At 42.8% G+C, this 72,089-nt stretch overlaps 3 protein-coding genes across 3 annotated transcripts; all 3 read right to left on the bottom strand.

The window, feature by feature from the left end:
* Positions 1 to 21,564: 21,564 nt before the first annotated feature.
* Positions 21,565 to 22,631, bottom strand: LOC142377012 (odorant receptor 131-2-like). Its single transcript, XM_075460724.1, has 2 exons — positions 22,476 to 22,631; positions 21,565 to 22,347 (listed from the first exon to the last, which is right to left on the bottom strand). The coding sequence occupies exons 1-2, from the start codon at positions 22,629 to 22,631 to the stop codon at positions 21,565 to 21,567; spliced, it is 939 nt and encodes a 312-aa protein (XP_075316839.1).
* A 12,411-nt stretch (positions 22,632 to 35,042) lies between these two features.
* On the bottom strand, positions 35,043 to 37,416 carry LOC142377011 (odorant receptor 131-2-like). The gene is made up of 3 exons (XM_075460723.1): positions 37,261 to 37,416; positions 36,352 to 37,123; positions 35,043 to 35,089 (listed from the first exon to the last, which is right to left on the bottom strand). Exons 1-3 carry the CDS (start codon positions 37,414 to 37,416, stop codon positions 35,043 to 35,045), a joined length of 975 nt encoding a protein of 324 aa, XP_075316838.1.
* Positions 37,417 to 68,207: 30,791 nt separating this feature from the next.
* Positions 68,208 to 69,287, bottom strand: LOC142377010 (odorant receptor 131-2-like). The gene is made up of 2 exons (XM_075460722.1): positions 69,132 to 69,287; positions 68,208 to 68,990 (listed from the first exon to the last, which is right to left on the bottom strand). Exons 1-2 carry the CDS (start codon positions 69,285 to 69,287, stop codon positions 68,208 to 68,210), a joined length of 939 nt encoding a protein of 312 aa, XP_075316837.1.
* Between the last annotated feature and the right edge of the window lie 2,802 nt (positions 69,288 to 72,089).

Below are 72,089 nucleotides of genomic sequence, written 5' to 3'. Positions count from 1 at the left end.
ATTAAACGATATTGAATTCAACAACACTACAAGTTTTACATTGCCATCACACTTGTCCACTGTTCGCAGTGCATAGGTGTGAAAAACCCACCGGCTGCTACTTTCGTAACTCATGTTCTTATCTTGGGAAAATTCACCTACGGCCCCCCCCACTGGCGACCGACCACTTTACCAAGGTCGCACTCCGAACAGTTGACCGACACAATTGGCAATGGACATATCAGTGATCAGTTTTGATTGATAATACACATAGACTGAATACACCACCTTCAAATCAGTTAATCACCGTTTTGTATCGAGTACAATACATAAAATTATGGATTATCACACAACAATGGTAATAAAATGCAATGTAATGCAGCTCCTCCAGTCCCGTCCCATCTCCTGTACTCTGGTGTCGTCTGCTTCTGGCCGAACATCCGTCCGGCTGGGTCTGGAGCTGCTAAGCTAACTCTGGGAGGAGAGGTCGCCAGTACGTCACTCCCAATCAAAGAGATCTTCAGCATCTCTTCTCCCTGTCAGACTATACTTGGTTCCACCCTCGAGGAAAGAAACTTGTGAACCGTCCGTTGATAACCTTCATTCGTTGACCCGCTCTCCCATGCGTTGGTCCTCAGACCCGGTCTCGCATGGTCATCTGCCTCCAGATTCCTTCCCCTGTTTGTTTGAACATCACTTGCAGCAAACACCTTCTCAGAATGGGTATAATGCAACACCCCAATAGGGAAACCATCCTCACTATCAACAATATTGCTATTCCCGCCTTAACTGTCATCGCTCCCCCTTCTCCCAAAATCCCAAACAGACCAGTCCACCACCGTTCACCTCCACCAGCATCACACGTCAGCTCCTCTCTCCGTTCTCTGAACTCCTTCATGGCCGTTGTAAACGTCCCATCAGCTGCAGTGTTCCCGGGTATAAATGTACAACATTTTCCCCAACCATCTGGCAAACACCAATTTCCCTTCTAATATCCATTCTAAAACTTGTCTGTTCTACCAAGCCATCATACTCGTCTCATGTAGTTGTTCTCCAAAGCCTGCAAACCCTTCACTCGTGTAGCTAAGAATTCCCTGTTGGTTGTATTATATGTAATTAGTCCATTCCCCATTTTGTTAAATATGATCCACGGCAAAATAGACTCAAATCCAGCTGCAATCTCCCTGCGTGCTTTGAGCTCAAAAGGAATACCTCTCGGCTGCCATATTGCATCCAAGTACTTATCCATGATGTAGTTACCAATATATGTTTTAACTCTCCCTTTTTCCACATCCAAACCTCGCATCTCGTTTACCTTGTCATACACTACCACAACTGATGTGTTCCTCCTCACCAGTGCCCAAAGACCTATCTCCCTGTTGGGTAGCACATTTAACAAAACATCATCTCCAAACATCCAGTAACTCTCAGCTACCGGGTGTGTCTGATCCCCAAAAAGATATAGAGTTAAAATGATCATTTCTATATTTTCACATTTTGATCCAAATAAATAAATCCTAATAAATATTGGTTCCATTTAACAGTAGTACTACTTACGTGACTTCCAAAAGCATTCAAACTCACCATCGTAATCTACTCTATAATCAGTGGGAGGCCCATCCTGTGATGTACTCAGATTAAATTCAGCACAAGAAGACTCCATTTTGTGGCCCTCCCTTATTTTGAAAATAACTATGTACTTTTGATTTGGCCCAAACATCAATCCGCACTTAATACCACACATAGGAAACAATAACCATTTATCCTCTTCCGATGTGAACCTACCTTCTCTGCATTCCTGTTGCTGGACCACTGCACAGTCTCTGAAGGTGTGTGGCTCTGGAACAACAACAGGCAATGCTCCTGGAGCGTCTGCTCATATGAGACACTCCGTCGCTGTCAGTCCTCTCGTAGTGTACCATGCCCAACTATACCACATATCCTGTGCTGCCTTAACCCATTTTCCACAGTTACACTGTTTTCCCGACTCCACCTGTGCATGTACACTCCGTCTGTTCTTGGGTTAACATGATTATTTTATCCTATAGTGCTAATGGTATCAAATCCCCCTAGTCTTCCCCAAAAAATCTTTCTATTCTTACAACCATTGTGAACAACTACTTCTGACCCGATCTGACATGATCTTACCAGATTGCCCCTTTGTTGTGGCGTCCAGAGGCGGTGATTTGGTCGTCTCCTCCTCCGGACCCATGATCCACACTTCCTCAAATCGTTTATTCCATGAACTTAAATTCAAGCTTAGCAGATACCTCTTCACGACTAGCTCTAGTGTGTACTGCTGGCAAAGTTTGTGGCGTGCCATGGTCTGAGTGGGTGTGTATTGTTGCATCATACTCATCTGACCCAGGCTGGCTACTTCCCTGCGGGGTGGCTTCATCACGGGACCCTTCCAGCCTCTCCTGTTTGCGGGATCCCGTCCAACATCTCCAGGCCTCGTTCTCCTGAGCCCATGCTGTCGGCCAACACCCACACCTGGATGCTCACAGTGTCAGAAATCTTAACCTCTTCCTTTTGTTAATCCTTTCCCTCGGACTTAACTCCGTCTGTGTCTTTAGTCCGAACCTTAGTGCAGTGATTCAAATGGTACCATGTGTTGCTACCTTCCACTTGAACTGCCATCGGCGTTGCTCGCACCACTGTGTACGGTCCTTTCCGTCTTGGCTCAAGCCACTTCCTCCGGAACACTTTGATGTGCACCTGGTCGCCTGGCACCACTGGTCTCTCAACCAGCTGTTCGAAACTCAAGTCTCTGGACTCCTCCTGTAGATAGATTGTTCTGTGGATTGCAGTTAGTTGCTTCATGTAAGCTGTCCACTCTGTTTGCACCTGCTCAAGTGGGAACTGAGGTGCCGGCCTGGGTCGACCCGTTAGAATTTTATGCGGTGTTAGTGCGTGACTCTATGAGTTTGCATAGGACATCTCATTAGTGCAAGCGGCAAAGCATCTAGTTAGTTTAGTTGAAGCACAGATTCAATTCAATTTCACTTTCCAGGTTCCTTTGATCCTCTCAACCATCCCTTGACTCTGTGGATGATAAACGGCCCCACAGCGCTGCTTGATTCGCAGCTGCTGCAGAATGCCTCTTGCACTTTTATAAACAAACACTTAACCATTATTTGAGCTAATCTCTGATGGAATGACAAACAGATGAATCAATTCTCTTACCAAAAAAATTTACGACTATTTATCCAATATGTATGACCAATATCCTTGTGATGGCGCGACCTCTGGCTCCAGTAACACCATTGGTGCCAAAACAGCAAGCTGGCACTTTGATGCTACTTTCGCTGCTTCATCAGCCGCGATATTACCTTTACCAACCATTTTGTTACCTCTACGATTATTTGACACTGTATCACTGCCAATTTTCAATTTTCATGACTGCAATCTGCTCGTTCATTTGGACCTCCTGTCGCACTGGACTTCCGTCTGACCTCCTGAACCCTCTCTGCTTCCAAACTGCTTCACACAAATAGCAAATATCATGAGTCTATGCAGAATCTGTGTATACATTCGTAACCTTACCTTTCACCAGTAGACATGCTTCCGTTAATGCCTTCAGTTCAGCCAACTGTGCCGAACATGTCCGTTCACACTTCTCAGCTTTCACCGTCACAAAGTTCTCCACCATCCTGTTTCACAACTGCAAAACCTCATGATCACCCAAATGATCTCACAACATGAACAACATAAGTGACATCAGCCTGAACAAGTGGAGTTGCTCCTAAGTCAGGTCTCAGTTTAATGTATCTCACAGCTTCTGACACACGCTCATGTGGTTCTCCTTCAAACTCACGTGGAATGACATCTGCAGGATCCGATGTAGTACACTTCTGTATTCTCACATCTGGACGTGTCAAAAGATGCACAACCTGCAAACATCCTGTCCGAGTCACAACATACCTACTCTGATTTATTAGTTCTGAAATCTTATGGTTTTTATTGGAGACATAAGAAAAATGGCTTCTCATAGACTAGTGTTGGCCGTTTTGGATGACTTTTGCTAATTTCGTTTCAAATTTTCAAAGGCTAACTTAGCCTCGGTTGTCCTCTCCAGTTGTGCTTTCAACCTTTGATCTTTGGACCTTTCATGATTCCTTCCAGAGGAAGCGCATTTTATTGCATAATCCTCCCAAAAGAAGATCATACTTGTTGTATTTTAATTTTATTTATTTATTCATTAGTTATTTATTCATTTATTTTGGACATGGCGCTTTTCTTACTCCCTCCAAGTGGGATGGAGAGATATCAGTAATTCCCTATGGGCTAAATAGATACTCTAATTCAGGCTATCAATGCTAAAATTTAAATTAGAAACTTTGTTCCGTTCAAATTTTAGAACTTCGTAATAGTGGCACATTTAAATTTTAAATTCAGAAACTTTGTTTTGTTGTGTCCTAGTAACAGTGACCTATTTAAATTCAAGTTTTAGAAACTTAGTAGTCGTGACACATTTAACTTAAAAACTTTGTTTTGTTTTGTAATAATGACACACCTGAGGGCAGTTTTTAAACCCTTTTGAGTACATCTGGTGTAAGTGTACTTCTTACCTCTATATGTCAACGTAAACCAATACTGTGATTCCTCTGCCAGAGGAACGCCTTGGACCTGCCAGGTCACTTGCTCCGCCCCGCAGGGACTGGCCACGGTCCTGCCGAACACTCGGGTTTCTCGGTGCTCTCGGACAGCTGTAAGCAAAGTGTCCCCTCTCGCCACAGGCCCAACATGCCCCCGAGGACCTTCGTCCTCCAGGTGCACCTCTTCTTGACCTTTGACAGGGTCGACGATGGACTTGCCCCTGTGATGGCTGTTCAGCGGCCCCCGCTGTTATGGCCTCATTTTGTACTTCTTGCTTCGCTTGCAGTTCTTCTAACTGCAACCGTGCAAGTTCCCTTTGCATGTCCTTCTCCTGCTCATTCCGTTTCAGTTCTTTTCTGTATTTGTTTACTGCATGCACCACGTGGTCTCGGAATTGTCCATGTGACATTGAATTCAACCCCACCACATCCTCCAGCCTCCCCTGAACTGGGGCAGGCAGAGCCTCTTTGATTGAAACTCTGAACAATGTCACCCAAGCTGGGCTCTTCTCGATTTCTCCCTCAGACTCTTGTCTCCATTTCTTCAATTGTTGTGCAATGTACACAGCTGGACTCTCTGTTCCTGACAGTGGCTCCCCTTTTAATGCTTCGAGGTCCACTCCCACAGGAAACTCAGCTCGTAACGCTCTCCAGAGTGCAGCTCGATATGCATTAAAGTCAGTTCCATCAGCTCGGTGGCTCAACATCCAGTCATTCTCACTGTGTCTCAAAATGCCCTCCATGGTAGAAGTTCCAAAACACAGTGCCCACACTGCCTTAATGTGTCCCACAGTCAACAGTTTATGCACAGTCTCTTGTTCAAACGCTCTTATCCATCTACTTGCACCTGTGTGAATGTCCGGCAATCGAGCAACCAGACCCCCTAGGTCGAGCATCTGCCACGGCACATACTGTCTCTGCGTCATTTCCATCAAACTCGGTGCTGACGCTGTTGGACTCTTATGTTCTTCAGAAGGTGCCTTTTGAACTGGAGATGCCAGTTCGGGTGATTTTTGGTATTGTGGTAGCTGTCCCCTTGCCTGATCTGAATTACAGACGGCGTCTGGCTCAGGAGCTCCATGACTGCTTGATGTAGCTATTTGTGGTTCTGGACGTTCATGAGATATTTTATGATCTTTTATTTCAGACTCTCCTTGTATGTTTACTGCTCCTGGCAGTGTTGGATATAGCTCTGCATTTTCAAAGAAATTTAAAACTTTTAATTCAAGCTCTCTCTTTTCCTGTCTCTTTTTGCTTTTGTCCTTTGGTTTGTAAGCTTTAATCTTTTGTTCCATAATCTTACAGGTAGTTACATTGAAAGTGCCCCCTTTTGGCCAGGGTGAGACGTTATTTTTTGTTCGTTTTTCCCATTTTAGAGATATCTTTTTAATATCTTTGGAATGTTCAGGATGTTTGGCGCTAATGGTTATTGTTAGTGTTACATCCATTGTTTCACCTAGTTAGTTCCCTTCTATTGACTTTTGACTTTTACTTTTTATTTACTTATCTATTTTCTAAATTTTCCTTATTTATTATTCGTATTCCCCCTTTTTTTTTTTTTTTTGAAAGTCAATTTAAATTAACTAATTATTTAACTTTAATCCATGCTAATTTAATGCTCGGCTAAATTTAGCTTAGATGCAGCTAATTATTGGATTGGATATTGTCAATGCTAATGTTAAGGTTAGCCTATGTTAGCTTTGAAAGCTTATGCTCTGGGTTGTTTTTTTTTTTTTAAATTGAACCAATGTTAATTCAATGTTAGGCTAATTTAGCTTTTTGACTTCTAACCAATGCCAATTGCTGTTAGCTTCCTAGCTGTTGCTAATAAATGCTAACCTATTGCTAATTAAGATTTAAACCAATATTTGCCTTATTGCTCTTGCTAATCAATGCTAATTGTCTTTCTGATCAATGCTAATTATGGCTAACGAAATGCTAACAAATGCTACTAATGCTAACCAATGCTAACTATTGCTAATCAATGCTAATTGTATTTCTGATCAATGCTAATTATGGCTAACGAAATGCTAACAAATGCTACTAATGCTAACCAATGCTAACTATTGCTAATCAATGCTAATGGTATTACTAATGCTACCCAATGTTAATTTATTGCTAATCGAAAGCTCAGTTAATGCTTACTCTGTTTGAAGTGACTCAGGCTAAAGGCGTTGCCCCAACCTTTGCTCACATCCGGATCCTTCCGATCCAATCCACACACAATGTCCTCCACCAATCCAGATGATCAAATGTACGTCACAGCTATGTCAATTCTGACCAATGAAATAAAAATATATTTTTTTTGACCAATGAAATCTAAACACACCTCTAAATCTATCTCCAATGAAACACGTCTGAGACACGTAACTTCTAACCAATAAAATATGAACACACCTCTAAGCCCGCCTCCAATGAACCACGTGAATTTCTAACCAACCAAATATGAACACACCATTACATCTACTTCCTAGACTGTTCCAAACTCCTCCCAAACATAACAATTGAACCACACCCCAACTCAAAATGGCATTTGTCACACTTTTTGTGACAAGTTAAGAAAGAGGAGGAAATACAAACTTTCCAGCTGGACAGAGAAAAAATAGAAACCAAACAACACAGAAATAACAGTTGCACTATTCTTCACCTCAAAATGGCGTTTGTTAAGAAAGAGAAAGAAATACAATTTAACACGCTGTGGACAGGGAAACTACAAATCAAAAGATACAGAAACAATGCATAAGCGAAAAACTTTCTTTATCAGGAATGTCACATTCACGTCGAACGACGTGATGAATCAATGGCCTAAGGACAGAAACTCTCCCTTAGGAATTGCGAAACCAACATTTACTCGACTGATAACAACTCTGCAATTAGCACATTACCTAAAGAAAACTAATAATTATTACAGTTCAACCATAAAGTGCCCCTGGAAGACACAAGGAAAGAAAGTGTGATCACACACGAACATTTGCAGCAGCAGAAAACTGTCAAGGACAAACCACGTGCCTTCACACCAGCCGTGTGAACGCGCAGCACCCTCTGTCCCCCTGAAAGCCAAAACACCTTCACTCGCCTGTTGAGAATAGAACTTTAGAAACTTAACACCAATCACAGCAGTATTCAATAATTCAATAATAACAAGATGCACTCAACGAAAATACAGACTCTTAAAGAAATAAACACACAGCGTTTAAAAATCCCAGCACATTACTGCAACAACACCTTATCTCCCCAAGTTATTAATGTGGCAACTATAACAATGAAGCAAATTATAACAATGAAGCAAATCTGAGTTTAACTTAAAATACTACGAATACTCAAAAGTCAAGGGATGAGATGAGTTAGAACTTTTTCCTTTTCTTCTGTTTTTTTAGATTCACATAAAACATCAGATTTCACACACATTGACAGACAACAGAGACCGGTCCCACATACTCACACCAAGTCAGTCGATCAAAGTTTTGTCAGTCACCGTTCAAATCTTCACATTTTTAAATTATCAATTTCTTTCATTTAGACTTTTAATTTATCAGGAGATGTTGGTGTCGGCAATATATGGAATACAAAATGTGTTTTCCCTACAAGCCTTGTGATATGGTCTCTGACCAAAGCAACAGATGCTGACGTGTATTTATCAGCTTCGCTGTGACCTCTTAATAAAAATCTCCTGTGGTCAATACATAACCGAATTTGAATTTTCTTCTCAAAATGTCTTTATACTGAGGTCTCGGATAACTCCAAAGAGTTCTAAGCAGATATATAAAATGATATAAACATATATACTTAAAATGTGCCCGTATAGAACTGGAATTGACTTTTTCGGAGTTTTCTTGAACTGCTCTTTTGATTCCACCTTCAAACTTTTATGTTCGCAAGTCAATCAATTGCCAGCATTCGTCTACTCCTTGACTAGTGAAAATAATTTTCACATATATGAATGACTAATGCGAACCATAGTCCCACGGTAGCCCGAACCCCCATGCATAAAAGGTCGGCCGTTGGCTCTATGACATCACTATGAACGAGTGATTTCCACTCTGCTCGCTCTAAAAGCGTATCCACTATTCCAGTTTAAACTCATCGATTTATTTCCTGCCCGAGCATGAGCGACTAGTCTTCCTTAATTACCACAAAAAAAAATACAACAACACAATAGCCCGACCAACTGCTCACAGCTGTCTGCTTTACAACTCTCACAAGCTGCTGTTTAACCAATTTTTATCCCAATTCACACATATGGCTCCTCTTGGCCCACAATTTCCCAAACAATTTCAGCAGCCCCCCTGCGCAGAGGAAAGCAATGGAAGAGCTTACCGAATGCAGGATCCGTCTCTCTCCTGTGTTCTTTTAAATTTGGGGAAGCCGGAAGAAACCTGTGATCTGTGCTCCACTAACAGACGCCAGTCGTAATGGTGGGAAATCCAACCAGCCGGCTCTCACAGCTGATGTCGGTTGTCGGGGCACAGAGGACACGCTCCGCCGGGATCCAGATGCAAAATCTCACGAATTCGGGGTCACCATTATGTTGTGGAGAAATTAGAGTCGAATCCCGCGTTGGTCAGCCGTCCATTGGGGAGTTTATTGAACAAACCGTCACAGCAAATGTGCATACAGAATGTACAAAATGTCCGACGAGCTCATTTTGTGACACCCTTTTATACCGTTTTATCATAACAAGTGTACGTGGCCCTCTCTGGAGGCGCCTAGCTTTCGCAGTTTATCATAAACACGCTCATTCTAACTATCAACAATATTCATATGAACCAGTCAACAAGGCCCAGGATGTAACTAGGCCAGAAGTCATGAGCATGTCATGACATCCTTCTCCCACAATGTCAAAGCAGAAAAAAGTGAATTCCATGTTAACACCACTTCCTACCTAGGTTTTATTATAGCTCCCGGCAAAGTCCAGATGGACCCATCTGAAGGCTGATTTATGCTTCAGATGCAAAGCCTCTGACGCTCGGACGCAGAGCCTCTGCGAGCGTCAAAATCTTGACCACTCCCCCACGCAGAGGCTCTGCGCGCGTTGTCATGCACCTCAGAAAAATCCTGACTACACGTCGGACGCACGCAGACAACCAGGGGGAAACTGTTGTGCGTCCCGAGAAATTCCAGACCGAGGTTGCAGAACCATAACATGAAAAGTGGTTCGCGACCAGAGCAAAGCAACACGTCAAGATGATAGACGCAGAACTATAATCCGCCCTTCAGACCAGCGCTGTGGCCGAGTGGCCAACACCAGACAGCCGTAAGAGGGTCCAACAATTCCTGGGCTTTGCGAACTTTTATAGGCGCTTCATCAGAGGTTTCAGCACCATCGCTGCTCCTCTTCACGCCCTCACCTCACCACAGGTTCGGTTTCACTGGGGGCCGAAGGAAGAAGAGGCGTTCCAGCGACTCAAACGCCTTTTTACCTCCTCACCCATTCTCTCCTTGCCGGACCCCCAGCGCCAGTTCGTCGTAGAAGTTGACGCATCCAGTGAAGGCATCGGGGGTGTTCTCTCCCAGCGGTCCGAGACAGACGGCAAAATGCACCCGTGCGCCTTTCTTTCACGACGGCTGAGTCCAGCGGAGAGGAATTATGACGTTAGGTAACCGGGAGCTGCTGGCGGTCAAGGTCGCCTTGGATGAGTGGAGACACTGGCTGGAGGGGGCACTTCACCCGTTTATTGTCTGGACCGACCACAAAAACTTAGAATGCATAAGAAATTCACGCCAGGCCAGGTGGACTTTATTCTTTAATTGTTTCTGCTTCACGTTGTCTTAGAGGCTAGGGTCCCGGAATGTCAAGCCTGACGCCCTGTCCCGCATCTACGACCCTGCGCCTGCTACCAAGGAACCTGAACCCATCCTCCCACTGAACTGTGTGGTTGGAGCGGTTACCTGGCAAATAGAAAAGGAGGTGAAGCAAGCAAATGGTGAGACTCCTCCACCTAGTGGTTGCCCAGATAATTGTCTTTTTGTCCCGGTTAATCTGCGCCCACAGGTGATCCATTGGGTCCACACCTTGCTGCTCACCTGCCATCCGGGAGTATGGAGAACCATGTTCACCATCTCCCAGCGGTTCTGGTGGCCATCCATGGAGCCGGAGGTTCGGGAGTACATTGAGGCTTGCTCGGTCTGCGCCCGTAACAAAACATCCTCCGGGTCACGCAGGGGGCTGCTGCACCCGCTGCCGATTCCCTCCAGACCGTGGTCTAATATCTCGATGGACTTTGTCACGGGGCTCCCGGTCTCAGCAGGTAACACCACGGTTCTGACTGTGGTGGATCGGTTTTCGAAAATGACTCACTTCATTGCTCTGCCTAAATTACCCTCTGCCAAAGAAACGGCTAGCATTATGATGCAACATGTTTTTAGAATCCATGGTTTCCCCAAAGATATCGTTTCTTACCGGGGGCCCCAGTTCATCTCCCGGTTCTGGAGGGAGTTCTGCCGGCTCATTGGTGCTTCTGTCAGACTGACCTCAGGGTACCACCCGGAGGCCAACGGCCAGACTGAGCGCCTGAACCAGCAGCTGGAAACCGGCCTCCGCTGCTTGGTGTCACAGAATCCGACAACGTGGAGCAGCCACCTGGTCTGGGTGGAATTTGCACATAATTCTCTGCCCACCTCCGCCACAGGTTTCTCCCCCTTCAAGTGCGTGTATGGCTACCAGCCTCCCGTGTTTCCAGATGCGGAACGTGAGGTCACGGTTCCCTCCGCCCACGCCCTGGTTCACCGTTGTCGGCGCATCTGGACTGCTGCACACCAAGTTCTCATCCGCCAGGGGGACCGGGTCAAAAGGGCCGCCGACCGCAAACGCCAACCTGCACCACCATACCAACCCGGACAGAAGGTTTGGCTCTCGGCCCTTGACCTACACCTCAAAGTCCCCAGCAAAAACCTGCACCGCGGTTCGCGGGACCCTTCTCAATTTCAAAGGTCATCAACCCAGCCGCCATCCGTCTACGCCCCTCAGAGTTCATCCCACGTTCCATGTGAGTATAGTTAAACCTGCCAAGGAAAGTCCCATGGTCCCAACCACCAAGCCCCCGCCGCCGCTGGAGTCGGCCGACGGGGGAGTTTTTTATAAAGTTGAGAAATTACTAGCTGTGCGCAACAGAGGGAGGGGCAAGCAATTTTTAGTGGACTGGGAGGGTTACGGCCCAGAAGAAAGACAGTGGGTTCCAAGGAGCTACATAGCCAACCCCTCCCTCATCACGGACTTCTGCAAAGATCACCCTGAATTACCTGGACCGTCAGGAGTCGGTCCTAGAAGGGGGGGCTCTGTCACACCGCGGTGAGGTCAAGTGGGGCTTTTTTTGTCATGTCTCGTCATTTCCTGTTTTATTTTGAAAGATTAACTTCCCTCTCGTTTCAGGTCACTTGCCCTTCCTCTTGTGTTCCCGTCTGATTGTCGCATGAGTGATTCCACCTGTTCCCCCTTAACCCTGTGTGTATAAGAGTTGATGTCTCCCTTTGTCTTGTGCCAGTGTGTCGTTATCGTTGTTGTCAACATACCTCACTCTTGCTTTCAAAACCAAGTTCATGTCCTATGCCACGTTTCGAATCTCGCTAAGAGAGGTTTGTTTTGGATAACTTTTGTATTTATAGCCTTGTTAAAAAATAGTTTAAGTTTAATAGCATTTTTGCGTTTTCCTCCAAGTGGAGTGATTTTTCGTTTCCTAGTAAATTTTTATATCTGAGTGCCTCCTATTTTTACAGGAGAGGGTTTTTTGTTTTCCTCCGTAGTTGGAGTGATTATCCGTTTAAAATATAGTTTCGAAGCCTTTGTTTTTCCTCATCAGTGGAGTGATTATTATTTCTATAACGTTTCATAGATATACTTCTCTCATTTTGGGAGAAATATATGATATTATCGATAACTTATATATATAGTCCTTTTTGTTCTCTCTTGGAGAGTTTTGGACAACCTTGTTCCTCCTAAAATAAAAACCTTGGATTTACAACACCTGCTCCTGTGTCCTGCAAATTCTCTGGGTGTGACACTTAGAACAACACACAAATGCCCTCTGACAATGCTGTGGGACTTACAAGACAAAATGGGACCCCTTCCATCAAACTAATTTGACAGGTGACTTTGACCTTTCTACGATCATATTACTTTTGACAGGTGACCTTTGAACTCCTTCCGATCTAAGTAACTGGACCTTTGACATCTAAGAGGCCGTTATAAGGGGTGAGAGGGGAGGGGGTTTGCAGCTAAGGTCAGCAGGTTGTGAGAAATATATTTGTTGAATGTATAAATGAAAGAATGGTTAATAGGAAAGTTTTAGGAACGAAGCTGACAACATTTTAAGTCTTGTATGAGTTGGACTAGGGGTGCTGGAAAAATCCTTGTTTGGCCGCTTCGCACATCCTCTCCCTGTAGGGCAAATATAATAAAATAATTAGGTGTGGGGAGATGTTTCATTTGACCTGTGACTTTGAGAACCAATGAGATGAAGAAGGGTGGGGTTTTGGTAATGGATAAAACCCTGAAGGAGTCCGTATGTAGATAGCATATTCACAAGGACAAGAAGCAGAGTGAGAGAAGAAGAAGAGAAATCTTTGCAGACGGCGTAGAGGGTATTTACTCGGCGCTCTCTCATTTGTGACACTCCGGTAATGATATATCAAGATCGTCTACTGATACCAAATGCTCCCAAGAGGAGTATGATGTTTCTGTGCAGAACACAGCAGCCCCTGTTGTGGAGAAATGTACATTTCAGAATGCTCGGAAATTCCCTTTGACCTCAGTTTGTGACAATCCTTTATACACTCCTGTATCATTTAATGTGTGCGTGGCCCAAACCCAATCTCTCTTCCGCACCTGCTGTCCCGAGGCCGGCGCCTCATTTTCGCCATTATCTAGACAGAGCTCATCCTAACCTCAAACAATCCAGATAGCAGTGGACTCCGGGGCGGATCCGCCCTCAAGCAGGTCCACCGTCCTGATCAACCGCTGGCCCCGCCTCCCCACAGTGTTATAGGACCCTTTGCTGACTCTAGGCGGATCCGCACATTGTACGCTCTTTTCAAACCTCGGCTTCAGCTGCATTTGGAGTTGGGCAGCGACACGCCCCGCCCCCAAACAATGTACTGTGAAACAGCGGAAGCGCTGCACATTCTAGGCGGATCCGGATCGTTCTTTGTTACGGTGCGTTCACACATTCGCACCGCGTTACTCGCGCGAGTCTTGCCGCGGGTGAATTCACTCGCCTCATTCGGCGCTTTTGCGCGAGTAAAAAAAGCGGGCTATTTGGCTGATATATGTACTATCGTGAACTTGTACCTGCGGTGGAAGTCCGAGAAATGCACACGCCGTCGTGTCTGGGTCAGTGACATTATTCGGATGGCGCACTCAGCTCGGATAATTTCACCGCCTTCTCCAGGAGTTGCGTCTGGATGACGGCTGCTTCCAGTGGTATTTCAGGCTCACCAGGCCCCTGTTTGATGACCTGCTCGGGAGGATCGGTGCCGTGATCTCTCGGCAGGACACCAACTACAGGCGCTCCATTTCAGCTGCGGAGCGCCTGTCCATCTGTCTCCGGTGAGTGGCAGATAAATAAATCAATTAAAAAGGCAGTCATGTCAATGAAACCACTGCCATAGTTTTTAACAACTCAGCTTAATTAATTATTTTCTGTGCTGCAGATATCTAGCTACTGGGGACTCCTTCCGGACCATCACCAACAGCTTCAGGGTCGGGGTCTCCACCGTCTCCTCTATTGTCAGCGATGTGGTCAGTGCCATTTGGGACTGCCTTATGGAGGAGTTCATGGCTGTGCCCACCACGGAGGAGTGGAGGTCCATCGCAGGGAGTTTTGAGGAGCGGTGGAATTTTCCTCTCTGCTGTGGAGCGCTGGATGGGAAGCACGTTGTGCTGAAAGCCCCTGCAAACAGCGGATCCCAGTTCTATAATTACAAGGGAACATTCTCTCTGGTTCTCTTGGCAGATGTAGATCAGAAGAGCTGGAGGAAGCGGCCGGGGACAGGGGCGTCTGGGTTTCTCTGCTCAAGCTGCTGCCCCCGTGACCCGATCCCCGGACAAGCTGTAGATGGTGGATGGATGGATGGATGGATGGATGGATGGATGGATGGATGGATGGATGGATGGATGGATGGATGGATGGATGGTTGACATTGCTAAGAGTATTCACAATCACAGGCCATTGTTTAAAATAGTATTCAGAAACTAGGCTTGTGATATCAAAATATCAGTTTGTAGGGGAAATGAGACATGCACTGTGATCTGTGAAGGTAAACTGTGTTCCTGCACAGTGGTTTACAGAAACTCAGGATACACTCTTTGTCATTTTTTTAAAGAATAAAATTAACGTTGTTTGGGTTTAACAACAAGAAATCAGAGATAAATGCATACAATCTGACCTCTTATTCTTCTTTGTTATCACTTTCAATTATAGGCAACAGGAGTAAAACACAAATCAAGTTGGACCTTTTACCACATTGATATTTAGATACTTAGTTGTATGCTGCTCAGAACTGGGTTTTTTTGTTTTGTTTTTTTCTGTCAAAACGTGTTGACGGTGACAATTTGAAGGCAGCAATATATTAGTTAGTTGCTGCGTAAGTTTATTGTCAGAGTTTATAGTTGCATTAATACAGACCATTTTTACCTACACATAGACAAGATACATATAGAGAATAGGTCCCCCCTCAGTATTCAAAACCACAACTAATCAAAACAGCATGCAAGAAAAGAATGCTTGTTGGGTTACGCTGTTGGCAGATTAGCATGTAGGCTGCTAGTTTTATCAACCTTTCAGAACCTTTGGACAACTTTTTTTCTTTCAAAGAGAGCATAGCAGTTGTCACAGACATGAACTTTAGTGAGGGAGGAAAAGTGGTGCTTTTAATGTAATCTGACTGCCTCAAGTATGATGTGATTCTCTCGGAAATGCAGCAGCAAGAAAAACAGCCAGTGTGCCACCTGTGTTAGGGATAATGTGTTAGAAAGCAACATGCTAAAGAAGTCACGTTACCTTTATTCTTATAACTATTCAATTCAATTCGTTTTTATTTATATAGTGCCAAATACAACAAATGTCATCTCAAGGCACTTAGATAGTAAGTCCAATTCAAGCCAATTGGAATTCAATTAATTAATAATAATCATAATTCATAAAATAATCCAATTCGTTCATATCGAGCCAATTTCAAAAACAGTTTCCTAGCTAAGAAAACCAACAGATTGCACTGAAAACTTTTTGTTTTTCGGTCCAATCTCCCAGCCTGAGCGTGCCTGAGGCGACATTGGAGAGAAACGACTCCCTTTTAACAGGAAGAAACCTCTGGCAGAACCAGACTCAGGAAGGGTGGCCATCCGCCTCGACCAGCTGGGGTACGAGAAGACAGACAGGGGGGGAGGGGGGAAAGGGGCCGCCGCCGCCACGGCACTGTAACACCATTCAAAGGATATCTGTTGGAACAGGGAAACACGAGTTAATGACCACAATAATATCACATATACATAAAGAGAGTAAAGTGAGGAAAGGTGTGACAGATGAGGCCCCCCCGCAGTCTAGGCCTATAGCAGCTTAACTATGGGATGTTTCAGGATCACCTGAGCCATCCCTAACTATAAGCTTTATCAAAAAGGAAAGTTCTAAGCCTGGTCTTAAAAGTGGAAAGGGTGTCTGCTTCCCGGACATTTACTGGCAGCTTATTCCACAATAGAGGGGCCTGATAACTGAAGGCTCTGCCTCCCATTCTACTTTTAGAAACTCTGGGAACCTCAAGTAAACCTGCAGTTTGGGAACGAAGTGCTCTGTTAGGAAAATATCTTATAATGAGATCTTTAAGATATGATGGAGCTCGGTCATTAAGAGCTTTATATGTAAGGAGAAGAATCTTAAATTCTGTTCTGAATTTAACAGGGAGCCAATGAAGAGAAGCTAAAACTGGAGAAATATGATCTCTCCTGTTAGTTAGTTATCGTCAAAACTCTGGCTGCAGCATTTTGGATCAACTGAAGGCTTTTCAGAGAATATGTGAGACAGCCCAATAATAAAGAATTACAGTAGTCCAATCTTGAAGTAACAAATGCATGAATTAGTTTTTCTGCATCACTCTGAGACAAGATGTTCCTGATTTTAACAATATTACGAAGGTGAAAGAAGGCAGTCCTAGAAACCTGTTTTATCTGCGAGTCAAATGGTAAGTTCTGGTCAAAAATAACTCCAAGGTTCCTCACTGTAGAACGAGAAGCCAAGGAAATACCATCTAGAGTAACTATATAGCTAGACAATTTCTCCCTGAAACGCTCAGGTCCAAAGATAACGACTTCAGTTTTGTCTGAATTTAGAAGCAGACAGTTCTGAGTCATCCAGGTCTTTATGTCTTTAAGACATGCTTGTAGTCTGACCAACCTATTGGGTTCATCTGGTTTTATAGATAAGTACAGCTGAGTATCATCAGCATAGCAATGGAAATATATGCCATGCTGTCTAATAATGTTCCCTAATGGAAGCATGTATAACGTAAAAAGAATCGGTCCAAGCACAGAACCCTGGGGAACTCCATGACTTACTCTGGTGTGTGAGGAAGATTCTTCATTTACAAGAACAAACTGAAATCTATCAGATAAATATGACTTAAACCAGCCTAATGCAGTTCCTTTAATCCCAATAACATGTTCAAGTCTGTGTAATAAGATACTGTGATCGACCGTATCCAATGCAGCACTGAGATCCAACAGGACAAGCACAGACACAAGTCCGCTATCAGAGGCTAAGAGGAGATCATTGGTAACTTTCAGCAGTGCAGTTTCTGTGCTATGATGCACTCTGAATCCTGACTGAAACTCTTCAAACAGATTATTTCTGTGTAAGTGATCACAAAGCTGAGCTGCAACTATTTTTTCAAGAACTTTAGACATAAAAGGGAGATTGGATATAGGTCTATAATGAGCCAACACTTCTGAATCAAGAGTAGGTTTTTTAAGTTAAGGTTTAATTACAGCAACCTTAAAAGTCTGAGGTACATATCCTGTCAACAAAGACAGATTGATCAAATCCAATATGGAAGTGTCAATTAATGGGAAAACCTCCTTGAACAGTCTGGTTGGGATTGGGTCTAAAACACAAGTTGATGGTTTAGAAGAGACTATTGCTGTTGTTAGTTCAGAGAGATCAACTGGGCAGAAGCCGTCTAAATACAAATCAGGTTCTAAAGATACTTCTAAAGCTGCTGTACTTGATGATACATCACTGATAATAGTGGGAAGGACTCCATCAATCTTCTCTCTGATAGAAACAATTTTATTGATAAAGAAGCTCATGAAATCATCACTGCTGAGAGTTAAAGGAATAACTGGCTCAGCAGAGCTCGGACTCTTAGTCAGACTGGCTACAGTGCTGAAAAGAAACCTGGGATTATTCTTATTCTCTTCTATCAATGATGAATAATAAGCAGTTCTAGCTTTACGAAGGGCTTTCTTATACGTTATTAAACTATCTTTCCAGACTAATTGAGACTCTTCTAAATTAGAGGAACACCACTGTCTCTCCAGCTTTCTTGCAGTCTGCTTTAAAGCACGCAGCTGTGAATTATACCAAGGAGCCAACTTCTTCTGACTGATTACCTTCCTTTTCAGAGGGGCAACATTGTCCATTGCTGTACGCATTGAAACTATAGTGCTGTCAACAAGAGAGTCAAGTGCTGCTGGAGTAAAGTTTAGGTAGTCGTCCTCTGTCATATCTGCACATGGCAGTGAAGAAAAGGATGATGGAATTAATTATTTAAATTGGTTACAGCATCCTCTGATAGACACCTTCTATACGTAAATTTCTTCTCAGAAACTGTATAGTCAAGTAATGTAAACTCAAAGGTTATCAGAAAATGGTCATATAAGACAGGGTTATGAGGGAACACTGTTAACTGTTCACTCTCAATGCCATAAGTCAGCACAAGATCAAGGGCGTGATTAAGGCAGTGAGTCGGTCTGTGTACACTCTGAGAAAATCCAATAGAGTCCAATATAGAATTAAAGTTCATATTCAGGCTGTCATTTTCAACATCTACATGAATATTAAAGTCACCCACTACAATGACTTTATCTGTACTCAGCACTAACTGGGATAAAAACTCTGAGAATTCAGACAGAAACTCAGAATAAGGGCCAGGTGGACGATACACAACAACAAACACAAGAGGTTTCTGGGATTTCCACTTTGCGTGGGAAAAACTGAGAATCAGAGATTCAAAAGAGCTCAAACTAATGTTGGGTCTGGGACTGATGAGTAACCCTGATCTGAAGATAGCTGCCACTCCTCCTCCTCTGCCTGTGGTTCGAGGAACGTGAACATTTAAACAGTCAGAGGGAGTTGCTTCATTAATGCTAACATGATCCTCCTGTTGCAGCCAGGTTTCTGTAAGACAAAATATATCAATATGATGATCACAAATCAACTCATTCACTAACAGAGACTTCGAAAGGAGAGATCTGATATTCAGCAAACCACATTTAATAGTTTGATGTTTTTGTTCAGTTAAAGTTTTTGTTTTAATAATTTCTTTTTGCACAAGAGGATTTGCTCCTTTTGTGTTAATTGATTGGGTGGGTAGCAGCAGGTGGGACGCTGCAGAGAAGTGTGTAAGACTACAACTCTGCATCCTGGTCTGAACCCTGGGTTGTCATGTTTTAGGGTGACAAATAAATTCATCCATATTTCTAGAAATGAGAGCTGCTCCTTCCAAAGTGGGATGGATTCCGTCTCTCCTCATCAGACCAGGTTTTCTCCAGAAAGATTGCCAATTATCTATGTAGCCCACGTTGTTTGCTGGACACCATCTAGACAACCAGCGATTGTAGGACGACATGCGGCTAAACATGTCATCGTTGGTCAGATTTGGCAGGGGTCCAGAGAAAACTACGGAGTCCGACATTGTTTTGGCAAAATTACACACCGATGCAACATTAATTTTAGTGACCTCCGATTGGCGTAACCGGGTGCCATTAACGCCGACGTGAATAACTATTTTACCATATTTACGTTTATCCTTAGCCAGCAGTTTTAAATAGGATTCTATGTCGCCCGCTCTGGCCCCTGGAATGCATTTGACTATGGCCGCTGGTGTCTCTAATGCCACGTTTCTGACTATGGAGCTGCCAATTACCAGGGTTTTTTCCTCAACAGTGCAGAGCCGAGCTTCCAATTCAGATAACCTCGCCTCCAAAACTACAAAAAGACTACATTTGTTGCATGTACCATAATCGCTAAAGGAGGCAGAGGAGTAACTAAACATCTGACACACGGAGCAGGTGAAAGCAGGAGAAGGAGGAAGAGAACCGGTAGCCATGCTACGCTAGAGAACCAGACACACCGTTAAAAAGTGAGAATAAAGATCTGTAGGAGTGTGTTAGAACAGAACGGTAAGCTATAGAGTTTAACTATGCAAAATTGTGCAAGTTATAGATCGAAATAAAGTGATTAACAGTACTCCAAGCGGAGCAAGAAATTCCACAGTGCACAAGCAAGGTAACAGGAAGTGATGCAACACGTCTTACCGCAAAGCGTCACAGCGTCCTAACTAGTAATGTAATGTTTAAGTTTTGGGATTCAATTTTGTCAAATAAGGGATTCTTTATTGTTGGCATTTATTGTACATTTCAAGAAGGACATTGTTGGGATCCTTTAAAAGTGGAGTCCTAACCCAGCCTGGCCAAAAAAATCTTTGGATTTTCATCCAACAATTGAATCATTTTCTTTTCTTTTAAAGAATAAAATGAATGTTGGTTAGCTTTAACGACATGAAATCAGATCGAAATGCGTACAATCTGATCTGTCATCTGATCTGATCTGATATGTCAACATTTTTCATGTTGTCCCATCTGTTGGTGGCACTCTTCATCTCCTTTATTTATTTTTTTGCTTCAATACTTATATGTTAATGTATTCCCTCATTTCTTATTTTCCTGAAATATGACTTTCCACAGTCTAATAAGTGGAGGGTAGAAATAAAATATGAACATTATTTCTAAGCATGAAGAGTACAAAAGCAATGATTTTGGGATTAAAAAGTAGTCTACATCAAAAGCCTGCAGTCTGTGGTAAAATAGCAAAATGTTGGTCACGAATGAGAAATTTTCAGTTGCGAATGCAGAGCACGTACAAACTGCTCGCCTGTGTTGGTTAAGAAGAGAGAATTATCTAAATTTTTTTAGAGTTCCATTATTTTGTGCCCACTGCACCAGCACAATTAAAACTAGCAATATCTATTTGCTCTTTACTCTTGTCTGTCAACAACACTCAATCAGAAAAAGATTGGAAAATGTATAGAAAACGAAGACGGGCAAAAAAAGTGCACCAAGTCTTACACTTTTATCATATACAGTAAAAACCCAAGATATATCATGTTTATATAAAGTATATTTAAAAAAAAGTTGTGGCAGTAAAGCTTTTACCAGGTTGTAATGTTTCCATTCCTTCTGACTAAACGTAAAACATGTTCTTATTCTTATTTGTTTGTTTAAAAATTCTTCGCACATCCTATTTTGGGGACAGGTCAGGACTGCAGGTGGGCCAGTCCTGTACCCACACCCTCTTCTTCCTCAGCCATGTCTTTGTAATAAGTGCAGAGTGTGGTATTGCATTGCCTAGTTGAAAAATGCCTGAAAAGTCGTCTAGAAGAGATCAAATATTGCTATAAAATCTCATTGTTCCTCTCTGTAAAGAGGCTGCCATCGCAGAAATGCAAATGAGCTTTGTCAAGGGCACAGATACAAGTCCATAGTCCAGGTCCAGAGCCTGGTTTTAGACTTGTGAGTTTAGTCTGGATGGTCCTTTTTGTCTGTGATCTTGTTAAAAAGATGTTAAAAACTGATTAATCAGACTACAAAACACAAATACTGCAATAAAATGAAAACAAACAAAGGAATCACTGTTTCTTTTTTCTCTTTACACACTCTCCAGATGTCTTCTTATATGATGCTGAAGTTTGATATCTTATACAGCAGTTAACATTTCTCTGAAAGCTATGGTATTCCTTTTTTCTTTGTACACAGCAGATACTTTCTCATGTACTGTTTAAATGTCTTGTCTCGTAGCCCATACACAATTGGACTGATAAACCTGGGGAAAATCTGAATGATGATGTAGCAAACAAAGAGTGCTTGTATGTAATATTTAGGGAACCAGTTCATGAAAGCTTTATTTAAAAGAGGGGTTAAAAAAGTTAACATACTCAACATTAGCTGGAAACCATGGAGCAGGATTGTGTTCCTGGCTTTCTTTATATTTCCATCTACTGAATTAGCAGCTTTGGCAGCAAAGAAGATCCTGAAGTAGGTGTAGAGGAGGGTGAGCCAAACGCCACTTAGATAAATTAGGTAAGAAACATCTCTCTTTTCTAAACTTATTGGTTGTCTGAACATATTATCCATATCACAATATATTGTGGAGTAAAATAAGCGTGTAGGCTCTGTTGCTAGAACAAGGAAGATGTCTGGTAGAACTGACAGTGCGCTCAAAGCCCAAATACAGCCGATCAAAATATATGTTCTCTTAATGGTACAGAGCTGAGGGTGTCGCAGAGGTAAACAAACAGCTATGTAACACTCTACTGCCATCACAGCTAAATTTAAGGGAGTGTTAAGGGTGGTGAAAGCAGCAAAAGTAATAATGAAGCAGCAGAGGGAAGCGTGGATCTTATAAAAAACATAACTTAAGACAAAAAGGCTGATAGTTGCAGTGAGCTGGATCATATCGTTCAACACCAGATGGATGAACAGGATGTAACGAGGATTCACGTAAAATATCTGAAAGAGAGAAAAGAAACATCTCTTTTTGAGTATGTTAATTCATCTGGTGTCTTCCACAGACTACACATGATGATAACTACAATGACGACTTTATAAAGACATGAAGAATTACAATAAATTCTTACCTGGTGTTTTCTGAAAGTGTGAATCAGTGTGCCATTGATGTAGTTAATAGTGAGACCAAGAGCCAGGACCATCACATTTTTGGCCACAGCTGTGCTCGCAGAGTCTCGATAGCCCACACTGCTCGACACGTTGTAGTCATAAGATGAGGAATTCATGGAGCAAATCTTTGAAGAGAAAACATTTCTATTCCAACAGTTGCAGAAAACCTGTTTTTAAATATTAGATTCACATAAAAACATAAAACAAGCACTAACACAGGCTCATAGCTGCAATGTGAATGATGGAGGAGAAAGAAAAATGTTTTCCCACCTCAGCAAGGTCCCTTCAGACTCCACTTTAACCAGTCAGGAAACGAGTGAAGTATGGCTGATGTCTTTATATAGACCATCTAGATGTGTAAGCCCTGCTGAATGTGATGTCACTGAGTTATCCTGTCTATTTATTATTTAATTTCTGTAGGTAATTGGAAGATGGTTTGGTGACAGAGTTTTTTTTAAATTTTTTATGTTCGGTTGATAGGGGATTCTTATTTGATCCTTAAGCCCTATTCAGACGGGACTAGTTCAATGGGGGGACGTATGGTAATGTTGGTTAACCAGACGACGCCAGGGAGAAGAAATGACCAATTCGGATGGGACAAGAAATACCTGTAATATTCATCTAACATGGGAGGAGTTGTTGGTTACGCACAACCGTCACATCCTGGATGCTATGCACGTCTTCATTTCACTTCCGTAAACCCCATCTGTAAACAGACATGGCGCCGACCATGCGTGCTTGCAAGCAGCGCTTTCATCCAGAACCTCCATGTTTGCAAACAGACACACCTAATTGTTTCTCTCTTTAAAAGGATGTGACGACATATTCCGTACTTATTACCGAAGGTCGCATTCGCACGGGCTTAGTATTACCTATGGTAGATACTCCGGACCGTTTCACAGGAGGTAGAATTCTCGGCAAAGTTTACCGACATACTCCGCTATCTTTACTGACATGGCGCGTTCAGACGGGACTAGATTTCCCGGTTATTATTACTTTACCCCAGGTCCCCCCATTAAACTAGTCCCGTCCGAATAGGGCTTTAGAGTGAGTGTGAGTATGTATGGTAGTTTTTCTTGTCTGTTTCCGTGTTGGCCCGGTGATAGACTGGTGACCCATTCAGGGTGTTCCCTGCCTTTCACCCTTTAGTAACTGGGATAGGCTCCAGCCACTCTGCGACTCTTAATTGCATTAAGCAGGTATAGAAAATGTATGCATAAATGTTATGCAAAGATGATGAGCAACATGTCTCTAAAGCTCATATTTCATCGGGTTATTTTTTTTTCCAACAAAAGAGTTTAGGCACTGAATTGTAGGCTAGTGCCTGATTTAGAATTGTTTCTTTCTGTTTTGACCAACAAAGCACTGGCTTTGACACAGAAAAGCTGGTGCTACTGTGAGTGTCAGTTTCGATTCAGTTCAAACTTCAAAGGGTAGGTGTTGTATAGTTGTTGTCACGCGCTTATCTTAAAACACTGTGTACAGCTGTTTTTCATACCTTGGTCAAGATGGATGAAGATGTTCAAGATGGAGGCAAGCAGGTAAGTAGCAGGCAGGAGAAGGGAGCAATGGCAGGCAGACAAGCAGGTGGCACACAGTGAAGCAATCCAAATTGTTTGTTATCCAAAGTAAAGCTAAATAATCCAAGTATAAAGGCTCAACATAAAGGATTCCAATAAGTAAACTAAAGTAATTGTTTTCCAAGTTCAAATGTTCAAGCTTAAAGTGGTTAAAGCGGTTAGAGCGGTAAAAAACTATATCACTACAACTTTCCTTCGTCTTTTAGGCCGTGAGCCAAGAGCCCAAAAGGGGGTTGTCGGGCCCACTTGGGGGGGCAAATTCTCACTATATTTTTCTGAAACCTATGTATCTCTAGAGTATATTTCTATATGATAGCAAGTTGGATCTCATAGCTTTTTGATTTTACAGCCCTTCAAAGATTACCTGTCCCAGAGAAAAAAAAACGATTTTCTTAAAAGTGACTTTCTTAGATTAACCACTAGTAAGAGGCTATAGAAGGTCCCAAACAGAATAATTATCAATTCAAATGTTGTCACTGATGTTGGCAGACACATATTTATTCATTATATGAAGATTGTATCAACAATAGTGGAGAAATATGAAGATTTTCTAGTAATTTTCAGCTAATTTTCTAATAATTTTAGATTTTAGAGCCATATACTGCATATACGGCCAGTGATTTGGGTTCTCCATGTTCTTGATTGACATCTTTATGATTGATGCGGCTTTGTCGATGGTATTTGTGTCACCCACTGATTTCTTCTTCCATATTTCCAATTCAGTTTTTGTAGTTTTGTACATTTTAGCAAGTTCAAAGATGCTCAGGCTATCAGGGAGAACCAGTAGCTTTCCATTTTCATCTGGAAAGACATGAAGGCTGTTACCAAATTCCTTCTCTAGCTTTCTTTTGAGATGTTTTTTTGTGGATTTCTTCACATGGTCTACACTCTTGGAAATCATCAGCTGAGTGAGTTTATTAGTCAGGCTGTTCAGAGTAACAACTTTTGGTGACTCTATCACTTCTGCACGAATGAACTCAGACAATTCTGTGTATGACTTGTGCTCTAAGTTTAAGTACTGGATTTCTCCCTTCTTTGTTTGCTTATGCTCAACATGATGAGGACGTGTTGGCTTTCTTGTATATTCTCGGTAGCATGTCCTGTGGTAATGTGCTTCTGCAGCAACAAGCTCACGACTAGTGACTGCCAGCATATGTAAGTCTTGTCTTCGAGTGGCAATGTCTCGAAGCGTCCTGTCAGATCTGATGTCTACTGCTTGAATCAAAGGTTCTTTGGCGTCTGATCGTTTGGTATACCGAGTCCTTTTGCAGAATATGCAGACTTTTTCATAGACCCTAGAATGTTGTGATGTTCTCTGGCGTTTAACTTGCTGCCCACCCATATTGTAGTTAGAACAGCCTGGTTCGCTAGCCGTTTCATCATGTTGTAAAGTGTCAAGTTCCCTCTTCATAGTGAACAAGCTCCGGCATTGTCGATGGTATGCTACATCAGGCATAGCACCATCCCCAAGATTTTCAGCAAGATGAAGAATGGGTTCGTGATTTCTTATGTTTGCAGCCGCCAATAGAGTTTGCCAGGAGTTGTAATTGACAGGCCGAATGAGCTGATCAGACAGATGAATCTTTGTGGACTCATAATGAATAATGCATTTGGCGTTTTGTTGGAGATCATTTCCTTCCATGTTATGCCACAGCAATAATGCAGTTATGCAATCACACAACACACAACAGGGAGACTAAATCAGTGTGAGATCCATCATACATAAAATCAGGCAGAGAGAAATGTTTGATGGAAGTGTGGGATGTTCTTTTTCTACACTGGGGGATATACCGTTATTTTGATTGCAGGATACTAAGTGAACGGGCAATGAATTACAGCTGCTGGCAATCATTTCGAATTTTAATGGGATGTAAGAAAATACAAGAGATATAATGCTAGAAAAGTCATGTGTATGTTCAATCTATGTTTGCCATTATCATTTCATTACAACATTTCTGTTGAAAAAATATGACAACCAAAACGGCAATGTTCAAAAAGCCATCAATATTAACTGCAATGGTTCAATTATGTACGTTTTGGGATTTAAATTGCAATATTTGATTATTTTAATTTAAACTATTGATGAAATGGACCATTTCTATGGTAGAATTATGAAATAAAACATGCTGATCTCTAATCCACTCAAACGAGCTGGTGTAACAGTCAGTAAATGATTTAAGTGAAATTGTATTTTTGGCGACTTTTATTAAGTGCACTTACTAAAGAGGCTGTAAAACCACAGAGCTATGACATCCAACTTGCTATCATATAGAAATATACTCCAGAGATACATAGCTTTCAGACAAATATATCAGAAATTTGTCCCTCCAACTGTACAAAAAGCTATTAATGTTAAGTTTATCAGCAGTGATGCAGTTATGTATAGTCCGGTAGTATACATTTCATTACTAAATTATTTTATTTTAGGAAGTTAATCAAAAATGACCATTTTGATTTTGGAACTATGAAATATAATATTTAACTTAATTAATGATGATATTTAAACCACTCCAGCAAGCTGGTGTAACAGCCAGAAGTGATTTAAGTGAAATTGTACTTTTGGCGACTTTTTGGCAACTTTTATTAAGTGCTCTTACTAAAGAGGCTGTAAAATCAAAAGGCTATGAGATCCAACTTACTATGATACAGAAATATACTCCAGAGATACATAGCTTTCAGAAAAATATAGTGAGAATTTGCCCCCTCAACTGTACAACAAGCTATTCATATTAGGTTTATCATTAGTGATGCAATTATGTACACTTCGGGAGTATAAATTGAATTATTTCATTATTTTATTATAGAAAATTGATAAAAAATGACCATTTTGATTTTGGAACTATGAAATATAATATTTAACTTAATTAATGATGTTATCTAAACCACTCCAGCAAGCTGGTGTAACAGCCAGAAGTGGTTTAAGTGAAATTTTAACTTAGGCGATTTTTGGTTATTTTTTACACATGGTGCATTTACTAAAGAGGCTGTAAAATCAAAAAGCTATAAGATCCAACTTGCTATCATACAGAAATATACTCTAGAGATACATAGCTTTCAGAAAAATACAGTGAGAATTTGCCCCCCCAAGTGGGCCCGACAACCTTCCTGGCTCACGGCCTTTTTGTCTAACTGAGACTGACTACCAAGTGAGAGGCAGCCATCTTTACCTGGTCAGGTGACCAAAGGCTGTGTCAAAATAAAAGTCAATGGCCCAAGGCCAGCAAATCTAAACCAAACTAAGAATATTAACTAAGGAGACCAAATTGGCTCCAACAGTTACAGTTGCACCAACTCTTTGCTGGAACTCAGAGCATAGCATGGCTTATGTTAGGGGTTTCTAACATAGATATAGACACAAACTAAGCTGGGCTCAAACATGTATGTGAAGTTGGAGAACAGAAAAAGGACATGAGCTCAGTGTTCCTCATTTTCTTGCAGTCCAGTGTTTTAATGACGTCAATCACATTTGTGAACAATGCAACTGCGGCATATAGATAAGTATTCACTGTTGTAGTTTTCAGCTGAATTCATTAACAGCGTCTTCAACTTTGTCTATAAACATTGTCGTGTGTTTCAATATCATAAGCTTTTTAGATCCTGCTTGAATCCATCCATCCATCCATCCATCCATCCATCCATCCATCATCTTCCGCTTGTCCGGGGATCGGGTCGCGGCGGCAGCAGCTTGAGCAGAGAAACCCAGACGTCCCTGTCCCCGGCCACTTCCTCCAGCTCTTCTGGGGGGACCCCGAGGCGTTCCCAGGCCAGCCGGGAAACATAGTCTCTCCAACGTGTCCTGGGTCTTCCTGGGGGCCTCCTCCCAGTGGGACGGGCCTGGAACACCTCACCGGGGAGGCGTCCAGGAGGAATCCTAAACAGATGCCCGAGCCAACTCATCTGACTCCTCTGGATGCGGAGGAGCAGCGGTTCTACTCTGAGCCCCTCCCGGATGACCGAGCTTCTCCCCCTATCTCTAAGGGAGAGCCCAAACACCCTGCGGAGGAAACTCATTTCGGCCGCTTGTATTCGCGATCTCGTTCTTTCGGTCACTACCCACAGCTCGTGACCATAGGTGAGGGTAGGAACGTAGATTGACCGGTAAATCGAGAGCTTCGCCTTCTGGCTCAGCTCTTTCTTCACCATGATGGGCCGGTGCAGAGCCTGCATCACTGCAGACGCTGCACCGATCCGTCTGTCAATCTCCTGCTCCATTCGTCCCCCACACGTGAACAAGACCCGAGATACTTGAACTCCTCCACGTGGAGAAGGATCTCATTCCCGACCCGGAGAGGGCATTCCTCCCCTTTTCTGGCCGAAGACCATGGTGTCAGATTTGGAGGTGCTGATTCTCATCCCAGCCGCTTCACACTCGGCCGACTTATTGCCGGCAATGCGGACCAAACTCTGACACCGGTCATACAGAGGTGGAACAGCCCATATCAAGGAGTCCGGCACTCCATACTCCCGAAGCACCCCCCACAAGAGTCCCCGAGGGACACTGTCGAATGCCTTCTACAAGTCCACAAAACACATGTAGACCGGTTGGGGGAACTCCCATGCACCCTCCAGGCTATAGAATTGGTCCACTGTTCCACGGCCAGGACGAAAACCACATTGCAACTCCTGAATCCGAGATTCGACTATCCGGCGGATCCTCCTCTCCAGTACCCCCAAATAGACCTTACCAGGGAGGCTGAGGAGTGTGATCCCCTATAGTTGGAACACACCCTCTTTAAAAAGGGTGGTATTTTTAAAGAGGGGGACCACCACCCCAATCTGTCAGTCCAGAGGCACTGCCCCCGATGTCCACGCGATGCTACAGAGGCGTGTCAACCAAGACAGCCCTACAACATCCAGAGCCTTGAGGAACTCAGGATGGACCTCATCCACCCCCGGGGCCTTGCCACCAAGGAGTTTTTTGACCACCTCGGCAACCTCGACCCAGAAATGGGAGGCCCCACGTCCGAGCTCCCCAACTCTGCTTCCTCATCGGAAGGCGTGTCGGTAGGATTGAGGAGGCCCTCGAAGTATTCCCTCCACCGACTCACGACGTCCCTAGTTGAGGTCAGCAGAGCCCCGCTCTCACCATACACGGTGTTGACGGTTGAGTTCACTTAAAAGAGCTGGCAAAAACACCAGATTGACCAACACATCACTACAAGTGGTTAATAAAGATAATGGACACAAAAAAACATGAAACAAATGTGATGGAAATTCTTAAATGTATTTATTAATAATCACACACTCATTTAAATGAACAATAAAAAAAAATAAACAAGAACTGGCATAACACGTGATGTGCTGTGCTTAGACATGGTCAGCAGGGTTGAACCTTGCATGTACTGCGTCTCCTTGAGGTTCCCCTATCTGCTGCCAAGTTGAACCACCGGATGGCATGCTTGCAGACATCATGTTCAGTGGAAGCACAAGTGACAGGATTTTTTCTGACAGAATCTGTAATCACAAAAGGAAATTTTCAATTAAGTTATCATCATCCACCATCATAATCACAATTTGTAATGTGACAGGATACACATGGTGATGCACTCCAAAATAGACAATCTGTCACATACTTACACATACAAGAAGGGTCAGAGCCGACTCTACTTCCTGAGGAGACTGAGGTCCTTCAATGTCTGCAACAAACTGCTGTGCATGTTTTACCAGTCTGTTGTTGCCAGTGTCCTCTTTTACGCTGTGGTGTGCTGGGGAGGCAGCATAAAGAAGAGGGACGGGCGGCGACTGGACAGGCTGGTGAGAAAGGCAGGAGCTGTCAAGGGCACTGAGCTGGACAGACTCAGTACAGTGGTGGAGAGAAGGACACTGAGCAGGCTGCTGACCATCCTGGACAATGTTTACCACCCACTGCACAGAACTTTGGACAGTCAGAGGAGTATTTTCAGTGACAGACTCCAGTCACTGGCATGCTCATCGGACAGGCTGAGGAAGTCCTTTGTCCCAGGGCCATTCAGCTGTTCAACGCCACACACAAGGAGAGGAGAAGCGAGATGGACTTCACTGTGTGAATCATCCAACACACCCTAATCTACTTGCTATATTAGCCATTTGCACAGACTATCATAATGCACTCTCCCATTTGCACTCCTCACACTTTATCATGGACACACTTTGTTTTTGCACTATCCGCACATTCAACACAAGCATCCCACTCCTCTTCTGGTACATTTTTTGTTCATTCCTTGTTTTGTGTATGTGAACTGTGATCTGTGATGTTGTGTTGTCTGTGGTTGTGTGTTGTGTTGCACTTGTGTTGTCTGTGTTGTTATCTACTTCAGACATAGAATTTCTAAATATAGGAATGCAGTTCAAGACTAACAAAAATAACCTGTGTATAGTCAACTTAGATGAATGAGTGATGAGTGAATGATGTAGTGACCAAAACTACCAGGGTTAACTCAAATCTACATTACCTACCAGCAATATGCTATGTGAGCAAGCTGACCACACTCGCTATGCTATATGCTATATATGCTATATCGCTATGCTAGGCGGGGTGAGCGGTTGATAAGGACAGCGGACCTGCCCGGTTTGAGGGCGGATCCGTCCCGGAGTCCACTGCTATCTGGGATGCTGCTCAGAACAGTTTTTTTTTTTTTTTTTTTTTGTCAAAACATGTTGACGGTGACATTAGCCGCTAAGAATGCTGTTACAAGAACGGTCCTCCTCGAATTCCGTTCTGATAACTGTCCTTCCCCAGCGGGTTTCAGTCTGCATTCACACATGAGTCGGGACCAGGTCGGGACTGATGCAGCGCAGCCGTCTGCGACAGCGACGTGTTAAGGCTCTAGCATGGTTGCCGCTTCTGCTAGCGCGAGCAGGTGATGACGTCACGATTTCGTGCCCGCAATATATAGTGGCGCAAATCAATGCGCCAGTCGTTGCAATTTTCTCCGTCACAGAGGTGGCGCTGCTACGTGAAGGTTACCGCTAACTACTCTACAACGATAGAGGAGGAACAATGAAGAGCAGGAACACTGTCATTAATTATGCTGCTGCAGTATTCGAATAATTAAATTTTTTTAATTCAGTTAAAGGAGGTGAAGGTCTGAAGCCCCCGGCATCAACACTTCGAGCCTCCGCCCTCTTCTTTGCCTTCACGTATCGTTCCCGTAGCTTCTTCCACACATTCTTTCAGAACTCTCCCTCTTTCCCCAAAGTTCTGCCAATCTCTGTCCATGAGTTTTTGGAGTTTACGTGGTCCCTGTGCTGTTTCACTGCAGTTTCGTACAGGTGCTGTGCAAACATACCTCCTGACTTAGCCTGGTCTCAAATTGGTCCATCCGGTTCGTTGTTCTCGGCGCAGCCAAGTTACAAAAATCGACTGGTGCACGACAACGCGCTGCGCCGTCTTTTCAAGGCAAGCGCCATGCCTGAAACGTCATTTTGACGTCATGGTCCGCCACCGCCATGACAGACGCGTCAACTGTAACTCCAGCTTTACTTTAGCCTTACAACAACAAAACAAAACAAAACAAAACAAAACGTAAGGAGAGAAGAAAAAAACACCACCAAGAAGCTAACATGGAGAGCGGGGAGGCCACCGTGTTCATGGTCTGCATGACGTTGATATTAATCATGGACGATCACATCGGGCGTCTAACTGACATCAAGGCTGGAAGAGCACACAGAGAGAGTCAGGAGACGAAGGATTGAGCGCAGGCCATACTTCTTTGTTTCATGAAGGAAGAAAGGAGAGCAGAGCGCCGCAGACAAAGGAGACAACATGTAAGTTTAACTTATTAAACACGCGCAGGTTGTGTCTGTGTCATATGAGTAAACATTTCAGCCGTGACAGCATGACAAGGGGCGTAGCTACCGACCACCAAACACCTCCATCAGATCTGTTCCTATAGAACCCTGAAAAGACCCAGCCTCGGAGAAGGAGCTAAAATGGTTATAGGAACTGAGGGCTGTGGTCCCGAGTTTCTGTATGTCCGAATGAGGGACAAAATGGCCCCGTGGATTAAAAAGAACTGCCAAAGGTTCCTACAGTCCGAATGCGGCTAATGTCAAGACAGCAGCATATGAATTAGTTGCTACGTAAGTTTGTTCTCAGAGTTCATAGTTGCATTAATACAGACCATTTTTACCTACACACAGACAATATAGATATACAGAATAGGTCCCCCCTCAGTATTCAAAAACACAACTAATCAAAACAGCATGCAAGAAAAGAATGCTTGTTGGGTTACGCTGTTGGCAGATTAGCATGTATGCTGCTAGTTTTATCAACCTTTCAGAACATTTGGACAACTTTTTTTCTTTCAAAGAGTGCATAGCAGTTGTCACAGACATGAACTTTAGTGAGGGAGGAAAAGTGGTGCTTTTAATGTAATCTGACTGCCTCAAGTATGATCTGTTTCTCTGGGAAATGCCAGTGTGCCACCTGTGTTAGGGATAATGTGTTAGAAAGCAACATACTAAAGAACTCACATTACCTCTATTTTTATAACTAGTAAATTAATGTTTTGCGATTCAAGTAAATAGATACTTCTAATTTTGTCAAATAAGGGACTCTTTACTGTTAGCATTTATTGTACATTTCAAGAAGGACATTGTTAGGATCCTTTAAGAGTGGTCCTAACCCAGCCTGGCCAAGAAAATCTTTGGATTTTCATCCAACAGTTGAATCATTTTAATTTATTTTAAGAATAAAATGTATGTTGGTTAGCTTTAACAACATGAAATCAGATCAAAATGCGTACAATTATATCTGTCATTAATCTTTGTTATCACTTTTAATTATAGGCAGCAGGAGTAAAAAACAAATCAAGTTGGAGCTTTTACGAACCATGATATTTAAATGCTTAATTGTATGCTCCTTCTATTGTGTGACGAGATATGTTTTTGAACTGTGACAAACTGATACTTGTACCATCTTTCAGATATCCTCATCTTCTTCATCTATATATTTTTCATGGTGTCCCATCGTGGCACTCTTCATCTCCTTTATTTCTTTTTTTTTGCCTATATACTTACACGTTAAAGGGATACTTTGCCTCTCTTGACATGAAGCTGTATGACATCCTATATTAGCAATATCATTTATGAACATTTTCTTACCCCCTGCTGTGTCCTGTGAGCCGAGTTCCAGCCTCGTTTTGGCGTTGACGAAGGTAGTCCGGCTAGTTTGCTAGGGTCCCGAAAATAAAGCGTCTTGCTTCTCAAAACAATATGTGTTCAAAAGAGTAATACATTTGCATCACAAAATCGTTATCTAGAAAAAGTCAGACCTCACAATCGCTTGGCGCTATTTTTGCCTCCCTTCATATCAATGCGTACAGCCACCTGCCGATAGCCGCACCTGTTACGGTGTTTACTGCTCGGAAGCAGGGGACTGCTCAGTCTGCAATTCGGTCGGCACGGTTTACATAGCCGTAGTGATACAAAGGTAGATAGAAAATAGCGCCAAGCAATTGTGAGGTCTGACTTTTTCTAGAAAATGATTTTGTGATGAAAATGTATTATTCTTTTGAACGCATATTGTTTTGAGAAGCAAGACGCTTTATTTTTGCAACCCCAGCCAACTAGCCGGACTACCTTCGTCAATGCCAAAACGAGGCTGGAACTCTGCTCACAGGACGCAGCAGGGGGTAAGTCAATGTTCATAAATGATATTGCTAATATGGGATGTCATACAGCTTCATGTCAAAAGAGGCAAACTATCCCTTTAATGTATTCCTTCATTTCTTATCTTCCTCAAATATGACTTTCCACAGTCTAATAAGTAGAGGGTAGAAATATAATATAATAAACATTATTCCTAAGCATGAAGAGTACAGAAGCAAAACGTAGTCTACATCAAAAGCCTGCAGTCTGTGGTAAAATAGCAAAATGTTGGTCACGAATAAGAAATTTTCAGTTGCTAATGCAGACCACTTATAAACTGCTCGCCTGTGTTGGTGAAGAAGAAAGAATAGTCTAAATTTGTTCAAATTCCATTATTTTGTGCTTACTGCACCAGCACAATTAAAACTAGCAATATCTATTTGCTCTGTACTCTTGTCTGTCAACAACACTCAATCAGAAAAGGTTTGGAAAATGTATAGAAAACGAAGACGGGCAAAAAAAGTGCACCAAGTCTTACACTTTTATCACACACAGTAAAAACCCAAGATATATCATGTTTATATAATGTATATTCCAAAAAAGTTGTGGCAGTAAAGCTTTTACCAGTTTTTAATGTTTCCATTCCCTCTCACTAAACGTAAAACATGTTCTTATTCTTATTTGTTTGTTTCAAAATTCTTCGCACATCCTATTTTGGGATGTCAAATCAAATCAAATCAAATTTATTTGTATAGCACATTTCATGTACAAACAATTCAAAGTACTTCACATAATATAAAAGCATTGCAGCAGGGAGTGGAAGAAGCATTAAAAATACATAAAAGAATATAAAGAGAAACAAATAAAATCATTTAAATGATTTTAAAAACAAGCAACAGTCAAGATAAATTAAAAAATACCGTTCAGATTTCTTGCACAGACACATGAGAAAAAAAAGTTTTTAACCTGGATTTAAAAAAGTCTACATTTGGTGAAAGTTTAATCTCCTCTGGCAGTTTGTTCCACTTGTTTGCAGCATAACAGCTAAATGCTGCTTCTCCATGTTTAGTCTGGACTCTGGACTGGACCAGCTGACCTGAGTCCTTGGATCTAAGAGCTCTGCTGGGTTTATATTCTCTGAACCTATCACAGATGTATTTTGGGCCTAAACCGTTCTGGGATTTGTAAACCATCAGCGGCCTTTTAAAATCTATTCTGTGACTGACTGGAAGCCAGAGTAAAGATTTTAAAACTGGTGTGATGTGTTCAAATCTCTTAGTCCGGGTTAAAACTCTAGCAGCAGTGTTCTGGATGAGCTGCAGATGTTTAATGCTCTTTTTGGGAAGTCCAGTTAAAAGAGCGTTACAGTAATCGAGTCTACTGGAGAAGAATGCATGGATGAGTTTCTCCTGGTCTTTTGGGAGAGGAAACCTTTAATTCTGTTGATGTTTCTGAGGTGGTAAAAAGCTGCCTTGGTGACAGCTTTGATGTGGCTGCTGAAAGTCAGATCTGAGTCTATCAACACTCTGAGGTTACGAACTTGGTCAGTGATCGTAAGGGCCCGAGTCTCAAGATATTTACCAACGCTGACCCTCTTCTCTTTGTTACCAAACAGAATGATCTCAGTTTTGTCTTCATTTAATTGTAGAAAATTCTCTCTCATCCAGGTGTTTACTTCCTCCAGACACTGACACAGTACGTCTGCTGGGCTGCAGTCGTCCAGTGACAGAGACACATAAACTTTGACCAGAGCTGTTTCAGTGCTGTGATGACGTCTGAAGCCTGATTGAAAGTTATCAAAACTTCCACTTTCATTCAGAAAGTCGTTGAGCTGGTTAAATACAACTTTCTCAATAATCTTAGATATAAAAGACAGATTAGAGACAGGTCTGTAGTTGTTCATCATAGAGGCGTCTAGAGTTCTCTTCTTTAGGAGTGGCTTAATGGCAGCGGTCTTTAGTGACTTGGGAAAAATGCCTGATGCCAGTGAGCTGTTAACTATTCGTAGGAGATCACTTTCTACTGAGGTAAAAACAGTTTTTAAAAAGTCGGATAGTATTATGTCCAGAGTGCAAGTGGTTGATTTCAGATGCCAAACTGTTTCCTCTAGGATGTTTAAACCAACAATATTAAATTGTGACATAACGTCAGAGTTATTTCTAGGTTTTAGACACAGATTAGTTTAGTCAGTTTAGTCATTAGTGCAGTCAGGACTGCAGGTGGGCCAGTCCTGTACCCACACCCTCTTCTTCCTCAGCCATGTCTTTGTAATAAGTGCAGAGTGTGGTATTGCATTACCTTGTTGAAAATTGTATTGACATCGCCTGAAAAGACGTCTAGAAGAGATCAAATATTGCTTTAAAATCTCATTGTTCCTTTCTGTAAAGAGGCTGCCATCACAGAAATGCAAATGAGCTTTGTCAAGGCACAGATACAAGTCCATACCTTTGCAGAGCCTGGTTTTAGTCTTGTGGGTTTAGTCTGGATGGTCCTTTTTGTCTTTGATCTTGTTAAAAATATGTTAAAAACTGATTAATCAGACCACAAAACACAAATACTGCAATAAAATGAAAACAAACAAAGGAATCACTGTTTCTTTTACACACTCTCCAGATGTCTTCTTATATGATGTTGAAGTTTGATATCTTATACAGCAGTTAACATTTCTCTGAAAGCTATGGTATTCCTTTTTTCTTTGTACACAGCAGATACTTTCTCAAGTACTGTTTAAATGTCTTGTCTCGTAGCCCATACACAATTGGACTGATAAACCTGGGGAAAATCTGAATGAGGATGTACCAAACAAAGAGTGCTTGTATGTAATATTTAGGGAACCAGTTCACCAAAGCTGTTTTCAAAAGAGGGGCTAAAAAAGTTAACATACTCAACATTAGTTGGAAACCATGGAGCAGGATTGTGTTCCTGGCTTTCTTTATATTTCCATCTACTGAATTAGCAGCTTTGGCAGCAAAGAAGATCCTGAAGTAGGTGTAGATGAGGGTGAGCCAAACGCCACTTAGATAAATTAGGTAAGAAAAATCTCTCTTTTCTAAACTTATTGGGTGTCTGAACAGGTTATCCCTCTCACAAAATATTGTAGAATAAAATAAGCGTAGAGGCTCTGTTGCTAGAACAAGGAAGATGTCTGGTAGAACTGACAGTGCGCTTAAAGCCCAAATACAGCCGATCAATATATATGTTCTTTTAATGGTACAGAGCTGAGGGTGTCGCAGTGGTAAACAAACAGCTATGTAACACTCTACTGCCATCACAGCTAAATTTAAGGGAGTGTTAAGGGTGGTGAAAGCAGCAAAAGTAATAATGAAGCAACAGAGGGAAGCGTTGATCTTATAGAAAATATAACTTAAGACAAACAGGTTGATGGTTGCAGTGAGCTGGATCATATCGTTTAACACAAGATGGGTGAACAGGATGTAACGAGGATTCACATAAAATATCTGAAAGAGAGAAAATAAACATCTCTTTTTGAGTATGTTAATTCATATGGTTTCTTCCCCAGACTACACATGATGATAACTAGTGTCACTACAACGATGACTTTATGAAGACATGAAGAATTACAGTAAATTCTTACCTGGTGTTTTCTGAAAGTGTGAATCAGTGTGCCATTGATGTAGTTAATAGTGAGGCCAAGAGCCAGGACCATCACATTTTTGGCCACAGCTGTGCTCGCAGAGTCTCGATAGCCCACACTGCTCGACACGTTGTAGTCATAAGATGAGGAATTCATGGAGCAAATCTTTGAAGAGAAAACATTTCTATTCCAACAGTTGCAGAAAACCTGTTTTTAAATATTAAATTCACATAAAAACATTAAAACAAGCACTAACACAGGCTCATAGCTGCAATGTGGAAATGATGGAGGAAAAAGTCAAATATTTTCCCACCTCAGCAAGATCCCTTCAGACTCCACTTTAACCAGTCAGGAAACGAGTGAAGTATGGCTGATGTCTTTATATAGACCATCTAGATGTTTAAGCCCTGCTGAATGTGATGTCACTGAGAATTGTTTTATTATTATGATTCATTTTCTGTAGGTAATTGGAACATGGATTGGTGACAGATTATTTTTTTTACCACAGCATTGACCTCTACTCAATTTGATCACATTTCCCTGAAAAACTTCTGAGTGACAGAATGAACATGAGGAAAAAACAAAAATGTTTTCAGGGCAGGGAATTCAGATTTGAATACATTCAAGAAGAGATACTCATGTGGAGTTTTGTTTTAGAAACTCAGGATATTTGATGTTTTGGTGGCATTCATCAGCAAAGTTTTAGAATGGATAAAGTGTTTGTCCCTACAGGTCCACTGTAGAAACACTGGAGCAATACCATGGGTTTGTCATGTTTGTATTTGAATACAAACATGCACTTTGAATTACCTTGTGTACGAATTGTGCTCTATAAATAAAATTGCCTTGCCTTGCCTTAGGCCACATTTACGCATAGCCGGGTATTTATAAAAACAATATTTCCCCCCCATTTTCAATAATAACATTGTGCACACAACATCGTTTCCAAAAAACTTGTCATTTACTTCAACCCGCATAAATACGCCATCAAGCGCCATAATAACTATGCCAAACCTATTGGCGGCAGTGTAGGGAAAGGAATAAAGCCATGCAAGCCAATCAAAATCCTCAGAATCAACACCAAGAAATAATACATATATTTCGGACCCAAGTGGACAGTAATCGCTCTACAAACCTTTCGGATTATTATTGAAACAGCCGATCTAGACAGACCGAATGCGTTTGCCGTTTTACGAAGTCTATTCTCATCAGTGAGGGCAACTTTTTTCGTAAAAATTAGTAGAACTTTAACATCATCCATGATATTCCTGATCAGTAGCTAAACAAACTGTAAACATAAGGCGCTCGCATGACGTTAAGCATTTTCTGGCACATAATGTGACGTTTAAGAACCTAAAACGCCGTTTCTCCCAGTTGACACGGCAACACATAACCGGCGTTATCAGAAATCTCCACTTTGGCCGGAGGTTTTAGAAATAATCGTTTTCTGTGATAAAAACGGGGTTTTGGTGTAAATGAGAGACCAAACCGCGGGAAAATATCTGCGTCTTCCTATCGTGTAAACGGGGCCTAATTTGGTGTTTTTCTGACTGGTTTCAGTTTTGCCATTTCCCTGGGCTTTTTCCTCAGTTCCCTCCTGCCTGGTCATTAGGTCCACTCCTTTCACCTGTGTTCAGTTATCCTCAGCTGTTGTCATTCATCAGTCTCCCCACAGTATTTAAACTCCCGGTTTTCTTCACTCTTCATTAGATTCTTGTCGTACTTACGTGTGGTTTTCCCTGTTAGTTATTGTTCCTGCTCTTGTGTATTGTTACAGTCTGGTTTTGTTATTAGGGACCGAGCAGTGAAACTACAAGGACCCTATTGTATCTGTGTGTTTTATTATTTTTAGGGACCGAGCAGTGAAATTGCAAGGACCCTATTGTATCTGTAAGGTTTATTATTAGGGACTGAGCAGTGAAACTGCAAGAACCCTATTGTATCTGTAAGGTTTATTATTAGGGACTGAGCAGTGAAACTGCAAGGACCCTATTGTATCTGTAAGGTTTATTATTAGGGACTGAGCAGTGAAACTGCAAGAACCCTATTGTATCTGTAAGGTTTATTATTAGGGACTGAGCAGTGAAACTGCAAGGACCCTATTGTATCTGTAAGGTTTATTATTAGGGACTGAGCAGTGAAACTGCAAGGACCCTATTGTATCTGTAAGGTTTATTATTAGGGACTGAGCAGTGAAACTGCAAGAACCCTATTGTATCTGTAAGGTTTATTATTAGGGACTGAGCAGTGAAACTGCAAGGACCCTATTGTATCTGTAAGGTTTATTATTAGGGACTGAGCAGTGAAACTGCAAGAACCCTATTGTATCTGTAAGGTTTATTATTAGGGACTGAGCAGTGAAACTGCAAGGACCCTATTGTATCTGTAAGGTTTATTATTAGGGACTGAGCAGTGAAACTGCAAGGACCCTATTGTATCTGTAAGGTTTATTATTAGGGACTGAGCAGTGAAACTGCAAGGACCCTATTGTATCTGTAAGGTTTATTATTTTTCTATATTCTTATTCTTTGCAAAAGGTATGCAAAAACTCCACCTGCCACCTGCCAGTCGACGACATGAAAGAATCTAAACTTTATATTTTTGGGACTCGCTCATTGACTCTGGAGCGTCCACTATAATGCTTAAAAATGGTCCCCGCATTGAGCTTACTTTCACGTGGGACAACGAAAATCGGTACACTCCTTCATCATGCCCAGACGCACAAAAAAGTCTCATGCTGCCATGGTCCCACCATGACTCGCCATAAAAAAGTAAATCTTTTATAACTCCCACATACATTATCCAATCTGTCCCCAACTTCATATGGTGAATGCTGGACCTAGCCTGAACGCGTACATATTATAATAGTGACACCCACCTATAGCGCCACCTGCTGGTGGTTGGAAACGTCTTTTTTTTCCACACCTCGCATTTGATCGAACTCCTCCTACAGATTTCATGGAAAAACCTTCAAACTTGGCCAGTTTACTCTTAAGACAAGGGGGAAAAAACCATGGAGAAACTTTTTCAAACCTCAAAGGGCGTGGGCGTGGCGACGCCTCAAATTTATGACTCGCCATAAAAAATTAAATCTTTTATAACTTCCACATACATTATCCAATCTGTCCCAAACTTCATACAGTGAATGCTGGACCCAGCCTGAACGCACACATATAACATAGTGGCATCCACCTACAGCGCCACCTGCTGGTGGTTGGAAACATCTTTTTGTTTCCACACCTCGCATTTTATCGAACTCTTCCTACAGATTTAATGCTAAAATCTTCAAACTTGGCCAGGTTACTCTTAAGCCACGAGAGGAAAAATTCATTGAAAAATTTTTCAAAACTTTGAACAGTGTGGGCGTGGCCAGGCGGTGAAAATCTTTTAATGGCGTTTCTGATTTGAAAGCCTTATTATCATCGCAAGTTTATGAAACTTGGCACACATGTCCACCCTGACGACCTCATCCGTATGAAAAAGGTATAGTGTGTGGGTGGATCAAAATGGCTCTGTGGCGCCCCCTAGAAATTTTCAAAAACCCCTCCGCATTGGGGTTATTATGTGCTCGTACGTACGCAGAGGGTATCGTGCGTGTGGGCAGAGCTGTGCGACTACAGCGACAAGCGCATGCCCAACGTGCGCACATCCAACGTACGCACATCCCAACGTACGCCATCTTGGTCCCGCTCACAGCTGCTTGCAGCTTTCTAGTTTTCTTCGGTGTTCTTTGTTTTTCAGGTTTCGCTTGATGTAGTTCTGGCCTTGCTGCGGTTTGTGTTAAAATAAATCATTTTCTTATCGTTTTTGCCCCCTGGTTCCTTCTCCGCGTCTGCAAATTGGTCTCCTTCCTCGCCTACATTACCGAACCGTGACAGAGCACCAAAACACAACCACTCTTGTCTTTATGTAATTCCATGTATGTGAAGATGTTTAGCATTTTCACAAATACGTCCTGTAACTACCCAAGTCACTCATGTGGGTTCTTTCTCAAATATCATAAACTCAGTCTGACTTCTAGGCTTTTTGAAGGTCACAGATGTGTGTGTTAACTAGAAATGAGTCAGCAAAGCTTAGTCGTCAATTTTGTTTTTTAATATCATATAATGGGGATGTGAATCACATTTCTTGTAATTCCATCCATCCATCCATTATCTGCCGCTTGTCCGGGGATTGGGTCAAGGGGGCAGCAGCTTGAGCAGAGAAACCCAGACGTCCCTGTCCCTGGCCACTTCCTCCAGCTCTTCTGGGGGGACCCCGAGGCGTTCCCATGCCAGCCGAGAAACATAGTCTCTCCAACATGTCCTGGGTGTTCCCCGGGGCCTCCTCCCAGTGGGACGGGCCCGGAACACCTCACCGAGGAGGCGTCCAGGAGGCATTCTCACCAGATGCCCGAGCCACCTCATCTGACTCCTCTCGATGCGGAGGAGCAGCGGTTCTACTCCGAGCCCCTCCCGGATGACCGAGCTTCTCACCCTATCTCTAAGGGAGAGCCCAGACACCCTGCGGAGGAAACTCATTTCGGCCGCTTGTATTCGCGATCTCGTTCTTTCGGTCACTACCCACAGCTCGTGACCATAGGTGAGGATAGGAACATAGATTGACCGGTAAATCGAGAGCTTCGCCTTCTGGCTCAGCTCCTTCTTCACCACGACGGGCCGGTGCAGAGCCCGCATCACTGCAGACGCCGCACCAATCCGTCTGTCAATCTCCTGTTCCATTCGTCCCTCACTCGTGAACAAGACCCCAAAATACTTGAACTCCTCCACTTGGGGAAGGATCTCATTCCCAACCCGGAGAGGGCATTCCACCATTTTCCGGCTGAGGACCATGGTCTCAGATTTGGAGGTGCTGAATCCCAGCCGCTTAACACTCGTCTGCGAACCGCTCCAGTGAGAGCTGAAGGTCACGGCCCGACGACGCCAACAGAACCGCATCGTCCACAAAAAGCAGAGACCCGATTCTGAGGTCGCCAAAACGGACCCCCTCAACGCCCTGGCTGCGCCTGGAAATTCTGTCCATAAAAATTATGAACAAAATCGGTGACAAAGGGCAGCCCTGACGGAGTCCAACCCTCACAGGAAACATGTCCGACTTACTGCCGGCAATGCGGACCAAACTCTGACACCGGTCATACAGAGACTGAACAGCCCATATTAAGGAGTCTGGCACTCCATACTCCCGGAGCACCCCCCACAAGAGTCCCCAAAGGACACGGTCGAACGCCTTCTCCAAGTCCACAAAACACATGTAGACCGGTTTGGGCGAACTCCCATGCACCCTCCAGGATCCTGCCGAGGGTATAGAGCTGGTCCACTGTTCCACGGCCAGGACGAAAACCACACTGCACCTCCTGAATCCGATATTCGACTATCCGGCGGATCCTCCTCTCCAGTACCCCCGAAAAGACCTTACCAGGGAGGCTGAGGAGTGTGATCCCCCTATAGTTGGAACACACCCTCCGGTCCCCCTTTTTAAAGAGGGGGACCACCACCCCGATCTGCCAGTCCAGAGGCGTGTCAACCAAGACAGCCCTACAACATCCAGAGCCTTAAAGAACTCAGGACGGATCTCATCCACCCCGGGGCCTTGCCACCAAGGAGTTTTTTGACCACCTCGGCAACCTCGGGCCCAGAAATGGGAGGCCCCACGTCCGAGCTCCCCAACTCTGCTTCCTCATCGGAAGGCGTGTCGGTAGGATTGAGGAGGCCCTCGAAGTATTCCCCCCACCGACTCACGACGTCCCTAGTTGAGGTCAGCAGAGCCCCGCCCTCACCATACACGGTGTTGACGGTGCATCACTTCCCCCCCCTGAGCCGCCGGATGGTGAACCAGAAGCTCCTCGAGGCCGTCCGGTAGTCATTCTCCATGGCCTCCCCGAACTCCTCCCAAGCCTGAGTTTTTGCCTCAGCAACCGCCGAGGCTGCGTTCCGCTTGGCCTGTCGGTACCCATCAGCTGCTTCCAGAATCCCACTGGCCAAAAAGGCCCGATAGGACTCCTTCTTCAGCTTGACGGCTTCCCTCACCACTGGCGTCCACCAGCGGGTTCGAGGGTTGCCGCCACGACAGGCACCTACCACCTTACGGCCACAGCTCCGGGTCGGCCACCTCAACAATGGAGGCACGGAACATGGCCCATTCGGGCTCAATGTCCCCCACCTCCCCCGGGACATGGTTGAAGCTCTGCCGGAGGTGGGAGTTGAAACTCCTCCTTTCAGGGGATTCCGCCAGCCGTTCGGTGCATAAGCACAAACAACGGTCAGGACCCGTCCCCCCACCCTAAGGCGGAGGGAGGCTACCCTCTCGTCTACTGGGGTTAACCACAATGTACAGGCGCACAGCCGGGGGTCAATAAGTATGCCCACACCTGCTCTACGCCTCTCACCTCGGGCAACTCCAGAGTGGAAGAGAGTCCAACCCCTCTCGAGTAGGGTATTTCCGGAGCCCAAGCCATGCGTCGAGGTGAGTCCGACAATATCTAGCCGGAACCGCTCAGCCTCGCGCACCAGCTCAGGCTCCTTCCCCAGCAGAGAGGTGACGTTCCACGTCCCTAGAGCCAGCTTCAGTAGCCGAGGATCAGACCGCCAAGGTCTCTGCCTTCGGCTGCCGCCCAACTCACACTGCACCCGACTCCCATGGCCCCTCCCACGGGTGGTGAGCCCGTCAGAAGGGGGACCCGTGTAGTTACTTCGGGCTGTGCCCGACTGAGACTCGCGGGCACAGACCCTGCCACCAGGTGCTCGCCGGCGGGCCCCACCCCTGGGCCTGGCTCCAGGAGGAGGCCCCGGTAAACCACGTCCGGGCAAGGGTACACGGTGTCCAAAAATATTCATCATCATAGGGGTTTTATGAGCTGTTCTTTGTCTGGTCCCTCATCTAGGATCTGTTTGCCATGCAGGCGCGTATTCTACGGGGGGGGGATGAGTACGATGCATCCCCCTCACTTCTACTGGAAAGCCATTCCATCCCCCCCACTTTTGTCCGTCAAAACCTCACTAAAATCTACTTTTGTAATAAAATAGTAAACGTTCGCCTGTTGTAGGAAATTAAAAATGGTTGCTGTCGTTAGGCCTATATCACTCTGTAAATCCCAACGCAACAGGTGCGCATCCTGCCGAAAGCGCTGCGGCGGTGCTGACCAGGGTTGCCAATTGCCGCCTTTTTTTTTATTAGTCTTCGGCCGCTTCTTTTGGGCTTGTTTTCAGGACGCCGTTCGCTTATTTCGCGTTGAAGATCTGGCAACACTGGTGCTGAGTCTGACTGCTGAGAGCTCAGCTCATTCAAACAATTTCTCACAGGTCGTTGTGCTGTTCGTGGTGCTGCATATACCCACTTGACGCCTGAAGAGTCGCTGAAAAGGTAGAATTTAATCACTGTTTTAGATCAGCAAAATTCACTGCCTGCCATGAAGGCAACATTTTCAGGCATCATAGGTTAAGCCATTAACAGACGCAAGTTTCCTGGCTAGTTCATGACAGTTAGGCTAAGTTTACCTACTAGCATAAAGTTCCCAGTCATTCTTCTAACTGGCCTGACTTAGCCTACTTTAGTTTTAAAACTGTCCTCTTTTTTCGTGCAATATAGCCAATGATGCAGAAAAGGAAAAGACAGGGGACAATAGACGGCTTTTTCAAGAAAAAACAATTAAGTTGTCTTCTCCACTCCCCCTCTGCATACATTGACATGCTTGCAAGTTGCAAGTGTGTCACTGGTTGTCTGTGTCGAGTGCTACCGCCGTTGGGATGCGCAGGTTTGACTAGGCTACATGCAGAAGAGAGCTATCCTCGTGTGATTCTTGTCATTTTCAAATGTCAACAACGCATTTCAATCTACACGGTGCCCCACTGATGTATCACTCAAAATATACACAAACCATGTGTTTGTTAAAATTTGAGTAATTTCCAAAGTGTTGTAGGCCTACTTCAGTTTCTGGACCAGAATGGATGTCAAGTTTTAAAGAAAGCTGTGATTTCAAAATAATATATGACAATTCTATTACACATTGAAAATGACATGAATATTAATAATAGACACCATCTTTATTTACACTGTGTATTAATGTATTATCTTAATATAATCATCCAGTTTTTAAAGCCAGTCATAAGGCTGTCTCTGAATTAAAATCTTTATTACAATAAAAGCAGATCTCTGACTGACATGAAGCCATATTTTGTACCACTGTGCTTACACTGTGCTTTAGAAAGTGAGGAGGAATGTGTGTATATGGTCTATAATCAACATTTGATTCACATTACATAACATTTAGCAGACACCTTTAGGGTGATCTGTATCCAAAAGGCAAGTAGGAGAGGTTTGTTTGACAAGTGAACTTAAAAGAATTAAAAATTGAGCAATACATGAATGATAAGACATAGGGGACTCCGTGTCCCAGCATTAAATATTCACTACACTCCTGCTCATTGCTATGTACTTGTTTAGGTTACGCAGTTGCCGCATTTCCCTGCCTCAGTGAGAGGAGATGAGGATGTAATTGATGTTGCAGAGGTGAGCAATCTAATATCTTTGAAATTGAGAATGGATATAGTGTGGTTTTACCATAGCTTTGTAGTAATTTAGAGAGGGTAGAGTTATAAAATATATACTTTAAAGATATTTATATAGATATATAGAGGATATAGAGAAATATAGAATCTTCTGCATTTTGATTTTAAATATTTCAATTAGGAGGATGAAGATTTGAGAGATGTGTCCAGGAGTGAGGTGGACAGAGATACGGAGGAAGAAGAAGGAGAAGGCCAGAGTGAGAGTGCAGTTTTCATTAAACCCAATCAGCCTGACCCTAAATATGTGGTGAAGCAGTCTCTTTCAAAATACACACTCACTTTCCAGGCACAGTGGTATAAAAAATTCCCATGGCTTCATGTGAGTCCATGTGTGGAAGGGGTACTCTGCTTTTATTGCAATAAAGCTTTTCAATCGGAGACATCCCCGCTTGCCAAAAATTTAGAGCCAGCCTTCATAATGACTGGTTTCAAAAATTGGAAAAAAGCCGTTGAGAAATTCACTTCTCACAAAAAAAGTGAATGCCACAAAACGGCCATCACAACCCATTTGCAGGAAGGCAAGTCAGTGCAGTGCTAGCTGTCTAGTGTGGCTGCTCAACAGCAGGAGGAGGCACGGTCATGTCTCCTCAAAACAATTGGAGGGTTACAGATGCTAGCCAGGCAGGGTCTTGCTATGCGAGGGCATGATAGTGGTGAGGGGAATTTTGACCAACTTCTTAAGTACAAGGCAGAGGACGACCCCTGCCTTTCCAAATGGCTCACTAGAAAGAATACGTATGTATCTGCCCCAATCCAGAACGAATTGCTTAAACTTTTCAGCTGTTCAATAATTAGGGAAATTGCAGATGCCATCATATCTCTTCCACATCTGCAGTACTCTGTGATGATGGACGGCACACGAGATGTGTCAGGAAAGGAGCAAGAGGCATTTTGCCTGCGGTATGTCGATCATGACCTGATAGTTCATGAAGAATTTGTTGGCCTTTACGAAGTGTCCTCAACAACTGGAGAAAATCTAGCAAGAGTGGTGTTAGATGTTCTGCAGCGCCTAAATTTGCCAATCAGTGGGTTGCGGGGTCAAGCGTATGATGGGGCGGCAAACATGGCAGGAAAATACAACGGTGCCCAAGCCCTTATTAAACAGCAACAACCTCTGGCCCATTACGTACATTGCACAGCTCACTGTGTTAATCTGATCACGCAGCAGGCCTGCACTGCCACACATTTTGTCCGCAATGCACTGGAGTGGGTAAATGAATTGGGGAATTTGTTTGGCCAGTCACTGAAGTTAAAGGAGATTTTCAAGGCAATAGCCAAGTCAGAAAATGGTCCCTGTCAAACCTCTGAGATCAGGCCTCTTTATCCAACAAGGTGGACAGTTCGCACAGGTGCAATTCGTGCTGTACTTAATCAGTATGAGCACATTTTGCACTCCCTGGCAGAAATGGGTGAAAGCTCAAGCAATGCAGCAATCAAGGCTCAAGGTTTACATGACAAATTTACTCAGGGAAATGTTGTCTTGGGTCTGATGTGTGCACTGGAAACAACTGAGAATCTGGAGATGTTGAATGTTTCCCTTCAGGCGAGAGCACAAGCAGTGGATGGTGTGCTTAAGGCGGTAGAATGTGTAAAACACACCTATGCCCAGAAGCGAAATACAGAGAGTTTCAACAATGTGTACGCAAAAGCCACAGAGATTTGCGAAAGCCTAGACATTAATCCCATTACCTCTCCACGAGCCTACAAGCCACCTCACCGTTTCACAGGGTGTGCTCCTGCACATAAACATGCATCCCCCATCGATTACTACTGTTTCTGAGGGAAGGCTCAATGCTAGCTCGGGTTTGGGTTATATAGCAGACAAGATGCGGTGTCGGTCAGGACACAGGAATGAAGACAGGATATTATTTCCTTGCCAGCAGATAGGATGACTGCGGTGATTTATTGAGCACTCAGTGTTGTAACAGTTCTGAAATAATAATAATAATAAGTCACTTTATATACTATCTCTATGATAATAAATGTGCTTACATAAACAGAGAAATATATTTATAACTATGTTGTACATTTGTAACAATAATAATTACATAAATAACCGAACAGAAATACGAATTAGCTATTATAAGAGTTTAACTGATCCAATAGCGCCATCTACTGGCTAAATCGGGTACTAAATAAACCGTGGCGCATGGCATGTGGCGCACATGGCAATCATGACGGTTCGCTGCTGAGTAAATAGCCACACAAATTATGTCAAATTATTCTACTAGTTCACTGGACTCTCAAACCACCCACAAACATCAGCATTCACATTATAATCTCAAACAAGGCTAAACAACCGACACTCGTCTCCCGTCAGCGGCAAACACATGAGAAAATTAACTAATGCGTCGTAATAAACGTTATACAGAAATGGTACTTACTTTGTGCATCCACTTAAACACTCGGAGTAACACAATAAGAACACCCTCTAAATGAAAACAACCTTATTTCAGGCGAAATATACTTAAAGTAACCACAGGTGTCTCAAGGTGTAGAAAGGAGAAAAGTCTGATGTCCCAACTGTCGGCTGTGCGGCTCACTGCGCAACGAGAGGTGATTGCGTCACTTCACTAAACGCAACTTCAGAATAAAAGCCTTTAATACAACTACAGAGCAGAGTTTTACAAAATTCTTGATGTTGCGGATGTCCAGTTTAATGAACGATTTCTACAGGAAGGGATGCAACAAATCAGAGCAATGGAACAAGTCCTCTTGAATGGGAAAGTAGCAGAGGTTGTGAAAAATTACCCAGAACTAAACCCTGAGTATCTGAGTGTACAGCTTGCAATGTTTGGGTCAAGATACACATTCCAGTCGAGCAGAGAGGTTGCAGCCATTTTACAAGGGATGTCTCTAGAGGTCCGTGGCCTCTTTAATCAAGAGGAGACTTTAGTTAGATTACTACTTTTCATCCCAGTGTCTTCCGCAGAAGCTGAAAGGAGCTTTAGCGGCCTCCGGAGGCTTAAGACATGGCTAAGAAGTACAATGACACAAACACGCCTCAATAGTGTAGCCGTGTGTCATGTGCAAAAGCACAAGTTGGATCTGTTGGACAGGAAAATGATTGCTGAGCAGTTTGTTTGCCACAATGAGCAAAGAAAAAACACATTTGGTTCTTTCAAATAGTGTAAAGCCACTTGAGGCTGACACATGAATGTTATAATGTTATAATATGTTTCTTGTTTCCCAAATAAGTTGATGAACATTTGATTAGAGCATTTGTTACCTGTTGAAGTGTTTGTTGTAAATGTCTATTGTATTGTTTGTTGATTTAAATACTGTAAGTTTTTTACACGAGTTTCACAAATTAAAGACATTGCAAGTCTTGTTTTTATAATGTGTTGTCAGTTATGCTTGTCAATACTAAAACATAATTTAGATATATAATATCTGAAAATGTGCCCAAACAAATTCTTGCACTGGTTTAACATGGCTATAACCTACTACATGATGTGCACACAGAAGTACAATGACAGAAGTATGACTTACTGGGTTACATAAAGGTTTTTGTACAATATATCAATCAATCAATCAATCAATCAATCAATTATACTTTATTAATCCCCAAGGGGAAATTCCAGATTTCAAGGGGAAATTCCAATCTATCCAGTGTAGAATGCAATATTGACACATCTGTCATAGACCAGTATACTGTTACTTAGAATTATGTCAGACAAGTTTTGTTTTCAGTGACTGTATAATCTGTAAGACCAGACCATAAACACAGAAGCCCAACATTACATAGATTACATGGAGAACATTTGAACTTGAACTTGACCACTGGTTTGACTGCCTGCACTCTGTGTGTCAACAAGTAACAAATGCTCTAGCCAAATGTCATTAGAGCTACAATTATTGAACATTCATGCAATAGCCTCAAGTGGCTTTACAACTAGTGATTACTGCTATTAGTACTGCTATCACTTACAACTAATAATGACACACTACTTGAAAGAACCAAATGTGTTTTGTCTCTGCTCATTATGACAAACTAATCATAATGCAATCATTTTCCTGTCCAACAGATCCGGGTGCACACACACAAAGTCGCCCACAGTGTATCTGATCGCATTTCTTCCATTTAGTAGGCCTTGATGTATGTACAAGTTTATATAATTGATCATCGCTATTTGGAATGATTTCTTCGCCTGTTCCAGAACACCCCCACTTTTGGAAAGCTTGATACTCCCCTGTTGCCAAGGGTGACCCTACCAGGGGCTTAAAGCCCCAGACAACATAGCTCCCAGACTCATTGGGGCACGCAAATCCCACCACCACGATAAGGTGACAGCTCATGGGGGGGGGGGGTTAATTCAAAATTCTGAATTAACTCACAACTGTAAGCTATTTTTAATGTGTTTTTTTTGGATAGTGGTTTGCACAGTGCTTTTAGTGGTTCGTACTATCCAAACACAACAAGAAGGTTTCAAATTGCAGCTGGGGCCTTCATGTGTGGAGTTTTTCATGTTCTCCCCGTGTTCTGCCTCCTACCATCTGAAAATGCATGTTCTGTTGTTTGGTGATTCTAATTTGATCCTCAGAGTGAGTGTGAGTATGTATAGTTGTTTGTCTTTTTTGTGTCTGTGTTGGCCCTGTGATGGGCTGGTGACCTAGTGTGTCTCGTGTTTTAATAACGTCAGCAACATAGATGAGTATTCACTGTTACAGTTTTCAGCTGAATTCATTAACAGTTTCTTCAACTTTGTTTATAAACATCGGCGTCTGTTCAATATCATAAGCTGGCATTTAAATCCAGGAGTATAAATCCTGTAGCCAGTGGCATTCATATTGCTCACCATTTGGAAACACTGGTTGACATTGTAAAGTTTTTATATTCAGTGGCCATTGTTAGAAATATTATTTATAAACTAGGCTTGTGATATTAAAACATTAGTTTGTAGGGAAAATGAGACATGCACAGTGGTCCTTTACAGAAACTCAGGATACACTAGTAGGCAGTGGGATGAGACCGTCTATCTTGCTTAGTTCTCGAGTTGATAATTACCCTGCATGTGAGAAGCCCAGTTTTTAACAGGAATTGTATAAAATGTTTAGATAACCATTGCCGGTTGTTTCCTAGGCGAAAGCTCGCATGTTTAGGAGTATTTTGAGATTAAATTGGTGAAAATTAATAACAACGTATTCCGGGGTGTGGTCCAATCAAAACGCTAGTTGAGCTGGATTCACCAATTGTGTTCTTCGGCGAATCTACGTCACTCAAGGAAGTAAACACTCTCGTGCTGGTGTTGGCTTGAAATCTCCGTGGAACAACTTTCAGGTAAGACTTCCTAATGTTTCATAATGACAACACATTTTGACATGCGAGTATCATTTATTGAGTTTGCCATCTGTTTAATGCTACAGCTTGTTTTCTCTGCCTTTGATGAGGGTGGATGTGAGACAGCTAGTACGTAGGCTACAGAGTATGGACAAACAAGTCCATCATTGCCATTCAGTTTTAATGGACCAGCTGATAATAACTTATAGATATAAAGACCAGCTGATAATAACTTACAGATATAAAGACCTGCTGATAATAACTTATAGATATAAAGACCTGCTGACAATAACTTATAGATATAAAGACCAGCTGATAATAACTTATAGAAGATATAAAGACCAGCTGATAATAACTTATAGATATAAAGACCTGCTGATAATAACTTATAGAAGATATAAAGACCAGCTAATAATAACTTATAGACAGTGGTGTAGTCTACCTTTTTGAGGTGGGTATACTGTATAGTTGGCCAGTCATTGGCCCGTGGTACCAAACTAGGGGTCGGGACTCGGGACCCCTCGGAACCAATAGTAGCCCCTTAATGCACGCCGTACCTCCAGTGGCGCGCTGTAATAGTCATTGAAAAGTAATAAGTACCATAGTACTACAATACTATGACATAACACAGTTAAGATGAAAAGCCCTCTAAAAACTATGACAAAATATAGGCCAATGTAAAGTTTCATTTTTAAGCATTTTCATCTATGACAATCAAAAATGTTACTATCAAGTAGGCCTACAGCAAGTCAAGCCCAAACAAAATGAAATGAACTGATTTTTAAATGTAGGCCTATAGAAATATAGCCTGTTTTGTAAACTCATCACATGCACTAAAGGTTTTTGCATCTGACATTATATCGCAGTAACAGTGTAGTAGATAATGTAATTACCATTGCCTAAGTACAGAAACATCTCCCCATCCATGCACACCATGGAGATAGCATGGTTCTGGCTAGTAAATAAAGTTTAGTTTATGATAGATAAATTACTTAATCCAGACAGCCACATATCATCATGTAGACCATATACAGACAGGTATGGCGATTAGGAGTTTTTCCCAAAGAAGAATCCCAGATAAACAAACGTCTAGAATTTTAAACTAAGTAAGCAAACGTGGATCAGAGTAGCTAGCTTGCTAGTATTGAGAGAAGAACGAAAGCTAGACTACAGCATGACTAGCCTGTGTTATTGCCGTGTTATGGCCACAAATTAAACAACCTAGAAGGGTAACTTGGTAGCAATACTAGTCTTGGTAGCAATACTAGTCTCATAAAAAGCGTGAATTATGTTTTTGACTCAACTTAACTTACTTTCGGAAACGTCAGGTCGGGCAACCTTATTAAAAAAGTTCCTAAGGTCTTGCTGTCCCTGCGCCTGGCCATGATCCTCGTCGTCCCCAACTAAAAACCTGGAACGCTGCTGCTTTGTTTAACCTGGCAGCTCGCGGTCGGCTACCTAGCGAAATTCACTGGCATGTTTTCATCACGCATTGAGGCTTTTCAAATAATAATGATTATCATCAAAATAATAATATATTGTAACGACCCAGAATGAGGGTAAAAGCACACGGACTGGCTTGTTTCCTCCTCTCCCTGTCAATCACTGGACCGCAGGTCATGTCACTCAGGTGTGGGCTGGTGATTGGGGGAGAGGAGTGGGCGTGGGCCAGTCTGTGTGCAGGTTTGGTGTTCTCCTGGGGCTGGTTGCGGAGCAGGACTGAGAGTCACCCGTGTTCTGCGATTGTACTGCTTGTAATAACTTAATAAAGAGCCGTTCGGCTATCGCGTCTCAGAGCCTCCGTGAAGTCATTACAATATGTTCACGAAAGTTAGACAACGTGTTAATAAATCACTACCATACCTGTCAACAGCCATGGAAAAGTGTGCCCTGGAAATGCAAACTCTCGGGTTGAGATGATGAGATGATAATTCCATAATCCGATCAGAATGGTGAGAACATGGAGAACATATCGTATCAGCCCATTCCAGATGTACAATGACTTTTCATAGAAGCCTCGACTTTACAAAGTCCTTTCCTTAGCCACTAAGCACCTACGTACGCACCCCATGATAGATTTTTGTTTTGGCTGACAGCGAGACATAAAAAACGCGTCTGATTGGTTGGAGATTGACTGACTGCCGCAATTTCCAAATGAATGCAATTCTGAAGTGTTGTCGTTGTATTGTTAAATTATAACAAGGCATCCATGAAAAGTGGTAGTTGAACGGTGACTGACAAAACTTTGATCGACGACTTGGTGATCGAGTGACTTGGTGTGGGTGCGTGGGACCGGTCTCTGTTTGTGTGTCAATGTGTGTGTCAAGGTGTGTGTCAATGTGTGTGGAGTCCTGCTGGTTTGTGTGAATCAAGAAAGAGAAGAAAAGAAAAAAGGTTTTGACTCATATCATCCCTTGACTTTTGAGTATTCGTAGCATTTTAAGTTAAACTCAGATTTGCTTCATTGTTATAATTTGCTTCATTGTTATAATTTGCTTAATTGTTATAGTTGCCACATTAATAACTTGGGGAGATAAGGAGTTGTTGCAGTAATGTGCTGTGAGTTTTAAACGCTGAGTGTTTATTTCTTTAAGATTCTGTATTTTCGTTGCGTGCATCTTGTTATTATTGAATACTGCTGTGATTGGTGTTAAATTTCTAAAGTTCTATTCTCAACAGGCGAGTGAAGGTGTTTTGGCTTTAAGGGGGACAGAGGGTGCTGCGCGTTCACACGGCTGGTGCTCTGTCCTTGAGAGTTTCCTGCTGCTGCAAATGTTCGTGTGTGATCACATTTTCTTTCCTTGTGTCTTCCAGGGGCACTTTATGGTTGAACTGTAATAATTATTAGTTTTCTTTAGGTAATGTGCTAATTGCGGAATTGTTATCAGTCGAGTAATGAGGGTTTCGCAATTCTAGAGGAGAGGTTCTGTCTCTAGTCAAGTTGAATGTGACATTCCTGATAAAGAAAGTTTTTCGCTTATGCATTGTTTCTGTATCTTTTGATTTGTAGTTTCCCTGTCCACAGCGTGTTAAATTGTATTTCTTTCTCTTTCTTAACAAATGCCATTTCGAGGTGAAGAATAGTGCAACTGTTATTTCTGTGTTAAATTGTATTTCTTCTCTGTCCAGCTGAAAGTTTGTAATTCCTCCTTTTTCTCAACTTGTAACAAAAAGTGTGACAAACGCCATTTTGAGTTGGGGTGTGGTTCAATTGTTATGTCTGGTTCAATTGTTATGCTTGGGAGGAGTTAATAACAGTCTAGGAGGTAGATGTAATGGTGTGTTCATATTTGATTTGTTAGAAATTCACGTGGTTCATTGGAGGCAGGCTTAGAGGTGTGTTCATATTTTATTGGTTAGAAGTTACGTGGCTCAGACGTGTTTCATTGAAGATAGATTTAGAGGTGTGTTCAGATTTCATTGGTCAAAAAAAAAATAAAATAAAATAAAAAATAAATAAATAAATAAATTTATTTCATTGGTCAGAATTGACGTAGCTGTGACGTACATTGGATCATCTGGATTGGTGGAGGACATTGTGTGTGGATTGGATTGGTAACATCCGGATGTGAGCAAGTTGGGGCAACGCCTTTAGCCTGAGTCACTTCAAACAGAGTAAGCATTAACTGAGCTTTCGATTAGCAATAAATTAACGTTGGGTAGCATTAGCAATACAGCAAGTATTGATTAGCAATAATTAGTATTCATTAGCATTGATTAGCATTAGCAATCAACAGTATTGATTAGCAATAACTAGCATTGATTAGCAATCACTAGCGTTGAATAGCATAATTAGCATTCAATTAGCATTGGTCAACAAGGAAGCTAGTATTGATTAGCAATAAGTAGCATTGATGAGCAATAGTTAGCATTGGTTAGCATTAGTAGCATTTGTTAGCATTTCGTTAGCCATAATTAGCATTGATCAGAAAGACAATTAGCATTGATTAGCAATAGCAATAAGGCAAATATTGGTTTAAATCTTAATTAGTAATAGGTTAGCATTTATTAGCAACAGCTAGGAAGCTAACATCAATTGGCATTGGTTGGCAAACATTAACATTAGCAATAATAGTAACCGAACTCCAAACCGGAAGTCAAAAAGCTAAATTAGCCTAACATTGAATTAACATTGGTTTAAAAAAAAAAAAAAAAAAAACCTAGAGCACAAGCTTTCAAAGCTAACGTAGGCTAACCTTAACATTAGCATTGACAATATCCAATCCAATAATTAGCTGCATCTAAGCTAAATTTAGCCGAGCATTAAATTAGCATTGATTAGAGTTAAATAATTAGTTAATTTAAATTGACTTTCAAAAAAAAAAAAAAAAAGTTGGGAATACGAATAATAAATAAGGAAAATTTAGAAAATAGATAAGTAAATAAAAATAAAAAGTCAAAAGACAATAGAAGGGAACTAACTAGGTGAAACAATGGATGTAATACCAACAATAATCATCAGCGCCAAACATCCTGAACATTCCAAAGATATTAAAAAGATATCTCTAAAATGGGAAAAACGAACAAAAAATAACGTCTCACCCTGGCCAAAAGGTGGCACTTTCAATGTAACTACCTGTAAGATTATGGAACAAAGGATTAAAGCTTACAAACCAAAGGACAAAAGCAAAAAGAGACAGGAAAAAAGAGAGCTTGAATTAAAAGTTTTACATTTCTTTGAAAATGCAGAGCTATTTCCAACACTGCCAGGAGCAGCAAACATACAAGGAGATTCTGAAATAAAAGATCATAAAATATCTCATGAACGTCCAGAACTACAAATAGCTACATCAAGCAGTCATGGAGCTCCTGAGCCAGACGCCATCTGTAATTCAGATCAGGCAAGGGGACAGCTCCCACAAGATCAAAAATCACCCGAACTGGCACCACCAGTTCAAAAGGCATCTTCTGAAGAACATAAGAGTCCAACAGCGTCAGCACCGAGTTTGATAGAAATGACGCAGGGACAGTATGTGCCGTGGCAGACGCTCGACCTAGGGGGGCTGGTTGCTCGATTGCCGGACATTCACAGAAGTGCAAGTAGATGGATAAGAGCGTTTGAACAAGAGACTGTGCATAAACTGTTGTCTGTGGGACACATTAAGGCAGTGTGGGCACTGTGTTTTGGAACTTCTACCATGGAGGGCATTTTGAGACACAGTGAGAATGACTGGATGTTAAGCCACCGAGCTGATGGAACTGACTTTAATGCATATCGAGCTGCACTCTGGAGAGCGTTACGAGTTGAGTTTCCTGTGGGAGTGGACCTCGAAGTATTAAAGGGGGAACCACTGTCAGGAACAGAGAGTCCAGTTGTGTACATTGCAGAACAATTGAAGAAATGGAGACAAGAGTCTGAGGGAGAACTTGAGAAGAGCCCAGCTTGGGTGACATTGTTCAGAGTTTCCATCAAAGAGGCTCTGCCTGCCCCAGTTCAGGGGCGGCTGGAGGATGTGGTGGGGTTGAATTCAATGTCACATGGACAATTCCGAGACCACGTGGTGCATGCAGTAAACAAATACAGAAAAGAACTGAAACGGAATGAGCAGGAGAAGGATATGCAAAGGGAACTTGCACGGTTGCAGTTAGAAGAACTGCAAGCGAAGCAAGAAGTACGAGATGAGGCCATGACAGCGGGGGCCGCTGAACAGCCATCACAGGGGCAAGTCCATCGTCGACCCTGTCAAAGGTCAAGAAGAGGTGCACCTGGAGGACGAAGGTCCTCGGGGGCATGTTGGGCCTGTGGCGAGAGGGGACACTTTGTTTACAGCTGTCCGAGAGCACCGAGAAACCCGAGTGTTCGGCAGGACCGTGGCCAGGCCCTGCGGGGCGAAGCAAGTGGCCCGGCAGGTCCAAGGCGTTCCTCTGGCAGAGGAATCCCAGTATTGGTTTACATTGACATATAGAGGTAAGAAGTACACTTACACCAGACGTACTCAAAAGGGTTTAAAAACCGCCATCAGGTGTGTCATCATTACAAAACAAAACAAAGTTTTGAAGTTAAATGTGTCACGACTACTAAGTTTCTAAAACTTGAATTTAAATAGGTCACTGTTACTAGGACACAACAAAACAAAGTTTCTGAATTTAAAAATTTAAATGTGCCACTATTACAAAGTTCTAAAATTTGAACGGAACAAAGTTTCTAATTTAAATTTTAGCATTGATAGTCTGAATTAGAGTATCTATTTAGCCCATAGGGAATTACTGATATCTCTCCATCCCACTTGGAGGGAATAAGAAAAGCGCCATGTCCAAAATAAATAAATAAATATCTAATGAATAAATAAGTAAGATTAAAATACAACAAGTATGATCTTCTTTTGGGAGGATTATGCAATAAAATGCGCTTCCTCTGGAAGGAATCATGAAAAATCCAAAGATCAAAGGTTGAAAGCACAACTGGAGAGGACAACCGAGGCTAACTTAGCCTTTGAAAATTTGAAACGAAATTGGCAAAAGTCATCCAAAACGGCCAACACTAGTCTATGAGAAGCCATTTTTCTTATATGGCTCCAATAAAAACCATAACGGAAGCATGTTGTCTGGTGGAAGGTAAGGTTACGAATGTATACACAGATTCTGCATATGCTCATGATATTTGCTATTTGTTTGAAGCAGTTTGGAAGCAGAGAGGGTTCAGGAGGTCAGACGGAAGTCCAGTGCGACAGGAGGTCCAAATGAAGGAGCGGATTGCAGTCATGAAAATTGAAAATTGGCAGTGATACAGTGTCAAATAATCGTAGAGGTAACAAAATGGTTGGTAAAGGTATCGCGGCGGATGAAGCAGCGAAAGTAGCATCAAAGTGCCAGCTTGCTGTTTTTGGCACCAATGGTGTTACTGGAGCCAGATGTCGCGCCATCACAAGGATATTGGTCATACATATTGGATAAATAGTCGTAAATTTTTTTGGTAAGAGAATTGATTCATCTGTTTGTCTTTCCATCAGAGATTAGCTCAAATAATGGTTAAGTGTTTGTTTATAAAAGTGCAAGAGGCATTCTGCAGCAGCTGCGAATCAAGCAGCGCTGTGGGGCCGTTTATCGTCCACAGAGTCAAGGGATGGTTGAGAGGATCAATGGAACCTGGAAAGTGAAATTGAATTGAATCTGTGCTTCAACTAAACTAACTAGATGCTTTGCCGCTTGCACTAATGAGTTTTCGTATGCAGACTCATAGAGTCATGCACTAACACTGCATAAAATGCTAACGGGTCGACCCATGCCGGCACCTCAGTTCCCACTTGAGCAGGTGCAACTAACTGCAATCCACAGAACAATCTATCTACAGGAGGAGTTCAGAGACTTGAGTCTCAAACAGCTGGTTGAGAGGCCAGTGGTGCCGGGCGACCAGGTGCACATCGAAGTGTTCCGGAGGAAGTGGCTTGTGCCAAGACGGAAAGGACCGTACACAATGGTGCGAGCAACATCAACAGCAGTTCAAGTGGAAGGTAGCAACACATGGTACCATTTGAATCACGGCACTAAGGTTCGGACTAAAGACACAGACGGAGTTAAGTCCGAGGGAAAGGATGAACAAAAGGAAGAGGTTAAGATTTCTGACACTGTGAGCATCCAGGTGTGGGTGTTGGCCGACAGCATGGGCTCAGGAGAACGAAGCCTGGAGATGTTGGACGGGATCCCACAGACAGGAGAAGCTGGAAGGGTCCCGTGATGAAGCCACCCCGCAGGGAAGTAGCCAGCCTGGGTCAGATGAGTATGATGCAACAATACACACCCACTCAGACCATGCCACGCCACAAACTTTGCCAGCAATACACACTAGAGCTAGTCGTGAAGAGGTATCTGCTAAGCTTGAATTTAAAGGATAAGACCGGTTTTTTGACATTGGGCCCTTGATTTCACATTATAGCATGATGTTCTACTCACCCCTGCTTGTTGTTTGTCATTTGGAGCTGTTCCGAAGATATTCGCGAGGCGTCTGCCTGCTCTCTTGAGATATTCGGCCATGAAACGGTTTCCTATGGGCAAGCTCATACAGGCACAAACTATGCTGTTTATAATTTATTAATTACTCTACACTAGAACTGATAACGTGGAGGTGCGTCGCTTACTTAAAAAAATCCGGGTTATTGTAATTTTGATTTTTTTGTTGTAAAGTGGGTGTTACTGACGTCCTCCTCGTGCTACTGCCACAGGCAGCCCACAGACCTGCTGCCTATTTATTCATTCGGCTAAAATTCAAAATTAGTAACCCGGATTTTTTTAAGTAAGCGACGCACCTCCACGTTATCAGTGCTAGTGTAGAGTAATTAATAAATTATAAACAGCATAGTTTGTGCCTGTATAAACTTGCCCATAGGAAACCGTTTCATGGCCAAATATCTCAAGAGAGCAGCCAGACGCCTCGCGAATATCTTCGGAACAGCTCCAAATGTTCAACAACACGCAGGGGTGAGTAGAACATCATGTTATAATGTGAAATCAAGGGCCCAATGTCAAAAAACCGGTCTTATCCTTTAAGTTCATGGAAGAAGCGATTTGAGGAAGTGTGGATCATGGGTCCGGAGGAGGAGACGACCAAATCACCGCCTCTGGACGCCACGACAAAGGGGCAATCTGGTAAGATCATGTCAGATCGGGTCAGAAGGAGTTGTTCACAATGGTTGTAAGAATAGAAGATTTTTTGGGGAAGACTAGGGGGATTGGATACCATTAGCACTACAGGATAGAATAATCATGTTAATCCAAGAACAGACGGAGTGTACATGCACAGGTGGAGTCGGGAAAACAGTGTAACTGTGGAAAATGGGTTAAGGCAGCCCAGAATATGTGGTATAGATGGGCAGGGTACACTACAAGAGAACTGACAGCGACGGAGTGTCTCGTATGTGCAGACGCTCCAGGAGCATTGCCTGTTGTTGTTCCAGAGCCACACACCTTCAGGGACTGTGCAGTGGCCCAGCAACGGGAATGCAGGAAAGGTAGGTTCACATCGGCAGAGGATAAATGGTTATTGTTTCCTATGTGTGGTATTAAATGCAGATTGATGTTTGGGCCAAATAAATTACATAGTTATTTTCAAAATAAGGGAGGGCCACAAATTTGAGTCTTCTTGTGCTGAATTTAATCTGAGTACATCACAGGATGGGCCTCCCACTGATTATAGAGTAGATTACGATGGTGAGTTTGAATGCTTTTGGAACTCGCGTAGGTAGTACTAATGTTAAATGAAAACAAGATTTATTGGAATTTATTTATTTGGATCAAAATGTGAAAATATAGAAATGATCATTTTAACTCTATATCTTTTTGGGGATCAGACACACCCGATAGCTGAGAGTTACTGGATGTGTGGAGATGATGTTTTGTTAAATGTGCTACCCAACAGGGAGGTAGGTTTTTGGGCACTGGTGAGGAGGAACACATCAGTTGTGTTAGTGTATGACAAGGTAAAAGAGATGCGAGGTTTGGTTGTGGAAAAAGGGAGAGTTAAAAGATCTAGTGATGACTACATCAGGGATAAGCACGTTTACTTGGATGCAATATGACAGCCGAGAGGGATTCCTTTGAGCTCAAAGCACGCAGCGAGATTGCGGCTGGATTTGAGGCTGGTTTGCAGGGAATCATATTTAACAAAATGGGAAATGGACTAATTACATATAATACAACCAACAGGGAATTCTTAGCTACACGAGTGAAGGGTTTGCAGGCTTTGGAGAACAACTACATGAGACGAGTATGATGGCTTGGTAGAACAGACAAGTTTTAGAATGTATATTAGAAGGGAAAATGGTGTGTGCCAGATGGTTGGGGAAGATGTTGTACATTTATACCCGGGAACACTGCAGCTGATAGAACGTTTACAACGGCCGTGAAGGAGTTCAGAGAACGGAGAGAGGAGCTGATGTGTGATGCTGGTGGAGGTGAACGGTGGTGGTCTGGTCTGTTTGGGATTTCGGGAGAAGGGGGAGCGATAGCAGTTAAGGCGGGAATAGCAATATTGTTGATAGTGAGGATGGTTTCCCTATTGGGGTGTTGCATTATACCCATTCTGAGAAGGTGCTTGCTGCAAGTGATGTTCAAACAAACAGTGGAAGGAATCTGGAGGCAGATGACCATATGCGAGACCAGGTCTGAGGACCAACACATGGAAGAGCTGGTCAACGAATGAAGGTTACCAACGGACGGTTCACAAGTTTCTTTCCTCGAGGGTGGAACCAAGTTTAGTCTGACAGGGAGAAGAGATGCTGAAGATCTCTTTGATTGGGAGTGACGTACTGGCGACCTCTCCTCCCAGAGTTAGCTTAGCAGTTCCAGACCCAGCCGGACGGATGTTCGGCCAGAAGCAGACGACACCAGAGCACAGGAGATGGGACGGGACTGGAGGAGCTGCATTACATTGCATTTTATTACTATTGTTGTGTGATAATCCATAATTTTATGTATTGTACTTGATACAAAACGGTGATTAACTGATTTGAAGGTGGTGTATTCAGTTTATGTGTATTATCAATCAAAACTGATCACTGATATGTCCATTGCCAATTGTGTCAGTCAACTGTTCGGAGTGCGACCTTGGTAAAGTGGTCGGTCGCCAGTGGGGGGGGCCGTAGGTGAATTTTCCCAAGATAAGAACACGAGTTACGAAAGTAGCAGCCGGTGGGTTTTTCGCACCTATGCACTGCGAACAGTGGACAAGTGTGATGGCAATGTAAAACTTGTAGTGTTGTTGAAATCAATATCGTGTAATTTAATTTAATCATTTAATGTGACTCGAGTACACACACATATATATATCCCTTTTCATGTATTCAAAATGGTTCCGTTGATTGATATTGTAGAATTATTAGAATAATTTAGTGTTGATTATGTTAATTAATTCTTAATTAACTATGTGGGATGATTTTCTTTCATTTTAGATTATTTCTTTATTAAATCACTGATAAGTGATTTCAGGGGGGACTATGTGGGGGAAGGATGTCATGACATGTTCATGACTTCTGGCCTAGTTACATCCTGGGCCTTGTTGACTGGTTCATATGAATATGGGTAAAAGGTAGTATGGGCTGTTTACATTAAGGGCAGACGCTCGGCGTCGCAGGAAGAGATTGAGTCCGGATGACGCATGCATGTTATGATTAAACCAGTATAAAGTTGGTTCACAGTATGAAGACGGTGGACATTTTGTACATTCTGTATGCACATTTGCTGTGACGGTTTGTTCAATAAACTCCCCAATGGACGGCTGACCAACGCGGGATTCGACTCTAATTTCTCCACAACAACAGCGACACCCGAGGTTGTTTACGTGTTGTTGTCATGGAAACGCATGGTTGCCCTACATATTCGCCCGATCAAAAAAAAGAGACTTTACAACGATATTTTGGCCAAATGTGCGCGATATAAGGGTGGAAACAAAGCACCAACGCACGTAAGGCTGCTGGCCCTGATGGCATCCCTGGACACGTACTTAGGGCCTGTGCTGGGCAGCTGGCTGAGGTCCTGACTGACATTTTCAACCTGTCTCTGGACCAAGCAGTTGTCCCCACATGCTTCAAAACCACCTCCATCGTGCCGGTGCCAAAACATTCCAAAGCTGAGATCCTCAACGACTTCAGCCCTGTCGCACTCACGCCCACCATTATGAAGTGCTTCGAGAGGCTGGTCCTGGCTCACCTCAAAACCTGCCTACCTCCCACACTGGACCCCCTCCAATTCGCCTACCGCCAGAATAGGAGCACGAAGGATGCCATCACCACGGCACTACACTCCGCCCTTTCTCACCTGGACAATAGCAACACCTACGTGAGAATGCTGTTCATAGATTTCAGTTCAGCATTCAACACCATAATCCCCTCAAAACTGATAACCAAACTCAGCAACCTAGGTATCAACGCTTCCCTTCTTCAACTGGGTTCTGGACTTCCTAACCAACAGACCCCAGTCTTTTAGGCTAGAAAAGCACATCTCCTCTACACTCACCCTGAAGACCGGCGTCCCACAGGGCTGTGTGCTGAGTCCTCTCCTCTACTCCCTCTTCACCTACGACTGCACACCTGTACATGGTTCCGACACCATTATCAAGTTTGCTGACGACACAACGGTGGTGGGCCTCATCAGCAACAATGATGAGGTGGCGTACAGAGAAGAAGTTCAGCATCTGGCAGAGTGGTGCGCTGACAACAACCTGGCCCTCAACAGCAAGAAGACCAAAGAGCTCATTGTGGACTTTAGGAAGAAGAGTGGCACACACACCCCCATCCTCATCAACGGGACGGAGGTTGAGCGTGTCACCAGCTTCAAGTTCCTGGGTGTCCACATCTCTGAGGACCTCTCTTGGTCTCTCAATACCTCAACTCTGGTTAAGAAGGCACACCAGCTTCTCTTCTTCCTGAGGAGACTCAAGAAGGCCCATCTGTCTCCTCAGATCCTGGTGAACTTTTACCGCTGCACCATCAAGAGCATCCTCACCAACTGCATCTCGGTGTGGTATGGTAGCTACTCTGTCGCGGACCGGAGATCACTTCAGAGGGTGGTGAAAACCGCCCAACACATCACAGGTTCTCCACTCCCATCCATCGAGGCTGTCCAGAGCAAGAGGTGTCTGCGGAAGGCGCGCAGCATCGTGCGGGACAGCTCTCACCCCAGCCACAGACTGTTTACCCTCCTCCCCTCCGGGAAGCGCTACAGGGTTCTCCGCTCCAGGACCAGCAGGTTCAGGAAAAGCTTCCTCCCTGCAGCGGTCACCCTGCTGAACTCTCAACCTCGGTGCCCCTCGGTGCTGCACTTTAACTGCTTTTTTGCACTTCTGGTTAGATGCTAAACTGCATTTCGTTGTCTCAGTACCTGTACTCTGTGCAATGACAATAAAGTTGAATCTAATATAATCTAATCTAAATACAGTTTGACGATTTTTATAATGCCATCCTTAAAAAATGGGTTTCACTCGTGGACGGTAATTATAAAATTCACAATTCAGGGGTCCAGCCCACACCTATAGAGGGAGGTCCAAACACATCAGCTCTGTGCTTGTATAGCTGTGAAAAAAATCAAACCACTCCAAAGCTGGTTCTTTACAGAACTCACTTAAAACAAGCTTTTTCTTCCCCCCAAATTAGCATTAGAACAGATTTTTTTTTTTTTATCAAAACGTGGTGATGGTGACAATGTCAAAGCAGCAGCATGCGAGTTAGCTGTTGCGTAACTTTGTTCTTAGAGTTTATAGTTGCATTTATATAGACAATTTTTGTAATTACATTACACACAGACCATATACAGACCACATCTGCTCCCTGGGTGCTGTGAATGGCTGTCCACCGCTCCAGTGAATATGGCATCTGTCTCTATGAGTGTGTGACCCTGTGCATGTGCATGTTCCAACAGGTGGGCCGGTGCAGCACCCACACCATCTTCTTTCTCAGCCATGTCTTTGTAATAAGTGCAAAGTGTCGCATTAAATTTATTGACATACCTGGAAAAGATGTTGCCTTAAAGGCAGCATATGTTGCTTTGAAATCTCATTGGCCCTCATTTATCAAACTTGCGTAAGACGAAAAACATGCGTAGGTCGTGTGTACGTTCTTTTCTGCGCAAAGGTTGGCATTTATCAAATCCATCGTGAGCGCAGGAAAGATGAAATCGCCACGACAGGTCTGAGGCCGTGTACGCACTTTTCCATTTGACTTGCGGTGACTGCAATAGCATACATAAACAGCAGCGTCACTAGTGCGTGCCTCATGAGTCGCAACAAATCCCTAGGTTAAAATTACAGACTTATCACTTCAAAGAAGGCCCATGTTTTATTTGACTTCAACATAAATATAAACATAAACGCAAATTAAATAAATAAAAAAATTAAACAAGTACAACTCCGTAATTGGAAGAGTGATGGCTCATTATTCAACCGCCTATTTAAGAGGTGATTCTAGCGGCGCGGTAATGGCGAAACGATGGCAGATCTGGCTTTGTTAGAGGACCTGAACGCGCGCATCAGGCGCGAGAGAGTGTTCCGGGACCGGCAGGATTTCTTTCGGGAAAATGATGAGTGGCTTATGAGCCGTACAGGAGAGGCGCTTTAACACTGCGCATAGTACGCTTGCCACTGTGGAGAGGTGTACAGGGCTCCTAAAGGGCAGGTGGATCTGTCTCTCGGCTGCGGGGGGAACCCTTCTATATACGCCCGAAAAGGTATGCAATATTATTATTGCATGCGGAGTGCCATTTCCAGATGTACATCCAGAGGACCCCGTACCCAGAGATCCCTACCACCAGCCTGCACAGCCAACAGCGCTCAGGAGGAGAGAGGAACTTATTCAGCGATTCTGACTTTTGGTAAGCATTCTGTTATTCAAGGAAAAAAGACGTAGCTCCGATCAGGCCAGCCACCCTCTCCTCCAAGGCACTCAAATCCAAACCTGGATCGGAGCTCCCCCCCCCCTGTTTGTGACATGCTGCGTCGGAGAGCTGCAACCTTTTTTGTGGCCAATTTCATATCGGACCACTTCTTTCTGATCTTATTGGAGAAAAAGTAAAACATTGTTAAATTTTAGATTTCATTTAATCTGGAGTTTATCACATTTTATTGACCATCACAGTAGGGGAAAATACATACCTCGTCTGGTCTGCGATTTACATCACCAACGCTGTTGACAGCCGTTCCCAGCTGTCAACAGCGTTGACAGCGTTTCTTTGCCGCCTTTCGTCTATCCATGTCGCAAATTCTAGAGGTGCGGCCTCTCAACCCCCTTTTGTAGAAGGCGTGGTTAGGATCATTACGATGGATTTCAACCGCCGGATTTATCAACAGCCGCTCGGTCTTACGATGGGATTGGTGTGGTACGCATGTTCTGTAAATCTCACTTGAGCCTCTGCGTACGACGAGTTCTCCGCTCATATATACGATGCTTTCTACGACGGCTTGATAAATGAGGGCCATTGTGTTTTCCTGTAATAATACTGCCATCACAGAAATGTGTACGGCTTTGCCAAGTGCATTTATACAACCCCACTCCCTCACAAGCCTTTTGGACATGTTGATTATAACAGTCTGTATGGTCTTTTCTGTTTTTGGTCATGAGCACAAAGTGTCTGTTTGTTTCTAAAAAGAGGGTGAATACTAATTAATCAGACCACAAAACACAAATACTGCAATCAAAAAATCAGTTTCTTCTTTTATTTTACCTTACCATTTAGTCCCATTCTTACTTCAAACACATCTGAAGTTATGCAACAGTACAGGGTTATTGTTGAATTCTATGTTGCAGACAGGTGAGGTACTACAAGTTGGTCAGTTGAGTACCTGCATCCTCCTCTTCCACAGCCATGCTTTTCTAATGTGTGCAGAATGTATGGGTTGTATTGTATTGCTGAAAAATGCATGGATGTCAGAGGAAAATATGTTGTCTTGCATTCAGTTAAATCATGTTTATATAGTGCCAATTCACAACATACGTATTTATCTCAAGGCACTTGAAACAAAGGATAAACAAGCTAGATATATGTCTGAATAAATCTGATTTTAACCCAATTCTTTGCAACCTAATTAATTAATTGTCCAGAGAAACCTGCAATTTTACTGACAACATGCATTAATGCTGCCATCAAAGAGGTAATATCCTCTTTTTTTCTTGCTGTGTGATGATGCTTTAGATCCCAGGGAAGTCTAAAATATGTATTGCATTGCTTGAAAAACGTTTTCTTAAGTATTTCTTCCCATGGGATCATACCAGTTATGAAGGAATTGCAGTTATTGATCCTTCAGATGCCACATCATTGGTTGTCGAGCTTAGGCTTACACCCTCACCCTTTATTCACAACATTTACACCGTATTCTTTGAATTGTTTGATATTATTCACTGCAGAGGGAGAAATGTGTAGATGTCCTCCCATCTTTCCTTGAGATACATTGACTTTAAACAGATCAATGATTTTCTTATGTATTTGACAAATCAAAGTAATACTCTGCCCATCAAAGATGCAGCCATTCTTGGATACTACTTTTGTGCCAAACACACTTGTTGCTATCTTGATTGCAAAAGCTTTATTAATTTATTAATATAATTAATAGCCCTAAACTGTTCCATTACAACTTTATTTTTGGAATTATGTTTCATGCCAGATTTACAGAAATGTGTTTATTTTCTTTAAATAATTTAATTAAAGTTAAAGCAATACTATGTAACATTTCTACCTTAAAATAACAGCCTGAAAAAAATTGTGCGGCTAGAATGAGTTTTAATATTAAGATTGGTCTGTCTCCTATGCCCTTCGGGGGTCTGAGTTGGAATAACTGCGCTACGTAACTTTGCTGGACCGGCCCGGGAGCTGAGCGGAAGTACTTCGACTTGCTTTCTGGCACACCAACCGCAAAAACAAATAGAACCCTCTCACGCTCCCAGGTATAAGGCTAAGCTAGCGCAACATTGTCAGTACAATCATCATGGCGGAGGCACCGAAGAAACAGAAGAAGACGTTGACTGATGAAGCAAGGAAGAGAAAGAGAGAGGCCGACAAAGCAAGACTAGAGTTGCTCACAGAACAGCTTTTACTCGTTGGCGAGAGCTGAAAGAAACATTTGGATACAAGTTTGATTCAGAGCTAGCCACCTTTCTGGTGGATTAGTAAGTAGCTTATTTGCTGCCATGCTTTGTGCTGTGTTGTACTTGCTTGATGTTTCACTGTGTTCGGAAAGTGACTCGCTAGTTTGTTATAACTAAGAAAAACTATTTTCAACTGATTTTTCTAGGTTTAGCCGCTAGCAAGACCTCTCGTTAGCGATGTTAGCTGTCGTATTTCTGTAAAACATTTGATTACTCTTACCTTCTCGGTTGACATAGCTTGCACCTTCTGACTCTTCGCCGGTTCGTCAACAAACGTGAAATGTGAAACGTGAAAGCGAAAGGGTGTTGTATTTACGACAGAGTCGTAACCGTACATTACCTCCAAGCCTGTAGGGGGAGCTCCATTATGAGCATTTTGAGAAGTTACATTGTATTGCTTTAAAGGGGGGAAAAAAACATGTTGAAAAAATAAAAGTTTTATCAAATTCATGAAAGACTTTGCTAACTTTTTAAATGTTGCATACTTGCATACTAATTATTGTTCAGTATCTAGTACAGCAGCACGTGTTTTACTGAAAGCTACATTTTTCCTTTTCTCATGGTACACAGCAGATACTTCTTGAGGTACTGTTTAAATGTCTTGTCTCGTAGCCCATACACAACTGGACTGATAAACCTAGGGAGAATCTGAATGATGATGTACCAAACAAAGAGTGCTTGTATGTAATATTTAGGGAACAAGTTCACCAAAGCTGTTTTCAAAAGAGGGGCTAAAAAAGTTAACATACTCAACATTAGCTGGAAACCATGGAGCAGGACTGTGTTCCTGGCTTTCTTTATATTTCCATCTACTGAATTAGCAGCTTTGGCAGCAAAGAAGATCCTGAAGTAGGTGTAGATGAGGGTGAGCCAAACGCCACTTAGATAAATTAGGTAAGAAACATCTCTCTTCTGTAAACTTACTGGGTGTCTGAACAAATTATCCCTCTCACAAAATATTGTGGAATAAAATAAGCGTGTAGGCTCTGTTGCCAGAATGATGAAGATGTGTGGCAAAACTGACACTGCACTAAAAGTCCAAATAGAACCTATCAAAATGTATGTTTTTTTAATGGTACAGAGCTGAGGGTGTCGCAGTGGTAAACAAACAGCTATGTAACACTCTACTGCCATCACAGCTAAATTTAAGGGAGTGTTAAGGGTGGTGAAGACAGTAAAGGTAATAATGAAGCAGCAGAGGGAAGCGTTGATCTTATAGAAAACATAGCTTAAGACAAACAGGCTGATAGCTGCAGTGAGCTGGATCATATCGTTCAACACCAGATGGATGAACAGGATGTAACGAGGATTCACGTAAAATATCTGAAAGAGAGAAAGAAACAACTCTTTTTTTTTCAAGTGTGTTAATCCATTTGGTTCAACCCTCAGATTACTCATGATGAAAACTAGTTTCACTACAATGCATATTCATTAACAACATAAAGAATTACAGTAAATTTTTACCTGATGCTTTCTGAAAGTGTGAATCAGCGTGCCATTGATGTAGTTAATAGTGAAGCCAAGAGCCAGGACCATCACATTTTTGGCCACAGCTGTGTTCGCAGAGTCTCGATAGCCCACACTGCTCGACACGTTGTAGTCATAAGATGAGGAGTTCATGGAACAAATCTTTTAGAGAAAACATTTTTAGAATTTTTTAAAGAACTCTGAAAAGAGAATGAATTAAATACAATTTATCTTCACCTTTGATCAATTATTCATACATCTTCCCCTCCTAAAACCGCAATAACAGGATACAATATTGCAGAGATAGGTTATTGAGCTTTTTACCTTTGATAGCTTATTGCCACACTTTACAAAAAAAATTACCAATATGAAAATAAAAGTTAACTACTGCAAGTTAAGACTTTAACTCTTTTTAAGATGTATGTTGTGCAAGTAATAACAGTTTTGAATAAAGTTCAGAGCTTAAACGTTATACAGAGGCTGCAGTTTTGTTAAAGCTGCTGCTTAACATCCCTTCTCCCTCTCTGCTCCTATTTCCTATCAAGGAACTGAACAATTACCAACTGTATATTCACATGCTGAAATGTTTGAAAAGCAATAATTACAGAAAAAAAAGGCTTGAGATTAAGCACATAAAAAGTTTTTTTCAAAATTGATAATAACGAAATAAAGGACACATCATCACAGCTTGAACATGGAAGGGAAAGAGGGAAGGCTTCCTTACCTCAGCGGGATCCCAGTAAACACAACGTCGACCAGTCATAAAATGAGTGAATTACTGCTGTTTATATTGAGCAGAGGCTCTGCTGAATGTGAAGTCACTGTGATGTATTTCTGTGTATTAGTAAAATGTCTGCAACAGCATCACCACCTGACTTATCAAAAGAACATACTTATTGCAGTGTTTCGCCAAGTGGTTGGCGCAGAGGCATGACAGGGGGGCGGCATGACCGGCGGGAACACTGAACTGTTGTGTCGTGTAGTTACACTTAGAAACCTATGAGGGCGCTGTAGGACACAGGTGTGTGATAGTGTACATCAGTGATAGTGTACATAATGAGGGTGGAATGCGAAGTTAAAAGAAGAATAAAGGTCAAGAAAGAAACCTAAAGAATGGAGAAATATTTGCCTCAGAGATAAACAAGTGTGACGGTAATGTTTCACAACCAAAAATCAAGTCAAGAAAATATGACGATGCGTATCTTGCGCTTGGCTTCACGGCGAATGCGGTGGGAGGTGAGGAGAGACCCCGTGTGTTTTATGTCTGAAAACCCTCGTAGCTGACAGTATGAAACCAAACAAATTACGAAGACACATAGAGACATCACACCCCAGTCATGTCAACAAGCCACTCGACTTTTTCAGGAGAAAATTAGAGGAATACCGTAGCCAGGAAAACCGTATGGTAAAAGCTGCATCAGTGAACAGCAAAGCCCAAATGGCGTCATACCTAGTAGCATACAGAATTGCAAAGTGCAAGAAACCACACACAATAGCGGAGGATCTCATTCTCCCCGCTGCTCTTGATATAGTGTCAACAATAATTGATGAGACAACAGCTGCAAAATTGAAGGCTATCCCCCTGTCCAATGACACAGTGTCAAGACGTATATGCAACATTTCAGATGATCTTGAAAAACAACTCGCAGAGAAACTAAAAGACAAACATTTTTCAATACAAGTGGACGAGGCTACTGACAGTAATAAAGATTGTTTATTTATTTCATATGTTCGCTTTGTCGATTCTGAGTCACTCTGTGAGGAGTTGCTGTTTTGCAAGTACGTCAAATGCAGAGCAACAGCTGATGGGCTCTTCGGAATCCTTGACAGTTACCTGACAGAACACGGACTGAAATGGGAGAACCGTGTGGGTGTTTGCTCTGATGGAGCACAGACCATGTCAGGGAAAAGAAGGGGACTGCAGGCTCTTATCAAGAGGGTCTCGCCCAACGCACAGTGGACGCACTGTCATTCACAGAGAGGCGCTAGCGTCAAAGCAGCTTAGCCCCGAGCTAAACAAGGTTTTGTCCGAAGTTGTTAGCGTGGTCAATTTTATCAAAACCCGACCCCTGAAAGCGCGCCTGTTCTCGGCACTTTGTGAGGAGATGGGAGCTGAACATACCGATGTGCTGTTTCACAGCGAGGCCAGGTGGCTTTCTCAAGGGAAAGTGTTGTCGTGAGTCTTTGAGCTCAGAGAGGAGATTCGGATGGTCTTGGAGGAGGAGAGCATGCATGAAGCTGCAAGTTCAGTGATGAACTATTTCTGATGAAACTTGCCTATTTCAGCGATGTATTTGGAAAGCTGAATGAATTAAATCTTCAGCTTCAAGGCAGAGACAAGCACCTACCTCACCTGGCAGACAAGATCAGTGCATTCACTCGAAAGCTGGAGATGTTGGGCAGGCGCCTTGATCAAGGAAACACTGATGCCTTTGAGAATCTGACTGAATTTGCAGAAAGCAGTGATTCTGAAGCCACCACAGTGATCCCCTGTCTCAAGCAACACATTTCTTCCCTGATGGGATTTTTCCAAAAATACTTCTCTAACAAAAGTGCTCAGTATGACTGGGTGATGGATCCATTCAATGCAGCAGGTTGGTATTTTATTTTATTGACTGACTAATTATGACTATGACTATTTGTGCTGTACCTGTACATGCATTTCTTTTATGTTGTTGTGGCATGTATGTTGCCACCGCGGGTTCACCCAACACACACTCAGAGACCGTTTCTGAATTCTTAATGTTTTTTTTTATTCTCAACACAATGATTGAGGTTCCAAGTGAACGGCAGCAGACAATCGTCGGTCCCTCTGTCCTGCTCGTCTGCTACTCCTCCAGTCCTCTGGCTCTCGTTCTCGATCCTCTTCTCCTCCCCGCCTGGACCAGTACGCTACTGATAAGGGGAGAATGATTAGCCGACGATGTACAGGTGTGCCAATCATCTCCCCTCCCA

This window comes from Odontesthes bonariensis, chromosome 3 (assembly GCF_027942865.1).
Source record: "Odontesthes bonariensis isolate fOdoBon6 chromosome 3, fOdoBon6.hap1, whole genome shotgun sequence".
Taxonomy (NCBI): domain Eukaryota; kingdom Metazoa; phylum Chordata; class Actinopteri; order Atheriniformes; family Atherinopsidae; genus Odontesthes; species Odontesthes bonariensis.
This window is presented reverse-complemented; position numbering and strand designations above follow the sequence as displayed.

What these genes read in the sequence shown, in the direction of transcription:
- LOC142377010 (XM_075460722.1), bottom strand. Translation starts at nt 69,287, where the DNA reads ATGAACTCCTCATCTTATGACTACAACGTGTCGAGCAGTGTGGGCTAT. An exon ending in ACACTTTCAGAAAGCATCAG is followed by an intron (nt 68,991 to 69,131) that starts GTAAAAATTTAC and finishes TCTCTCTTTCAG; the next exon opens with ATATTTTACGTGAATCCTCG.
- LOC142377011 (XM_075460723.1), bottom strand. Translation starts at nt 37,416, where the DNA reads ATGAATTCCTCATCTTATGACTACAACGTGTCGAGCAGTGTGGGCTAT. An exon ending in ACACTTTCAGAAAACACCAG is followed by an intron (nt 37,124 to 37,260) that starts GTAAGAATTTAC and finishes TCTCTCTTTCAG; the next exon opens with ATATTTTATGTGAATCCTCG. An exon ending in GCTGTGTACAAAGAAAAAAG is followed by an intron (nt 35,090 to 36,351) that starts GAATACCATAGC and finishes TAAAGGTTTCCT; the next exon opens with CTCCCAAAAGACCAGGAGAA.
- LOC142377012 (XM_075460724.1), bottom strand. Translation starts at nt 22,631, where the DNA reads ATGAATTCCTCATCTTATGACTACAACGTGTCGAGCAGTGTGGGCTAT. An exon ending in ACACTTTCAGAAAACACCAG is followed by an intron (nt 22,348 to 22,475) that starts GTAAGAATTTAT and finishes TCTCTCTTTCAG; the next exon opens with ATATTTTACGTGAATCCTCG.